Genomic DNA, 50,778 nt, shown 5'->3' on the forward strand with positions numbered 1-50,778 from the left:
GCCGTCGAGGGCGCGACATTGTCAACGTGGAGCGCCTGAAGCCCTACCACGACCGCCCTCATAGTGACTAGTTGCTAGGTCGCCAGGTGGCTTCCCTTTTCCTACCCGGGGTAATTGTAGCGAAGCGTTCGAACTTCGGAATGGGTCGTCCTCTCGAGCACCCTTCTAGTGGGTCGCCCTCCTCCGGCTCGAAGAGAACGCAGCTCGCGCTGAGAGTCGGCCCCGCCTTGACTGTCGCTGTATCGTCGAGTATCGTCGGCCGCTAATAAACCTCTTTATAATATATATATATATATATATATATATAGACATATACATATACGGTGCATACGGCGACGGCGAAAATCAGCCGAGACTGTCCATATAAATTGCTATCGCAATAAAATGAAAATTTCGTTGTACATAGCCCAGCAATGCGATAAGCATTATTCGTCTTATGATCTACATACATCTCACGAAAGAACAAAGAGATAAATACGCGTAGATATTTGTAAAAGGACACAGGTTCGAGGTTACTAATATAAAATATGGATGGCAGCTGTCTCATTGCGACGACAAATGCGCATGTGCTTTGCGTTTCTTAGTGCGTTATTCCGTATTCCAGATGTTCGGCCAGTCACGAACCTTGGTTATATTCAGACTGAAGAGATCTAACAGGAGTCACTGTTATATAACACGGTATATAACGCAGTTATCAGCGAACAGGTTAATTGATGAACATAAATTATTGGGTAATTCATATATATAGATTAGAAAGAGCAATGGACCCAGCGCAGAGCTTGAAGCACTTTAAGAACTCAGGTTGGTCCAAGTCCATTTATTAAAAGCGTGTCTCATAATCATATGTCCGCCTCGGTCGTAGAGTGGTTACGGGCTCGGCTGCTGACCGAAGGTCGCGGGTTTGATCCCAGCCGCGGCGGTTGCATTTCGGTGGAGGCGCAATGCTAGAGGCCCGTGTGCTGTGTGATGTCAGTGCACGTTCAAGAACACCAGGTGGTCGAAATTTTTGGAGCCCTAGACTACGGCGTGCGTCATAATCATATCGTGGTTTTGGGACGTAGAACCCCAGATATTGTCATTATAATCACATGGTGACTTTGGCACACAGCGCACAAGACTCGATAATTTACCTGTGTTACTTAGATGTTTACAAATATCTGTCGAGGATGCTCTGTAGCACCGCGTCCCAAATACGGATCCTCAAGACCAATCCTAATGAATCATAAATGATCAAACTGCAGTTCCCTCTCTACTATATCAACAACAATGGGGAAACAGAAACGGCATGACCGGCAACCTAGCCATCTTTAAGTGGTTTTCTAAACCATATCGCATAGCACGGAGTGTCTATTTGTTCTTCCATTCAAAAAAGGAAATCCACAGGAATACTTCTGAACTCAATCAGTCGACTTACCGTACTGGGTTACCGGGTAGAAAAAGAAGCTGGAAATTCGGTAGCCAGAAAAAAAAAACGAAACAAAATAAAAGGCACCTTGGAAAAATTCGGCAGAACCCACGCATTGTGGGAATCGATTTCATGCAACCGATTTCAGCCGAACAGATGGGGTGAGCGAGCAGCAGCTAATGTGGCACGTTTTGCTTTGAGCGAAGCGTTACGATGTGAATCGAAGCCATTGTGTAAACTGAGCAGTTTTCCAGATACCGTGAGCTTGTCAGGCGCATCGACTACACTGGCGTGTGAAGGGTATAGCTCATGGTCTGAGGTAGCGTTCTGACACACGTTACAACACAGACGTCACTTGCTTCGCAACGAAGTGCACGCTGCGGGGCGACGGCCGGCACATTATAAGTAGCAGTCCTCAGTATATTCGAGCAAAGTTTGACTATAACTTGCTTAGTAACAGGAATGCTCATGACGTTGTTCTAAAAGCGCAGCCCCGCCATGGTGGTCTAGTGGTTATGGCGCTCGACCGAAGGTCGCGGGATCGCTCGAATCCCGGTCGCGGCGGCTTTATTTTCGATGGTGGCGAAAATGTTTGAGGCCCGTGTACTAAGATTTAGGTGCACGTTACAGAACCTCAGGTGGTCGAAATTTCCGGGGCCCTCCACTAAGGCGTCTCTTATAATCATATCGTGGTTTTGGGACGTTAAACTCCAGATATTATTATTTTTATTGTTGTTATGACGCTTAGGGTCTTTTCTTGAAGCAGTTTGAGGCACTGGCGTGGCTCTGTGGCAGAACGCTTGGCTGCCATGCAGAATGCCTGGCTTCGATATTGCCTGGAACCGCTAATTTGCTTCCATGGAAATTTTTCGCTCATCGACAACACCGGTGACATCGGCACAGGGTTTTCGGCGACACGGGCTCTGTAAAGCCGTCGCGTTAAGGTTTACAAAGTATATCCCGCTTTCCATGGTATAGACTGAATCAACTGTGGTCAGGGTGTCGAAACGGAACAAAAACCGAAAACGAAAAACGAAAAAAAAAACGATATTTTTGACCGGAACAAAAACGTAACCGAAACTTTATCTATTATTTCGTTCCGGAGTGAAACCGAAATTTTTTCAATCGTTTTTCGGTTCACGAGAAAACTTCGCAATCCGAAACAACTGAGCTCATGCAACCTGAGCAGTCATGCATATCTCAGGGAGTAGTATTAGCGCGTACCTCAGACAGGAATTCCAGGGCAAATATATGCTGAAATTGTGCGAAAAACGAAAACAGTGGCAACCAGAGATGTTTATAATAACGCAAGCTGACTTTCGCGCGCCTGTCACGCAGGCCAAAGTGGAGAGCACATTGTCGGCACTGAAGTTTGTTACAGCGAAAGCTGTTATGAGATACAACAGCTGACTTTGGCACCATAGTTGTCCGCCGCCGCCACTGTCCCTCACCGCTATCGAGTGATATATGAAAAAATAAATGAGAAGGACATTTCAAGGATCGGATGTGATTTTAACCCATGCCCTGTGTGTGGCAGTCGGGTCTTCCACCAGAGTGCCACGCTGGTGCTTGTAACTCCTTCACAAAAACACTCTACACAGGCGTCATGTCGGGCAAGGAATCGCGTTAGCATATGTAATATAGCGTGGCAGGAAAGGAAAATAACATCCAGTCATCAGACAATGTCAATAGCGCAAAGAGTGTGTGTTTTATGCTTCCCATCAGTGCTGCGGAGTTGCCCCACCAGAATTGGAATGAATCCGGAATCATTTCTCATTTTCGCGACCCTGGAATGGAATGGGGACAACGCTAAGAGGAATGTAATGAGAATGGAAATAAGCGCCTTTTGCACTGAATGGAATGGGATTAGAATTACGTCTTTTTCCAAAATAGAGCACGTTTTTGTCTACGTCCTGTTTTTCAAACTTCAAACATTAGTAAGTCAGAGCCTCGAAATTAACAATAAAGCAGTATTTTTAAAATGCCTTGGCTAACTACAAGCATGGTACATTTATAAGCAGCGCGCCTACTACAAAGCGAGGCATCAGTTAGTATACAAACGAATGCATTATCTCAGCAGATACAGAAGGGAGAAAACAAATTATTTCTACGCGTTGGTTCCGATTGATACCCCCACACGAACGTGGCGAATACTCTATGCACAGCCTGATCTTTATCTCACGAGCGGTTTAGTACCAGACACACGTAAATAACCTTTTCTACAAGGCAGACATTGCATACGTGCGCACAGGTGAACACAGAAAGTTCTCCTCATCCCATTTATGCTTGCGAGGCGCGCTTGACAAGCGTGAGCGCTGACGAGCAGTGCGGCCCAGCATTCCGTATTCGATGCAAAGGCACAAGGTGCCCGAGCAGTGCACTGTTCCAACTAATACCAGCAGATCTAGAGGGTTTTCTTCCCCATTAACCAAATCTTAGTTTTCTCCATATTCCCGACCGCTCCAGACGCATGGCAAAATTGCTTCGTCTTCTTCAATACTACTTTTATCAGCAAAACATAAGCTACGTCGTCATTTTAGCATTAACACATTTCAGCTTAAACAATATTAAAACACCACGATTCGTTCAAACACGCTGACCACGAAAATGCTATAGGTAGCGGGAGAACTACCCCTATGCGAATTAGTAGGGTGGTTGTACTGCACGAGATATGCCACCAAGCTTCTATCCCTCGACCTTGGTAACGTGTTTTGCGTACTCTTGCACTTCCTAATGCATCTGCTGACATCAGCTTTATGGGGCGTTCATTCTTAACTAGATAAAACTATGAAAATGCCTTTCCTACGTTGAAGAATTGCAGGAATGGAATTGAGCTGCGCGGCCATTTCCAGAGTCCGAATGGGCTAAGTTTTTTGATTCGGAGGAATTGAAAAAATGGAATTGCGGCAAGTTCTAATTCCCCGGAATGGAACTGCAATGGAATGGAGGCGCCCATTCCGCAACACTGCTTCCCACCCACTTAAAAGTGCCCAGCCACAACATTTCATCATCATCAGCCACAGCACAAAGTGCACATAATACCTTACAGATGTGTAGCGGGTGCCACGATTCTCCGAAGAATGACGAAAAATGGCATAGTGGGAACTTCGCTACTTCAGAAAAATTGCGATGATTTATGTCGTAGTGGGTACCTCTCATGTGTACTTATACTAGTTGCCCCAAGAGACTCTACAATGGGCTCTACGCAGTCCGCTCTTCCAGCTTTCGCTGTGACTGTGCTGCGTGTTCCGCGCAGGCCTGGCGATCTTTTTATCACAACAGCGCTCTCGCACATCAGAAAGTACACTCAATGACGTGCTGCTTCTGAGATCGTGCTCACTCCCTTGACACAAAGCAATGAGCCCACTAAAAAAATTCGTATTTGTCTTTTGAGAAAATAACTACTATTACTTTAAAATTAATACTGGTTCGTGCTAGTTGCTAGGAATTCGTGGTACAGTTAGTACCCTCCCTGGTACAGACCCCTCCTCTGAAGAACGTGTTTTATCCTTGTCCCACTTTCTTAAGAGAAGGGCAAGTAACTACATCAAAAATCCAATGTTTTAGATGCGAAGCAGCTCTTTGACTAGCCTGTGTAGCGCTGTCCCTCGGCGCAGGTGTTGGAGCGGTGCCAAGTAGGTCACGCCGCAGCTGGGCGTTGACGTCACGCTCCCCTCGCACGCTTCCCTCGTAGGTGCGCGCGTACGTCACTCTCTCCCTCACCCGCCGGAGCGCCCGCAGCTGCCGGCTCCAACGCCCGCTCGCCTCCCGTGTCTACGTTTCAAACAAACGTTTACACCAGTAAACGCTACACCGAGTTTCGCTTCAAACGAATCTTCCAGCGCTCACCGCAGCACCCGCGTTAGCGCCGTTCAACCCGTGACGCCACCCGTGCGCAATGCTGCTGCTTCGCATCCCATCAGGGTTCCTTTCGGGGAGATGGTCCAATTTTTTATGATTACGTTTACTTCCAATTTTTGCACAAGAAAACCGCTACGAACCGTTACGGAACATTTCTTTTCCGATCCGGAACAGAAACAGAACTGAACTTTTTGCGGTGGAACGAAACTTAAACGGAAACGAAAAAAATTTCGTTCCGACACCCTGCCTGTGGTGCATACGCGCACATCACGGCACGTGGTATGCGGGTATGGGCAACATGTCACTGGTGGAAAGGGTTTCTTAACATACGCGACAGGATGTTCACGTTATTTTCGCCATAACCTGTGAATCGTGTTCGTCATATGCTGGTGCCCCGCTACGCCAGTTTTGGTATATACCAAGTTAAAGAGGCGGCCACGAGAGCACCCAGACGTAGGCGAAGCGATAGATAGATGGATGGATGGACGGACGGACGGGGCCAAAGTGCGTTTGGTTCGCTAAGATATGCCGCACATTTAACAATATAGTTGCGGCACATGGGAGGGGGCACGAGTAAGTCATATGGTATGTGCTACAATATTACATGTAACAATGTGGTGTATGAGCGACAATATTGTTCCAAATATCACACCAACACTGCTGACCACATGACACCACTAAGAAAAGGGAGAAATGTTAGTAAGAAACGCAGATGCTTGGGTGCCCTGTAATGTGGAAATCGGAAAGGGGAATAGAACAAACTTGCAGTACTTTCAGCCAGCGATAATAAGAGCACTAGCGAAAGCTTATGCCCTCACGAGGCGCTGGATTACTTGGGCTCTCTCAGTCGATTGCTTTGCTACTTGCTGCTTTCGTTCGATCTGTCTAGACATCACAAGCGGTTCCAATGCTGAGGCTTGGCTGCCGAGATGTTAATTTGCATTTGGTTTCCGTTGATTGACTATAATTCACTTACAATTTCATTTGTTTATTAGAATTTCATTTACTCGCGTACCCTTAACACTTTATTGCTGTGGAATCGTTTTATTTGATCTTAATCAATGTTTGATTGAAGGTATGGGCTAATTATCGCTTATTATTCATTCATTCATTCATTCATCATTCATTCATTCATTCATTTTTTATTTCAACATCAGATTTTGACAATACAGATGTGAGGGCCGTGAGCTAAAAGCCACAAAACGGCTTGACGAGGCCCACGGTCCCTTGAACTTGGCACCGACAGAAAAGCAACATGGTACACAGAAGCATAAATATACTGTCTTCCTTTTACCCCCACAGATACAAAGAAAAACAACACAAAAAGAAACAAATTAATGAATTGTTACCTAAAAAATACGCATGTTTTCACATAACGTATTACTTGGTATATCCCTGCCATGCTAATCCCCCCCCCCTCTCCCGCCCGCCCCGTTGAAGGTTTTCTTACATCTCCTGTGTTGTGCTACATCTGAATTGGCTCAACTGATTTTGGTACGTTCGCGCTCACGCGGCAGGACACCGGATTTGTTTGCTTATAAGCCATATAGCGTTTTCGCTTTAACAAAAAAGGGGAAACGGGGATCGCACGTTCCTGAACCGCCAGTACCATGCAGTCAAGGGTGCTCGCACAAACAGGTTGTTTTTCAGAAGTACCATAGCGCTCTCAATTCCATCTCAGCTGAATATCGATTAGTACGACCTTCCAATACTTAACTAAACCTGTGTTGACTGGGTATAGAATGCTTACCTTGGCCAGAACGCCCATGGATACGCATCGCGGTGCCATTGTGACATTGTTTTACAAATATTTTGCCGCGCATTGCAGACTGGCGCTACCACACTCGTGATACTTCGGATTTAAGCCAATGTACGCTTGAGTCAAATCATGTTTTCGAATGGTAAGTGAATCGGCTACATAGGCCATATTTGCCCTGGACGTAATGCACTTCACATTCGCGATTTATTTCAATGTTTCCGGGACTACGCCTATGCAGCAAATTCGACCTGCAAATGATAATTGTTTCAGAAAAAAAACGCTAATTCGTTCGCTTTTGTGTCTTTGCCCGTTTATTATTCAGCCAGGAAAACGACGAAGACATACCTAGAATGTCCGTGTGTGGTTTTCAGCGCGGATTCAAAAGTGTGCAACCAGTCTACCTTGTGTTCTCGTGTGTCTTTATATCAGTACATTTTGCATACTATGGTCACCTGGTGCTTTGGCCCGATCTTCCATGGCTGTTTGCGTGAAGACTGCAGATCGGCATGCCGTGAGTGAAGATGCCGTTGGTCTTGGCCACGCAGTTGGTGCCAACAATACGGGCTTCGAGCGCTCCTGCACATGGGTTCCAGACAAGGAGCGCTGTTGGATCATGTCTGACCTGGAGCTGTGGAACAGTATACTTGTCCCGGGACAACATCGAACTCCTCGAGCACGTCTGGGGTGAGCTCAAGCTGCAGGGCTATGAGGGCTCAGTGAACAGTTCGGAACATCAGGACGTGCTTCGTGCCTCATTCCTCATTCACCTGCTACTGCGGCAACACAGGTGAAAAAGCACACCTTCACAGAGGAACCGATTGTAATGGTTCAAGTTTTGAGTCCTTGAGGTAGGCTTGGTGTACTTTGCATATTCATGGCGTTTAGGTCGAATAAGGATAGCCTTAGTGGACAGACGTGAAGGAATTTACGTGATAGGTGACGGACACAGAATGCATCGCAAATTGCAGCCTGAGCTCTCGCCTCACACACCCATTCTCCTTCCCTTTTGCACTACCTCACAGGCAATCAATACCCTTGGCCGTCCCACTCTTTTACATCGTCACAACGTGATTTTATCAGCAAACTGTGTGATGACGGATGCAGGATGATGAGGTGGTGCACTGAGGGCTTAGACTTTTGTAAAACAAGTCGACTCTTTAAATAAAAGTAAAAGTTGACATGGTGTACAGTTGGACTCGTGCGTTTCACAGCGAGCGGGTTATTGAGCTCTTATTTCTAGTTGATCCTGTAGTGAAACTAATAAGAGGCAACAGAACGCAAAAAACTGTTAGCATTGATATTTACTTCTTAAGTTCTTGAAGGTGGTCCACATGGTTCCAGCTCGAAAATATCGTGCCAAGCTAACGATTATTTGAAGCGTAAATGCATTGTGGGCCCTTTACAAAGTAGCCCGCTCTGGCGTCTGGTCGCTGGTACAGTTCCGGTTCTGAAATGATGCTTTTCAAAAGACCCAATCTCCCACCCCGTCTACACTTGCCCAACATGCGCAAGTGTGGATGCATGGACGCATAAACAAGTTCCCGTAGCACTTCCTTGAATGCTGAGTGAAAGCTACGATGTTCTTCATATTGGCTTTCACGATGCAGGTGCGTAACTTACATCATTTTGGACATGACTACAACCGTGCTCGAAACGAGCGTCCTCCTACACGGCATAAGGACCGGCGCAGCAGGTGTCAAGTTACTCGAGATCAAGAGCCCCTCGTTTGATAAGGTCAGTGACCAGTGAAGGCACAAGGCGTCGCTGCGGTTCCTTTTATGTGTTCACAGTGTGCTGCATGGTACAGTTACCTGCGTTGCCATTGATAACGTGGGAGAGAGTTAAAACAGACACAGAAGAGAAGCAGAAACAAAAAACAGAGGAGCGCAAACAACCGTGCCATAAATTCATACCAGCAAGTATCCGACCAGTACATTTCTACTGTGCTGCAGTTTAGACTGATAAATGTTGCTAGCCTTCATTCTTTCCACTTTCACATATTGCTCCACTTCTACCTCAGTTGACTGCAGCGGAGAACACTTGGTCTCGGGCAGTAGCCAGTCTGAAGAACCTCGTCCATCTGTGCATCTGCAGCGCCTACTTTTCCGCGGAAATCGCGCACACCCTCGGTGTCTACGTGGAGCAAGCCAACGTTCTCACTACTCTCCTTTTAGTCGATATCAAGGTGAGTGTTGCAAAATCAGTGCAGCGTTTGCGTTAACGCGTTAGAAAGGTACCTCTTTGAGCCTTTTGTGCAGCGTGGCTTGAGAGCAGTGCAATGAAATGACTTCACTTGTTTCGCGAATACAGTGCTCAGCTATCTACAGCGAATGTCTGGTTCATATATCAGGTTTAGTCTTCGTCACATTTTGTTAATGCGCCCCGTCGATGGAAGTGAATGCACATATTAGTGTTTAGTTTTACTAATAGGCGCATAAAATTTCATACTAAAATGAACGTAGGAACCCCTCCTACTTCGTTGATTCAAGTACAGTTGAAGCGATTGCAAACTTTCGCAAACTTTAACAATAAATATGCAGTAGAGCTAAATTTTATTTAATTTTGTGCAAATGATATGTGTGCACAAAAATGTATGTTGCTTGTAGCAGCACACCAGGTGACAAGCGAGGCTAGCGCTGGTTAGTCAATACAAAATCCGTATAGATTTTTTTCTGCCTTTCGTACAGAAATCCATAAGGATTTTCTAATGGCTTTCGTGTGGAAATCTATACAGAATTTCTAGTGGCGTTCGTGCGGAAATCAATATCAATTTTCTGATGTCATTCGTACCATATAAATCCATATGAATTTTCTATTGCCTTTCGTACGGAAATTCATAAGCACTTTGTTGATTAGTGCAACGAACGGGTGGTTGTGAATTTTCTCTTGATGGATTCAGCTGAAATGGTTTGCGATGTCAACGTCAAAGTCTAACTCAGAGCGCCCGTTCTTAGTATTGATATATTAAACATAATTGAGCAATGCGGGACACCAAATTAAAAGAATAAATTGCATGTGCATACGACATGAGTTGCGGGCAGCGTTTACGAGGCTAGCCTAGTCTCCAAATACACGTTCTTGTTAACAAACATAAAATAACACAAAGGAGCATGTATTCTAATATTAGCATATTGCGTTCCAATGTCACAACTTAGTTTGTTACCGCTACGCCCCTTCCAAAAAGTAGCACTAAGGGAAGTATGCAAAATTATGACAGTGTTATGATACATAAGGGAGTTGGTACAACTACAACCCCACATACTACAGTACTCCATGGCGATAAACCCCTTTTTTATCGAAGTCTGGAACTTCCAGAGAGAATATTCGGAGTGTTATTAGTTGAAATGTGAAGCACCTATGTAGTAAAATGATCTGTACTGAACATTCCTTTAGGTATCGTTGTAATTGGGAGGCACTTTTCCTAGCTCCCCAAACAATGGTTGTTTTTTTTTTCAGTATTTTCAGTGAAACATTTCTCACACTGCGCTTCTGTAATCGTCGAATTGAATGGGGAAACTTTGTGCACGCAATATTTCAGAAGTCTACGCAGTTTGAGAAATGGCCGCACGCGGACGCACAGTACAATATTGCAAATCGGGCAAGTCGCTTGCTCGGAAAGGTTTAACACAGAGGCTAGTACAAAACAAATATCGCGAATGTGTCATAGCGAGTGCAGGTGTTAATGGCAGCGCAAATTGCAGCAATACACAGAAGCAGCAACTTGTGATATCCATGACATTTTGGCGAAAGTTATCTTGGATACTGGCAAAGCTAATTGATAAACAAGAACGAAATCCATGTAAGCATGCGCATTGCGGATCATTGGCGTGCTCACAGACCGGTCGTTTGCAGTCGTTGCAGACGAGATGGTTGCTGCGTTTTTTTTTTGGCTGCCCAGGATGATCTTTGCCAGTTGAAGCGTTGGCTCCCGCAATGCTAAACGACTCCTCATCAGGCTGGTAATGCCGAGAAGCGCTAGGCGAAGGGACAAGAACACACAAACGTAGGAGCGGGGTATCAAGAAGACTTTACTTGGAGAACATATATACGCAAGGACTGATGCGCAAAACCATAAAATTCATGCGTTGCAATGCTTGGGGATTCATTAGCATTATGGGTCATGAGGGCACGCACATATTAGACTTTATTACAAATTCATACTGTTTTGAGAACAAAGTTCTCTCCCAAGTAAACTGAGAGATGACATGCTTACAGAGCACTTACACGGGACACAGCACTTAGCGCTGTGTCCCATCTTGCTCTGTCGTCGTCTGTGTGATTTTTTGCGCTACTGTTCCGAGTTTTACAGATCACACGCTTGTACAGTGAATCGCAAACCCCTCAAATATTTCTCGTGTTCTCTCGTCCTTGTGTCGCCTTAGAATTTGGCATTTTTCAAATGCCGGTGCACGGCCGCATGCTGAAATGTGAATTGCCAGGTTTCTGCTTTTTTCCGTGTCCATCAGAGTTCTCACTAGAGTCCTTTTCTGTGCATGTTATAAAAGCTAAACTCTACGTATGCAAGACTCCAAGACACCTCTGGGCTGGACCTTTCTGAACACTCATGCAGGCACCTGGCAGTAGCGCTGCCACGTTTTTGCGCTTCGTTGCCCGAAACAGGAGCCTGAAGAACTTGTCCGTAGAAGGCACCTTCCTGACTGCGCAGCGGGGCCACGCTCTCGCAAACGTCGTTCGAAAGCACGTGACCCTTGAAAGGCTTCAAGTAAGACTGATGATAGAATTCTATTGTAATTATTGACCTATTTCGCGGGCGCTCACTGCCCCGTTCCTGTACGTACACGTGAGCTGATTAACTGTAGGGAGCAGCGAAGTGCACCTTGTCAATAGTTGGAGTATCTCGCGTACAGGTGTCAATCATTGTTTACAAAGATTCTTCACCAGGACCGAGCGTCGCATATAAGCACGCGTAGTACCATGACGACTCGATCTCACTGTCAACGTTTGATTATGCAGGGCGACATTTTGACAGATCTTCCAACTACCGAGAGTGCCTGTCCAAGTTCTGGCGCACTGGTCTCAATCTAACTGCCGCGATCGAGCCGCAACTAGCAAATTTGTTACCGACAGGGCCTCGACAGTGAAGAGGGTTGGAGGAAGGGGGGGGGGGGAGTAGTAGTTTGAAGAAAATGTCGTCTACCATTGCCATTTGAAACGATATTTCCCATATTAAATTTATGGGTAATTTCGGAATGGGATTTAGCCCCAGGATTCGCGAGACATATAGATATCAATCCGTAGAATGAATCCAGAGATCTGGACGCCGATTATGAAATATAGTTTGTTCCACGGTTATGTTTAAATACGTGATGACCGCATGAGCTACCTCACGACAAAGAAAATGCTTCATGCCAGTCCCCTCTCTGCAGCTTACCCGAACAAGGCCTTATTATTTGCTATAGGCGAGACAACAATGCGAGTACCGTTTAGTAAAGTCGCAAAGATTTATTACTTGAGAAGCCGCAGGCCGCGTGTTTGAGACACCTGTCCTAGAATTTAAAGCATTGTCGAGTGGACAAGTGGTCAAGCTCAGCATTTGTGGATTTTGTGCGGGCCCTGCGTTCTGCCTTTAGTGAGTAGGGTTTGCTGTTAATTGAAGTCAAGAGGGCTGGCCACCGCAAGGACCGAGACGATTGTTCGGTCCTGCGAGACGGCACAATTGAAACGAATGATTGTTTTTCTTTTTTCTTCTCATGGAGACGAACGACAAAATCAGCGGCACAATTAAAACGGATGATTGTTTTACTTTTTTCTTCTTATGGAGACGTACGACAAAGTGGCCTCAATGGCGGCCTCAGTAAGTTTGCTTGCTGCCGTTGTTTCCCTCTTAACAAATATAGTCTTCTTATCTCGCAATAGCCACACATCTTCGGTGAGTTTCTCAACTCTGGAAACCAAAATCGAGTGGGATGTTCCGGCTGTTCCTCGTGTAATGACAAGGTCAACGCACGCAGCTAGGCGTATTTTGATGAAAAGCGGTCCAAAACAAATTATGAGTGCCTTTAAGAAAATATTATGTGAGGTGCGGTTAAACTCTACCAAATGACTCATTCAAAGGTAATGCGCAAATAGAACAACACACAAGAGAGGGTGACAACATATGCGCAATGTGTCGTCACTCGGAATGAATTAACGAACTCTCCAGGATACTAGATGTGCCACCAAAGGTGTAGGGGTCCAATACTGCTGACGTATATAACGTGACAAGCTTTGTTCGATTGGAATTGAATATTAATTGTAATCATTTTCAAATGGTTGTAATCTGCGTGGAAAATACTGCAGTCCTTCACATTGGTTGCCTTAGGTGGTTTAACGTCCCCAAGGCGACACAGATACTCTGTTTCGAAGGACGCCACAGTGGAGAGCTCGGGATGATTTGGGTCAAATGGTGTGCATTCACGTAACGTTACCTACCTTCGCACAGTACACGGGCCTCTAGCGTTTTGGCTCCAGCTAGATGCGACCGCCTTTCGGGCCAGCAGCCAAGCAACGGAAACACCTATACAAAATGACGACCATGTTTTCATTTTGTAATAATAAAATAGGGGGCGTTAAGGCTGCCATGTAAAAGCGGACTAGGAATGTCTTCGTGTATAGCTTCTGGGGCTGGTGCGTGAATCACGAGGGCATAAATTTTATACACTTGCGGAGAGCCGTGTTTCCGACGTGTGGCTACGCCGCCAGTGAACGCTTTGACTGACAAGTGGAGTCAGCTAAAAGCGATGTAAATGCTTCGGTTAGGCGGTCTTTGAGCGACTCCTGTGACCAACTAGATTGACGTCCTTCGGGTGGCTGCGTCCAGGCATTCACAGCGAGCGCTTCCTTCTGTAGAGCAGAAGCTGTCTTGTGTACAGTGATATGCGAGGGTGACTGTAATGAAGACAGTGAGACGCAAGTGCGAAGCACTGAATGCGACAGCAACAAACTGGAATGTTATACGAAGTAATGCTAGCGGCCTTCAGCGTTCGATTAGGCGTAGCTTAACAAAACGCTGGCGTAAAGTAGCGTGGCCGTTTGAACGAAACGACCATCGTCGCTTCGATCTGTCGCTTCAACTCAGCTGCGAAAACGCAGCACGTAAAAATGTGTGAGCAGTCTGCTTATCCATGTCAAGATAGGGTGAGAGCGCGACCGCGCGCGTACACAGTTCTGCCCGAACCACGCAGCCCCACCTCCGGGGCCCCTCTCCCCACCCTCTAACGGTGGGACTTTCGCGCGACAAAAACGGCCTGCGATTTCCTAGCCCCTTGAGCCGCGATCGTCGGCTGCCGTCGCGTGCTTTCACTTGAACACCACAGAAACGACGCGCGCCGCGATGTTCTCGCCCTTGGACTATACGGAACCTCATGGCGACGGTGACTACTAAAATGCTCCAGGAGTGTTCATATAACTGCTGTCGCAAGAAAAACAAAATGACTGATGAACCGCAGTATCTTTAGCGTAGGGGCTTACGTAAAAGTTTCACTACCCTGTATACATATCAGTAACTTGTTAACGGTTAAATACTATCTTGCTAAACGTTTTATTGTGATTGACGATGTGTGATAAAAAGAGAATTTCAGGTTCAATGTTAGTCCCAGAGTTTCAATCTGTAGACATGGACCTCTCTGTTTGACTGCAGTGTCGCCAAAGTAACGATGCAGCTGTGAAATATATTGTGTGGCGTACACGATCAACCTTAAGTTAAAATAATCGTAATCAAGACTGGCGTAACTGTATATATGACATGGCTGAGAGATTAGCAGAGATGCTCGCATGGAATATCTGGTCGACGGAAGCGTGGGTAACATCGTTTTTGTAATAAGGCAGTGGATGATACAACCAGGTGTGTATTCTTTTTTTTTTCGCGCTGGTTCCATGACTTTCATCTGCGCTTCTAACGCCGTGAGCTGCTCACTGTCAGCACGTTTTCGTCCTGGTGCAGCTCAACGGGTCCCTGGCCTATTGTCCATCGGTCCTACTGGAATCTGTGGTCCAGAGCCGAACGCTGACGTCATTATCCGTGCACAAATGCCTGATACGCGCCAACGATATCTATGATATGGCCGCTGCTCTGACGCCGTGTTCAGCGCCTCCCATGCCTGACGCTGGGGACACGACAGGCATGACACCTGGTCTGAACTCCCTCAAGAAACTCGAATTTCGAGAATGCACAGGCGATGACCCGCATCTGCAGACAGCTTACGCGGACCTCATCAGAGGCAAGTAGTGTGCTTCAGAAGTTTTGCTTCTTTCAATGCGAACAATCGATCACCCCTTTGAGCCCATTTACAAGGTTTCGCCAAATTTTCATTTCGGACTATCTCTCGACGACTCCTTCAGTGTCAATGTACTAAAGTCGTATGCACGAATATGAGGAACAGTCGTCGTAACAGTAGTGTGCAGTATTTTTGTCGTGATAGGAATGCCTGATGTCAAGGGTGTAGGGAGAGAGCGCCACAGCTGGTACCATGCACGTTTGCTTATTAAATGAACATTTACCGCACTTGGTACCACAGTGTCACCAGGAGTCTTATTCTTTGTTATAGTTCAATACGTAACGCAATGCGGCACTTCTCAGGTGATGTTATCCGTTTTTTTTCAAAAGCGCGAGCTGTGTTCGAGTGAAAGGTAATGTTTCGACATTTCATTTTGCTTGAGTTGAGCCTGCACTTCCGTGGTGGTTCTCTAGTTATTAGGAAAGCGTTCCTAATACCAAGTAAAACTTTCGCCTTATTCATGTGATAACATAGTTATCGTTTACCGATTAGGCTAGGTACCGCACACTTGAGTTGCATTCAAGAAGCCTGTAAACCTTGTGTCTGAACAACAGGACAGCGGTATTCGTAAATAAACAGAAAAAAATACAGGAATTCTGAATATATAGCTATGACACCGCAGGTTTGCACAAGTCTGCTCTCTCACTTGTGCTTGCAGGAGAGAGAGAGAAAGAGAAAGAGCGCGCGCGCGCGCGCGCGTGTGTGTGTGTGTGTGTGTGTGTGTGTGTGTGTGCGTGTGTGCGTGCGTGCGTGTGTGTGTGTGCGCGTGCGTTTCTCTCCCGAAATCAGCCTAGATCTGCAAACCTTTCGACCCTCCCTTAAAACTCTGCTTAGGGGTCTGACGGCTTTAGCTGCGCGCGTGGGCCATACTCTCAGTGCTATTTGACTCAGAATAGGCTTGCCTAATAATAGATGGAAGTATGCATAAAGAGTTCACCCACCACAGTAGTCCAGTGATTATGGTGCTTGACTGCTGGCTAGAAGGTCTCGGGACCGAATCCAGCTCACGGCGGCCGCATTTCGACGGGGCCGTAATGTTGGAGGCCCTTGTGCCTAGATTTAGGAGCATGTTTAAGAACCCCAGCTGGTGGATCTTTCCGGAGTCCTCTATGGCGCCTCTCATAATCATATTGTGTTTTTGGGGCATAAAACCACCGACACTTATATATTACAATACGCTCAATTATTGCTTTTCAATTTCCCTCTCCCCTACTCGGCGTAGGTGCTTTGGTTGACCTTACAGTGACCCAGTGCTTCCTCGGAGAGGAATTTGCGACGGCTGCCGCGAGCAAACTGCTCGCTGGCTACCGGCTACGTAAGCTCAACATCGAAGACAACCATTTCCCCATCGACGCACTGTACGACATGGTAGAGGCCCTAAAGGTACGTTATAAGAATTCAGACCCGCCATGGTGGTCATTTGGTTATGGTGCTCGACTGCTCACCCGAAGGCCACAGGATGGAATACAGGCCGCTGCGGCCTCACTTTCGATGGAGGCGAAAATGCTTGCAGCCGGTGTACTTAGATTTAGATGCACGTTATAGAACCGCAGGCGTTCGAAATTTCTGGAGCCCTCAGCTACGGCGTCCGTCAAAATCATATCGTGGATTTGGGACCTTAATCCCAGCTATTACAGGAATTCGTGGCACGGCAGCTTGGACAGAGTACACAATCCACCAACGAAGTGTCCCCCGATGAGTAGGATGGGTATTAGTGGGTGAGAGTCACTGAACTGAACGTCAATCAACTAAGCGTCTGTAATTCAAAAGCAATCTCATTTAGGGGCACAGAATAAGCACTCTACGTTCCATGCGTTTTTGACCACGTTGAGGAACCGTTTTCTCAGCAACTGAAAGGGGCATCTGCATATTAAATCTATCATTGTCTTCCAAATTTTGCGCCTTTTTAAGTATACCAGATTCATTAAGATTAGATTATATATCTATTTCGATGAAAGTTTAACTACTAGGACCTCAATTTTGAGTTAATTTGCATTTTTCAAGATCTCTAATATCTCAAAAGCTTTGAAGTACATAATTTAAATTGCGGTAGAATAGTTGTATGCACTTATGAAGAATGCAAAGGAAAATAATCAAGTGGTTATCTTGACATGTTTAGGAAGTAGTGGTACCTAAGTAACAATAAACATGGTTTTGAGATAATCGAGTTTAAAGTAAGAAAACAGCTGAAGATTGAACATCTTTTGACACGAACACAAGTCAACAATTTTATTTCGTAGATGCGAGCTTGGTAATCACCGGAAAAATCATTTCTTCACTTTTGAGCCTGTCGTCTTGCTTGCCTTGCTTCTTTCGTGAGCTCTCGTGCAGCTCTATCCGCAATGTACTGTCGATTGCGGTCAACCACTTTCAGCAAACTGACTATGTTTTGTCCAGGCTTCAATCCGAATGATTTCAAAATTTTGGGACGTGCGATATTGCCATCTATAAACGAAAGAACAGCGTACCATGTCGCAATCCTTGAGACTCTCAAGCCTAAACAAAGACAGCAAGGACTCTGCGACATAATTCCGATTAGCCCAAAACTTCTACGGCGCAGTTTGCACGAATAATTCTTTCCAATTGCATCACAAATAATATTCGTGATCATTAGAGCATAACCGTTGTCAACCTGCACGCGATTCCCCTCTAAGGGCGTTGAAAAGGCTCAGAGGTTCGTCGACGAAGAACTTACTAGTTCAGTGCTCGGCACCTCAGTACGTGGCTGGAATTTGTTCGCATTTACAAGAAACCTGTATTGGTTGCCGCGAGATTTACGCTTGCTAAAGACCTTATTTACTCACAGAATCTCAGCTTACAGACACAAGGTGTAATGAAGCTAGGAGCTCAAAGTGGTCGAACAGACGCGCTCCGAAGAACAAATGGGAATAAAAACGCGTGCTCTGTCTTTTGATTCCCTTAGAAGTTACTCCACAATTTCTTATATGCAGCTGACTCCAAGCAAGCATTTTGGCTTTTGCACAGGAAGTCTTTTTTTTTTCCTTTTTAGAAACGTGGATCGTAAGCACACAGGGCATACGAGTGGCCTGTCCTGGGGTTCGTGTTCACTCACTACTCGCTTTCCGAAAAGCTGTTTTTCATCCAAAACTAACACTTCCTGTGAAAAGCATGAACATTGCAAATGTGCAGAAAGGAATACACTTGCCAAAATGCAAAGAAAAAAGGTCACGTTTTTTTTTAAATTTTGCCTTACCCTGTGCCCTTAAAGAGGCCCTTCAACGCTCTTCCAAGTATTCGTCGATGGGCTTCATTAAAAGAGCCTACTGCCACAGGAATCGACTGCCGCAAACTTTTTTTTTTTAGAATCCGTCAAGTACGAGCACAGTTACAATTTGTCGCACGCTTCAAGCGTTTTCTCTCGCCTTTCGTACTAGCGAGCGCGCTGAAATCTACTTAAAATAACAGAGAGCTACGCTAGTTGGTAAGTATTGATGGCAAAGAGACAGGGCGTGCAAACACGGACACAAGAGAGAAGTCAAGGCACCACAAATGCCGTGGTGTTTGTGGTGTCTTGACTCGTCTCTTGTGTCCGTGTTTGCACGACCTGTCTCTGAAATCTACGCAGGGAGGGGGATGGTAAGAGGGCAAGAAGGTGCGTCCCTTCGTCAGCGCGCTTCATGACCTAGAGCACTTTATTTTCTGTTTCTTCGAACGCGCAGCTTGATATCAGTGTGATCTCGAGTGTGCGCACGGGTACGTGGCGGTATCCCGCGGCTTCTTAGGCGACTATGCAGCTAACGATGCTCAAAGCAGCCAATGGCCGTAGACATTTGTCGACGGAAGTGGGAACTACATCTAGCTGACTAAGAAGTAACTGTAAATTCTAGGCAGTATGCTGCGCTATATTGTTGGGCTCGCGTGTTCTCTGGAGCCTGCACTACCGATCGGTAGCGCTTTCTGACCATGCTGAAAAAGTGTTGCTCGGCCCCTTTATTGGCCGCTTCGTAATATCACCGCCATGCCATGATCAATATAGCACACGAATCGACCTTTTACGATTTAAAAATTGAAGGCGACCCTGATCCTTTATTTTTGTGTCTGGTAGTGATACGGCCTACATGACCACTTATCAAGCATAAACGAAATAACTTAAAGAGAACGCTGCCCTAACATGCACTGAACTAGTGGACAGCATGCGGCGCTGTATTCGCAATAGCAAGCACGTGCCCAGGCGTAATGTTGCAATTATATAGAATAGCAAAGCATCCACCATCACTGCGTGATTAGCGTGTCCGATTCCCGATGTCAAGGCAATCTCAGCGATATTTACAAATGGGTGGTGCACTATCATACTGACACTCGGCGGTGAATGAATAGTGATCTCGAATTGAGGTCTCATGAGGATTGATGAATATACCAAGGTCCCTGGGATAAAATAAAGCGACACAGGTTTATTTAAACGGTCGAGCCTACGTCGTCGCTTTAGACGGCCGCCAGAAACCTACCGGCAAAGGAGGTACAAGCGCTCTTCTGATCAAGTGTTGGTAGAACGCAGTTTCAATTCACTGGGGAGGACAGCCACCCAGTGGGAAAATGGCATGGTGGACCGCTAGGCCTCAAAACAAAGGTCACATCCTTTACGTCCGTTCTTCCTTCCATCCATTCATATTATTAATCCCATCACAGTTCATTGCAGGTAATGTATCTACTTCAATCTGTGTTTTGGGAGAATTCTACGTTCACAATCTTCAGTGATGATACCGAGTACAAGACTGCATGTGCTTGCAGGTAAACAAGACGTTGGAGACACTAGCCTTTGATATGACTAGCACACCGTCCGAGGACGAGCTCTCCAACCTGTTCGCGCTGATCCAGAGGATCGGCGTCTTCTCTCGCCTGAGATTCAACTGGATCAAATCCTCGCGGATCGGACTTCGCTAAGGGCGCCATGTCTTCTCAAGTGAGCTCCACAACACGGAACATTGACAACCACGGAGTGGCGGACGCAATGGAGTTTCTTGAAACCCTTGCTTCCACTCGCAAAATCTCTGTCGCGTGGCTCGAATGTGTCAAGGGCGCGCAGCCTGTGGTTCCAAAGCTGATCGACACAGTCGCCAGGACCAAGTACCTGAGGCAAGTAGTAGATGTTTTAGTACCACTCATAGTTGGGCATGCTGGTATGGGTTCATGATTAAACTCGGCGCAACTAACACGAGATACAAACGAAAAAACGAAGATGTTTAGTAGATGTCTTTTTCTTTTTGTCATTTATTTGGAGATTTTCAGAAAATGCCCACGAAGGGGGCAAAAGGAGAGTGTGTATCTCCTGACTTGGCCCACAAAGTACCTTTTGTATTTTCATTTCAGAGGTCATTTGAGCATTACAAAACGTGAAGTCGAGGGTCCTTGCGTGAATCCACTCATTAGATTTCAGGGGCGTGCATTTAACTAATAAATTGAACGATTAGCCTTCTCCGGAAGAAGATTCATAGTGGAACAAAGGGCTTGAGTATTAGGTTAGCTGCACGAACTTTAAAGCAAACGGCAATAATGTTGCCAGACCAGCTTAGTTTACAAGCTTAGTTCTTTACATGATGCAAGATCTTTACAGTGTGGAAATGCAAATTACCACATGTGGGAGCGAACCCTTAAAACTCATGTTCAAGAAGCGCGAAGGAAGCGGGGATGAAGCAGAGAATACACACAGGACAGGACAAGTGGCTGTCCTGTGTGTATTCTCAGCTTCGTCCCTGTTTTCTTTGCGCTTCTTAAACATGAACCGATTCCAACTAGGCCAAATAGCCCTGTCCCTTAAAACTTTGCAGAATGCCAGCGCGATCCTACCACTTGGTGTCAACGCGTAGAGCACAGGGATGGTTTCCTGTTTTAGATGCGAAGTATCTTATGGCGGAGTTCAATCCGGTGGTGGTGGTGGTGTGCGGCGTGACCACCCTTACTGCGCATAGCCTCTCCACTCCCCCTCTCCCTTCCCCCTCTCCACTTTCCCTCTCCCCTCCCCCTCTCCACTTCCCCTCTCCCATCCCCCTTTCCACTCTTCCTCTGAAACGCGTGATAGACATGCCGAAATTCTCTCCTGCGCAACGCCGCGCATGCGCGTCCCCTCCCCCTCTCTCTCCTCTCCTACGCTGCCCCCCTCTCGCACGCCTGTCGACCGCGTTCCCTCCTCGCCCTGTGAGAACTAACGGCCAGGCTAGAGGGAAGACAAGACGCGCGTAGCGTTCCTCTTCGCGTTCCACGACGCGACGTCGGTTGCATGCCCAACGAACGCCAACGGAACGCGATCGTGCAAGTGCTCCGGCTTCGCATCGCCTCATGGTCCCCTTTAGCGGGAAATGGTGTAATTTTCTTCTTGGCCTCATTGTCTGTTGACTGCGTTTTGCAGTTGCTAGCCTGTAGTTATCAAATAGGGGTGCGTGCACCCCAGGGAGTCCGCGAAGCAAACCCATAGTCGAAAAAAAGACACACACACACAAAAGGGGTTTTTGGAGTCGCGCTATGTCCCGTGACCGCTGCCCCCTTCTGGGTTTCGGTATGCTTCACTGCATAACACTTTTTCAATTGCGGTGGTTTTCCCTTCTCCATGAGATAATTTTAAAGCGTTTGATGCAGCCTTCTACCACATATGCGTTCGAGCATACTTTTTTTAGGCTTGAATGTTTGAACAGCAAACATTGGTAGAAACAGGTTGAATGTGGCTGCAGAGCGCACAACTTGTTGACAAACTGTTGAAATCAAATTGGAGTGGCACTTCGACCATTCTTTGCCAGGGAGAAATAAAAGACTTATTTCACCCCGCATGTTGTGTTATTTATGATACCCCCTCCTTTTCTCTCACTGCAAGACGACCTACACCACTTCCACGTGTTCACAAGGGGTCCCCAAAACATTCATGGCTGAGAACCACTGTTCTACAAGGTGCTGCAAGAAATATACCCGAAAATCATGAAAAATAAGGAAAATGAAACAGTTGATCGTGGCCTTCATCTTTACTTTTTCTATAGCGACAGACACCTTAACATGGCTCTGGACATCACTGGCGACGATAGTTTAATAAAATCAATGTTTATCTTTTAATTAGTAGACAGTGGCGGTTGTCCAAATAGGAGAATAGAAATCCATGGCCGCTTTGCAACTTCGAAAAACTGGCCTATGTCAATTATTGTGGAGTAGTGAAATTCATCCCAGCTGACCAACTAAACTGAAACCGAAGCGCGATTGAGCGCAACTGCCTTCCAAAAGAAAACCGTTTTTTGTGCGCAAAACTTGTTAGGAAAAAAGCCAATCTGTCATATCTGACTTACTTTGTTCCTCAGCCGTTTTGCGCAGAACAAAGAGGGTTTGCTTTTAGAATGCAGTACCAACCAGCCTAAGCAGCCACCCTGTTGAGCGCAAATGGCATGCGGCAAGAATGACGTCACTGTTCACGACAACAATTGCAGGGGTGTTGGTTCTGCACTCATTAACGTAAGTGCACCATGCGTACTATGATCGGGAAGCGCAGCCCTTAGTCGCACTAAGTGAAGTCGATGGACGGTTGACGTCACCACGCTCGCTCATTCCGGGCGTCTCGGAAGAATATGGCTGTCACCCTCTTCCGCGTTTTGTTTTCGCCGGCAAAATTTGTCAGGTATCATCACTGCAGTAGAGCACCAAGTCGGGCTGGTTGGTGCACATTGATTTGTGAGGCCTATTGACTGCACTAGTAAACACGGACAGAAGACAAGAAAAAACTGCGCGCGTTCTGTCTTCCCCCTGTTTAGTCCGGTTTACTAGCGCAGGTAATAGGCCTTAAAAATGAAGATTTCATCACGCTGCTAAGATTACTAGCAGGCACTGAGCCGCTGTTAGTTATCGAGATTGGGCCGCACTAACGTTTCGCTGAAGCTCTTTCGTCAGCTCCGCTGATCTTGAAGGTCAGATTCACGCAGCGAGACGTTTTCTAGGTTTCTACCCGGAATTATAGAGCTATCGCTCGGAAATGAGCAGGCTCCATTGCGTTTATTCTCATGCAGTTGATGGTTAGAGATGTCTACTACCTTACTCAGTCACCTGCAATCGCACGCTGAAATTAGGCTCTTTGACACGCAGGGAGTTGCTCCTACGCCTAAATTTGTCCGACGCCTTTGCTGTCAGCCTTTTTCGAGCCCTCGAAAGAAACCGCAGCGTTTCAGTCTTGGAGATCCGTTGTCTCAAGTTTGGGAGGGAGTCCGCCGCGGCCCTGGCACGAATGGTAAAGCGCAATCGATCGATGACCATGCTCAAGATTGACCTGCGAGAGAGTGACCGTTATCAAGAGATCCAGCTGCTATCCATCTGCCGAGAGCTTGAGGAAGCCATTCCCCGAAACCGGTTTCTCCTGGACGTTCAGCTGCGTACGAAGGAAGTCAAACGCTACAATGACTCCATCATCAGGAGCGCCATCAGGCGCAACCACGTGAGTGCCCGATGTTCCGCTGTGAGGTCGATTGCAATTCCGGAATTTATGTTAACGTTTATGTGTCCTTCATACTATGTGTGAATATTGAAAGACCTGAACTCGAATACATACTTAGATGTTTGAACGTGGAAATATCTTGAGTCTAATGTACTGCCAGGTCCGTTCTACAGCGTTTGTTTTAACCACATTTTTTGTACTTTTAGATTAAACAAGCGAATTTTTTGTTTAAGTGGCATTTCACTTGTAAAAACACTCTGTACGCGAGATTTGAGTTTATTGATCATTAAGTAGCCAAAATGTAGTGTAGTAAAGCCATCAAGCCCCGCAAGAAATGTTTCTGGAGCCTGACTGCTGCAGAAACTCCAGAAAGTGCTGGAGCCGGACAGGAATTTTCGGCAACTAATCGAAATTTGCTAAAGACTTGTTAAACGTGGATGGTGGCGTCGCAGGTCGAATCGATGAAGTATTTTCAGGAACCCGTGTCCCCTGATTTTCTGTGGTGCCGTCTGCTGGCAGAAACCACCACATTCACCTCGTTGTGAAGCGTCGACGTATAAAAAGCCGCAGATTTCTCTCCGCCTAACATGGCGAGCATGATGTTTTCATTGTTGATAGTTGAGGACATAACGCAATGTAAACCCGCTGTGCTTACGGCGCTACGTGAAAATAACGCTTTGTATAGAGATGCAAAGTGAAAAGTTACATGGTCTCTTATACCTAAGACAACTCGAAGGCAAAAGCCTTCTTCTTTTTCTTCTGCTTCTTCTTCTTCTGGGGCTTCGTCTTCTCAATCAATTGCGTTTACTCATCCCCCACCTCCCTTGATAGCTTTCTGCCCCTAACGTGGTTTCGCTGCAGTGACTCCCGGATCGGCGCATGTTTGACCAAGTAACTATGTCGTGTGATGAAGTCATCATGCTACATCATAAAATTGAGGGACCTGTGATGTCATGATGACGTCATCTCATTATGACGACTTGTCATCACTTCTGTCAGATAAGGCCGCCGCCGCCTACGGTCAGTTTCGGTATTTGGGGACAATGTGATGATTTAGCTTTAAAATGTTAAGGTGTCGGCAACAATATAGTACTGCTTAGCCAGCAGTGCCGAAGGCGGCGTCATGGGCTTCAAAACTGTGGCTTCAATACACTATAGGAGAACCTCATTGTAAAACTCTTTGCGTAGTTTCGAGGCTTACGTGTATCACTGTTGACTGTACAACCTAATCTATCACAGGGGCTCGTCAACCAAGCTCTGAAGTTCATCAAGGGCTCCATGAAGAAAGAAGACGCCCTGGCTTTCGAGATCCTGCAGAACTGCGCGTCGCTGCGCCTGTCCCTGCGCGTTAACCTAAACACCTCCGACGAATCCGACATGGAGCGTTACATCGACGAGGCGCGTAAGAGGCTTTCCTTCGACTACTTCGTCCTCGTGGGCGTCGTCAAGGCCAAAATAGCATGCCACCCACAACTCAAAGGAAGCACTAGGTTTGACAAGCTCTCCAAGCTGATGCAGGCGCATATCTGCTCGTTCCTGAGCTTGACCGACGTCGTGGACTGCTGAGAAGCCACAGTGTTTCTCGGTGCGAAGCTTCAGCTTCTGACAACGGCGCTAGCACGCGTCGGCAGAAAGGACGTTGATAGATGTGGCCATCTCATGGCCGAAACAACTGAACTGTCTACAGTTGTACCACACACAGCCGACCATTGCTTTTACCGTTGCATGATCGCCCCTTTACGTTTAGATTCTTAGAAAGAAAAAAAAAAACATTTTAAGCCAGTGCCAGGCCTGCGAAATATGAGTAAACAGTGGAGCAGGCGAGGAAGCGCCATCACCTGACAAACGTAGATTTTTTTTTTGCTTTCTTTATCTGTTTTTCTAGTGGCCTCTCTCGCCCTTCTCCTAACCCTCACTTCACGCCTCCGCACCCTCACTTCTTTTCTACCCCTAGGTAAGCTATAGTGTACATGGCTATGCTATGGCTTACCCTCTCGCTTCCTCTTTTCCCTCCTCCTCACCCTTACATCAGTACACCCCACCCTCACTTCCATTTCCAATATACTCGCTAACCTGTACTATACAAGGCTATGCCATGATTTACCCTCTCTCGTCCTCTTTTTTCTTCCTCCTCACCTTCACATCATTGCACCTGAGCCTCACTTCTCATTTGCACACCCTCTCTTTACTATAATATGCACGGCTTTGTTATGCTAGCTGCTGCTTGGCACATACCCACTTTCTGTGACGCATACCCACCGCTTCTGCGACGCCAGCTGAACCTCAAGCTTAAAGCTCCGCGGGGCCCGGAGCCATTGACCACATGGGAGGAATGGGAGACGCTGCTGCGCTCGACGGGCCCTGCCAAGCAGGCGATCGCCACTGACCGGGCCCGGCGTAACTCAACAAATCGCTGAAAGGAAATGCGGCCGCTGCAGTGAGCGAAGCGGCTTCGTCCTGTGTACGGCTTCAACGCAAACTCTGCGATGAAAGCGCGACGCGTGCTGAGGTGTGGGCCGTCGGCTGATCTCTAGAGGTATACGGTGCGCACGATCTCGGGTGAAAACGGCGCTTTTAATGCGATAGCGTTAAAGAGTGCATTTCGCAGGAATTCCGGTGTGGGCGTCAGTGTCGGCGTCGACATCGTTGGTTGTGAGCGAAAAATCAACGTCGTTCGTTAGCGAAAAATTCAAAATGATGCAAATAAAAATTTTTCGTTTAACTGAGAATCGAGCCCAGGCCTTCTGGGTGGCAAGCGCGTGTTCTACTATACGTGTGTCATGTAGTGGGACGAGTGTCCTTAACGCATATAGTATAGCGTGTCAGAAGCGTAGAATGGCGCCAGGCATGTGAATTGTGCAAGCAGTGGGTGTTTAAAGGCCAACCCATTACAATGTGCTCAGACATATTTAATCATCATCATTACGTGCTTGGCGATCGGCAAATTAGGAGCTTCGCTGATTCGCAAAAGCAAGATTAATGGACGCAGCGGGTACTTCGCAACGGTACTTACAGAAGGCATTCAAAGATAGTTTGAAACGGCCAATGTTACGCGACAGACGTTCGTTTCCTTGCGGCACTGTTGAGGCATCCACCGTGAATCGAAGCTAGTCTAGCGCTTGAGGAGGCGATGCGAACGGGACCCGATTATGCTATCGCGTTCTACTCTTGAGGGCGAAGCTCAAGCGGCAAGTTTTAAAGTAGAAGTACTCATTTCCTCCCTAAAGGCACGCAGCCTCCCTCCGACTCGTATCTTTGGCGCGGGGCGGGCTTGAAGAGCGATCGACGGCAGCCATCGCACGTGGGGTGATGTTATCGCATGTACGCTTTGCGCGACGGAGATGGCCGGCTCTCTGCATCTCTGTTCTAGCCGCGTTCGCCAGCAGCACTCGCGTACTTTCACTCGCATGTAGAACATACGATGCGCGGGGCGATGGTATCGATTTCTACTTAATGCGGACATGACGGTGACACCGACGACAAACACGCCTAGATTCTCCATAGAAGTGACATGGGAGTATGGAAATATGTAAGAAATTTATGCCTTGCCTTTTTAGATTGGAATGGGATAGCGTTATCCGGACCCCGTCGCAACGCCTTTTTGTACGCTTGCCACTCTCTGCATGTCGGTGGACACCTCAGCCATGGTGCGAGAAGAGAAATGTCTGTGCCCGTGAGAGAAGCCCTTGTAAGCTCTCCTAGGGAGCCTACTGCATCCACTCCAGCATTATTAACCTTTTTGCGAAGCCCCGAAACACCTACTACGCATCTGTAAGGTGATGCACCCTCCCACGTAGCCGCGCTCTTCGTACACTTCGTGGCTGCTGCTGCTGTTGACCTTAGTTATAATGATGTTTATGATGATACCCTTTGTGGTGGGTGGGAATCCCAAACCACCTACATTTAAAAGACCCAAATTGATGGACGCCTTAGGGATTCTGCGCCTCTGCCACACAATACTGCACCTATCACCTTGACTCCGCGTCCGACATGACGCCTCACATGGTCTTTTTCCGAAGCAGTTTCACGTTCCGTGGTATAATAAATGAGCGCCACACAAAATGTCCGGGCTTACTGAATGGCTGGGTTGATCTTTTGATCACGGAGAATGCCGACGACCTCGGATTTTTTGCGACGAGGCCTCTTTAGCGCTGTCACTTTGAAATATTGCACCACAACTGGTTGCAAGCTACACAAAGCGATGTTGTTTTGCGTCTGCTCCTTTCAGCCAGCGCTCATACGCATGTGTGCTGTGTTACGTGTCTTCCCGAATTTCTTTGATCCACTTTCTGGAACGGGGTGCGATGTCCTCGATGTTTGAAGTTTCGAAGTTTATTGCCACATAGTTACAAAACATGTATAAACATCAACAATGGTGGGATAAAAGCTGCGTATAGGCAGCGTGACTGGTCCCACCTCTCCGTACAATACCAGCAGCAACATGACAAGAATTCCCACTTATTGCAATATTAAAATTGAAATACAGAAAGCAAAGTGATAAGAATCAGCAAGAAACACATATTTTCAAGAAACACAAAAGCAAGGTTGACATTCACAATATTGTTTGAAGCAATACGTTTGTAGGAACATAATATATGTTCTTCATCGCATAGTTTATGCGATGATCATTTCGGACCAAACATTTTTGTGAAGCTTTCCATAGCTAAGCTATAACCCAAAGTTAAATCTAAACTAGAGCGAAGCTAGGTAAAGACTGGAAGTGGAATAGAACAGCACGTAAACAGAAGTCGCTTGGCCCTCTGCAGGCGTTACAGTTGAGTTTGCGTGGGATCGTGCAGTATCTGCTGCAGATTTGCTTATTTTTAAACATGACCTCTCTGAATATATAGCACTGACCCAGACGAAGCAACAGCGCCCACGGTGAACAAAAGTCCGTGTGGTCCACGAAGAGGACTTGTTTTAATATTTTCATCCCGTAGACATCGTTTCCGTCGCCTGCGAAAATTCCTATCCTTTTTCACTTTTTCGCTAATCAATGTTACTTGCCCCAGTGCTGCTTATCACTCCCACGCTCAACGTTTGTTACAACCACCAGTCTATATTTACGGCGCTTCTACACGGTTGTTTTGTCATGCTGCAAGCTCCGCACGGTGACATGTTTAAATCCGTGCCAACTCATCTATATTTACAAACAATGCTTATCATATTATGCCTCATAAACTACAGATTTTATGTGATTAGCGTTCCTCTCCTACTGGTCGCATGAGTAGCAGGCCAGAGCGTTGATTCAGGTTAACGTTTCTGGTTTTCTACCATACTAGATGGTGTTTTTTTTTAGAAATCATTTTTTTATGAAAAGCCTATTACAGTCAGGCTCCTGTGGTCTTCGAACTCAACTCTACGTCGAGGCAGAAATTGTTTGCCGCAACTAAGATGATGTTGAAGCGACTAATCAACAAAGGCTCTAATTAACTTTTGTATTCGCTTTAGGACGATTGCATGTATAGGAAAGCTCTAAGACGTCACAATTAGTGCGATATCGAGTTTTTGGAAATCGCTAAAGTTTAACGTAAATCGAGATATTTATCGTCGAAGTATAATGGCGATATCCAAAGTGTCCACGTTTCGCTATTGCCGCTATATCCTGGCCGTGGCGGCCGCCTTTTTACGGAGGCCCAATGCTTGAGGCACGTGTACTTAGATATACGTGCACGTTAAAGAACACCAGATGGTCAAATTTTCCGGAGCCCTCCGCTAGGGCGTACCTCGTAATCGTATCGTGGTTTTGGGGCGTAAAACCCAACAACCTATTATATCGCCGCTCTGTTCCCATTTCAAACACACACTATGTATTATGTGAGTGCGTGCGTGCGCGTATTATCGCATGGCGCTGCAGGAAAGAGAGGGTTAGACAGTGAGTGAAAGAAAAAAAAAATCAAAACATATGTACGAATGTCTCCACGCAAGAACAACGCGAACTGCGTGGAGCTCACAATCTGTCCGGTGCAGTGGAAACGGACAGCCTTGACAACGGTTGTGACGGAACATTAAAGACGGTTATGTCGGCTGGTATACCATCCAGGTAAGCGAGAACTGCGTCAACAGCGCCAGTTTATCCCCTGGAACTTGGTAGACCGAACTACCAAGCAAAAACAAAAAGTAAAAAATGCTTCGCATTTAATAGTGATGCTCCCGTAGAAATGCTTTTGTTGATTTGCGAAAACGCCATCCCGTTTGCCTGCTATATGAGCTCAACGATCGCACCCCCGTCTTGGCAGGGGCGAATGGAAACCAACATCGCTTGCATTTATTTTTCAGATTGCATTGCTCTTGCACACGTTGTTTTCAACAGCTTCGGAGTGGTGATTCTCTCGAACTCACAACACATGGAGAGTACATTTGTTTGGATACAATTTGTGTGCTCAATACGCAGGATCATGCACTCCATGGAGTGCGGCCATTTTCTTTCGGAATAAACATTAGTAGACAGAAAAGTGTGGTTTATTTGCTGCTTTTATTCGCAAAGAATGGCAAAAGCAACATTTATTGCACAACACAATAACGTAAAGCTAATTATCTCGTGCATTGAGTACAAATGGATACATTCTGTATAGCAACTGCACAAACATATATATTAAATATATTTACAGTTTCTGATACAGGGTGTTTTTTTATTTTGAAAAATACAGATTTTTCATAAAAATTCTATGACAGTCAGGCTCCTGTCCTTTTCGCAAATGAACTCTCTGTCGAGGTGGAAATACTTTTCCGCAGCTAAAGTGTCGTTGACACGACTAATTGACCTAAGCTCGTTAATTAACTTTTTAATTGACTTTAGTGCAGCTGTTTATATTAGAACGTGGTGTTGCAGGATAATTTTTGGCATACCCGGTTTTTAGAAATCACGTAAATTGCACGTCGTTCGGGATATTCATCATCGAATTTCAAGGAAGAAATCGAAACTGATCGCGCCCGGCCCGCAGAAAACGCGACCTCTCTTCTACGTAATAGCGGACCACCACGTGACAAGGAAGTAACTATGGTGACTATGAAGTGACTATGACGGAGAATATTGTCGGCAAAATTGGCAAGCATTCTAAGATACAGATGTAGACAGCTTATTGTTTGCGTGCGATGTGTAGTGTTTGTCTATTTCTTAAACTACAAGGGGGAGTGAAAAACTATGTTGCCTGTCTCCAAGAAGAAGCGCCGCAGTGGCGGCCCCCGAGTTTTATGCTTCCTAGATAAAGAAACCAAAGGTCGCGGCATCGAATCCCGGCCGCGGCGGCTGCATTTTCGATGGAGGCGAAAATGTTTGAGGCCCGTGTACTTTGATTTAGGTGCACGTTAAAGAACCCCAGGTGGCCGAAATTTCCGGAGCCCTCCGCTCAAAATCATATCGTGGTTTTGGGACGTTAAACACCAAATATTATTATTATACAAAGAAAAGGTTCATATTGTGATTTTCATGTGCACAGCTCAAAAGGAACAGATAAGCATCGAACATTACACGCAAAAGAAAGGCGATGCGCTGGCACAAGTGAAGTGACTTGCACCTTTTCACGAAAAGACACGGCCGCGGCGAGCCTTTATTGAAATTTCCGGGTAGTCCCGGGTAGTCCTGGGTAGTTCCGGTCTGACGTAACAGAACGGCCGCGCTTCGTGCGCGCCGGCCGCTATCACTTTCAATATTGCCCTTAGAACTCGATGACGAATATGTCAAACTACGTGCAGCTTTTGTGATTTCTAAAAAATGCGTAAGCCATAAATTGGCACACACTACAACTTTCAAATACTATACACATCTGCCATTAAAAAGGCAACGAGTTTTGGTTAATTAGTCACAACAATGTCATTTCAGCTACGGCAAAGTATTTCCCCACTGACGTGGAGTTCGTGTGGGAAAACGACATGGCCTTATTGTCATAAGATTTTTAAAAAAAACCTGTGCTGTCCGAAAAAAGCACCCTGTATGTAAGGAAATCAGTAGAGAAGCTATGTTCATGTGCATACAATAGAAATCCGCATAATCAGTTTTTTATTGCATCGAATATTTTGTGATTAATAAAAAGATTCTCATGAGCAGAAGAACAATATATTTGACGTCAATATAACTGCTCTTTTATTCCATGCAAATCGTAAGCTTTATAATTCAAACAGCATGCTATAGCTAGCGAATTATCTGCACAGCTCACCTTACGCTAATGTGCCGGTACACAGATAGCAAGTTATATCAAAAATGACTTTTTGACATTTGATTTGTTTTTTCGCGATAAACGTTAAGACCAGTACAGCTTCATTCAGGGCTTTAACATCGCTGACATTGCATCATTAAGAAATTTTTGTTCGAGGTGTTATTTTAGAACTTGCGATGTAGATATTTTGGTCTGTCACCACCGAGGCACTAATTACACATTTCTAAAAAAATGTCACACGGTAAGTTTTCTTCTTTTTTTTAGGTGCAATAAATGTTGGAGGAGGAAGTGTCAGTTGACGCTTGATCGTCATTTGAGGTTGACCTAACAGTGAGTGGCGTAGAAAGCCAATAAGGAACTTAGAGTTTCAAGACATAGAGCAGTATTTTAAAAACAAACTGAAGTCGAGTCCATTCGATGCGACGGAGTACACTCGAAGGGATGCTCTTTTGAGCGGTTTTCAATACTCATTTAATACGCTAACCATATATAATACATTTTCTATTTGCTATCCTCAGATTCGTGTACTCTGCATGAAGCATAGAACACAAATGGGGCAGTTTTTTTTTTTTTTTTTGGTGAGGTAGTCGTGAGCTGCAGTAGCGGTGGCTTCTACCCGAGAGAATAATTGAAATAGGAATGAGTTAAATAGCAATTCCGAACGTAGGAAAGAACCATTTGCATGTAAAGACGGTGGCCCAATACCTAGCGTCACTGACATTCTTCGAATTAAGGTTTAAATATTGCACTTGAATTACGCATGAACTACGGCACCGAAGAGTGTCCGAACCACAAATTGTTTCTCTAAACTTCATCGATCAGGGACACTCTTTCAATCCAACGGTCGGCACAACCGGCGACAACACTCGTGTTTTGGTCAGGAAGGCGCAAGTTTTTGCGTGAAGGGATACAGATGCGGTAGCCACGGTGCATTTGCTCCCATGTCAGCTTCGCCACGCATCCTCTTTTAGAGTTCCACCACGCGATACTCCTGGAAAGCGGGTGAAATACCACAGTGAATTCGAAGAAATAACGCGAAAAAAGCAAAACTAAAGGTGTGGGCATGAAGAAGGGACGAAAATACCCTGTCGTTTTAGACACACACTGAAAAGCGAAGCGCACGTCGTACGTTACCTAGGTCTCTCGATTTTCTTGTAATTCAGTAAGCAAACGGTGACTGCAACGTAATTTTTTATTTTTTCTGCCATGTTCATGAATGCTTAAAGATGCTTTTTGACAAAGCACACTAGTCAGTGGAATGTTGTCCAGTCAAACCAGTTTGTGGAACAAGTATTCAAGTGCACTCGGGAAACATAAATTGCAAGTTTTGTTTTCGTGTAAAAAGCAAAAAGCGATCGCTAACAAATATTCATCTGCGTGTCACCAGAGAAAGAAGGCACTACACCAAACTGAAAAAAAAATATGTTCACTAGAAGGCAAACGCGGAACAACTTTCGTTCCGTACTACAACTTTCTGATAAGGATTGCGCTTGCTTCTTCGTAACGACTGAAGAAAAAGTGTGCTTACCTGTCCTCCGCTGGGAAGCGGAACATTTTGTCTTGCTGTTATTCTCCTAGGTCTCACACCACACAACGGTGCAGCAAGCCTTGTGTCCTTTCCTCAGTTTTTCAGACATTGCCGGCACGTTCGCTGGTATAGAAACACAAACTCTGGAACTTCAGAACATTCTAAAAAAAATCGTCCGCGTGAAGACGGCGAAAGCGGCAGGAGCAGACGAAGAGAATGGGCAGCCGAAGCGATAAGAAAGAAAGCGCCACCCGTTGTCGCAGCGAATGAAGCCAGTAAATAAAGATATAGGATGTTACAAAAGAACACGCATTTTATTTCTACACATAACTGCATCACTTTACCTTATTGTTATGTAGATTGAAAAGATAAAACCGCATATACAAAGGTTACTGAATTTTCGCTTGTCTACCAGCGTCATGGCAGCGCTTTATTTCAGATAACTAAACTAGCCGAAGTTTCCCCGCATTGGTTTCCCGCCCTTCTTCTGCATTGCCACCAGTCGCAAGTTCTTGCCAGTGTCAACAATATGCTGCGCACAACAGTCGATCTCACGTGGCCCCAAAGCCGTGCCGCATGAGCGAAACGCCACACGTTCAAGGGAATCACGCTGAAGTACGGCCATTCATCGCTCAGCAGCGAAGGTAAGCCGAACGATAAACTTTCTTTGGGCAAAACCACAATACGTGCTGGACAGTCCGAGTAAATTCACAGAGAACATATACCGCGCACTAGCGAGCGCGCTAATGACGAACCGCTAAATACGGAAAGGGTATCGACAGACAGGAAGTTACACTTTTCGTTTGGGATTACTTCGTGCTTCTATTTAACATAAAGACGCTGTGCAGCGATAAAGGAGGCTAACCGCCTTATATACTAAGTTATTTACAAGGTACTCGACAGTAAGGAATCAGGAATTCCCGGAGAGCCGACGCACTGTGGGAATCGACTTTGTGCGAAGCAGTCAGTGAGTAGCTGGCTGTAGCGAGCCAGCCACTGACGGCTGAGTAGCTGGAGTAGCAAGCCTAGCGTTAGGAGGCGAATTGACGTCCTTGTATACAAGTAGTGGTGTGTGTGACATGGGTTTGCCGGGCACGTTGACTACGCGCTCGCGTTTTGTGTGACGTAACGTCGGCTGTCTCGCTCGCTCGAGTGCAGACGCAAGCTACATCTGGGGCGAGCTGCCGTACGTGTCGTAATCAGCGTTTGTTAACCCCCCGCGGGGGTGTAGTTCTTATGGCCCTCTTTTGCTGACGCTAAGGGTGCGGGATTGAATAGCGGCAGCATTTCGATGGAGTCGATATGCTAGAGGCTCGAGTACTCGAGAGGCTAAGTTCAGGTTAAAAAACCCTATGTGATCGAAATTTCCGGAGCGCTCCGCTACGGCGTGCCTCATGATCATATCGTGCTTTTGGGAAGTAAAATCCAAAAAATTATCGTATTAGAATCAGCGTTTGTTTGGCCGTTCCTGCGGAATGTAGCCACGCTACAATGGAACTGGGAAAGTCGTGGTAGTGTGCGTGTAATACTTAATTGCTCTAACGGTGGTTAGCCACCGCCGCGCTACTTGTAGCGAACATGATGCGGCACTAGCGGAGAGTTAACCAAAATTAGCCAATGCTGGTAAACAGTTGGCTAACACCAAGGGCACCATATGACCCAGCTCTAGCCGTTGGCGGCAACTAGTGTCGGCGTTATGCGCATAAATATGACACGTCGTCACGTGTATGTCATGTCATTTACCTTATGCTTAACTGCTGACTACTTAACTGCTGACCCGAAGGATTGCTTAACTAAGGATTGCTGACCCGAAGGATCGAATCCGGGCAGCGACGGCCACACTTCAACGAAAATAAATTCTGGAGACCTTTGTGTTTATAAGCGAAAAACGTGCACCTAAATCTACAGATTTGTTTTTAGTTGGTGCACGTTTTCAAATTTCCGCAGCCTTTCAATACAGCGTCCTTCATAATCATATCCTGGTTTTGGCACGTAGAACTCCAACAAATACTATGTAACGCATATTCTGATTTTTGAGCTAAAGGAACGATTGCACTGCTATCCATTCACTCATGTCATTTATGCAATGATAGTCATTACTGTACGCTTGTCACACCGCGTGCGCATTCTGGTAAACGTTATACATATATCTAATGAAGCGACCTCGACGGCTTCACGACGTATGGAATAATGTCATTCCTTTTTCATGTCATGATCTGTAATCCTTTTGCCATGTGCTCACGCTATGCAATGTACAGTCAACTGCGAAAGCTTACGCAGCACGAGAGTGCGTGACAAACTGGCTGTCTGTGCCACGTAGTGATGCGCCACCAACTGTCGACCGCAGCGCTTGGCCGGAAATGGGTCTTCTTGTTATTCACGGGCATATCAATTTCCGGCTGCAGCGCATTGTTAGTTCTTTGTTCTGACGAAAAGCGCTCATCTGCAGCACGGCTTTCACGCTTCTACTTTGATGGCTGTATAACAGCGATCACGGTGGGTCTGGACTGGCGTACCACTGGACAGATATCAGTTTGTACGGAAGGTCAATTGTGGCTGGTAACAGTCTATATATATAGGATGCTCTCGAGACAGAAGCAAGTCGCCAAAGGACGCGTCGCGTTGAAATGGCAGTAAAGAAGTCCTGACATTTTTCTTACAGCTCCCAACAAGGTCGCTCATGCGTAAAGAAGGCCGCGGCGATAACATTTTCCGAGTGCGAAGCCCTGCACGCAGCGCAGACCCTCCACTTCGAAAAACAATTCCCATGGCCTCTTCAGTCTTCGCCCGCCTAGTGATGTAACGTTGCCCACCGGCAACGTTACATCAATTCTTCGTCACATACAATTATTGCCCACCGGCAACGTTACGTAGCATTGAGATCCATTTGCCTAGTCAGCGTGGGGGTTGAAGGGGTTCGAACCCCCCCCCCCCGGTATTTTCAATTTTGCACTTTTATGTTATATACTCGCACACATACAAACGCACATAACACATAAAGTATGGTTGAAGCCTCACCCCCACCCTCGAAAAAATTTGTCGCTGCGCCCCTGCTGAGCTCGTCGACTGGTCCTCGGCATTTGGAAACTGCGCCTGGCCATGCGGTTTCTGCCGCGCAGTTGTCGCGACTACTGCGAATTTGTTTACCTCGTCACTCACTGTGCATCTGGGAGTAGTTGATGCGAACGATACACGGAGGAAGCCTTCCTTGGTCGTTGGCTAAGTCAATGGAACGAGAAGAGTATCGCGACCGTCCGGCCTTCCGCTATAATTGGTCCAGAGCGCTCGAACTGGTGGAACCTACGTGTAATAACGCCTGTTTTATGAATTGCGCGCGCTTTTTGAGCCCCGAACGACGCATACCGTTGTTCTTTAACTGATTCCGAAAGAAATAGCGACAAGTTTTACTAAACTAAGCGCGCACGCACACTAACTCGATGAAATAAACGCGAACTGCGCCGCATTTACGCCCTCCGCTAGCGGCGTTTATGTTAAAGCGCTTGTAAACTATCGGTTAATAAAACACACTACAGACGGCCATGATAGAAACAAGGATGATTCTGCTGTTTGGCGAGAGCGCGATGCAAACACATTTCTTTTGATATCTTCGGTACGCGCTACAATACATGATGCGTACGGAAAGATATAGGCTTCCAAAGCAACGTCGAGCGGATCCACTGCTCTTATCGTAATATCCACGGCGCGTCTCCCTTCGCCACAGCACTGCCGCCCCCCCCCCCCCCCCGCGCGCACAGAGCTCTTTCATTGCATCTGTGGTGCGTCACAATGTAATTATTGCGGACTAGCAGTGCTCCGGGACGAATGAGCAGCGCATGCGCGCACGTGTCCTTGCCGTCTCCACTGCCGAATTCGGCGGCAAACCGCCTTCCCCGGCAGCGTCTAGCCCCAGTAACGCATGGCCGTACGAGAGTCGCGCCCAAACATGAGCTTGGGTTGCCTATATTAAGTGATGCCAAGTTATACGATCTTATGCTAATTGATGCGAAGTTCCGCTCGAGCCCAGCAGAGTGGCCTCTTGCCGTTTCGGCCGTACTACGTCGTTGGCTACTTTGGACGAGTCGAGTTCAGTAGTCTCGATTGGCAGTGCGCCGCGATTCCCGGTAAGCGGCTTTCTCATCGGCAGTGCGAGCCTTCTGGAGCCACGCGCTGCCGCAGACATGGGCAAATAGGACCATTTATGGCGTGAAATGACTGCGTGGCCGCAAAAAAGAAAAAAATCACAGCATATCCACGTGGTGAATGATGATGAGTGGGGCGAAGCGAACTCGCGCTGCAGCACGGCGATGGCATTGGCGCGAGCGTGGTTCTTCTTGGTGGAAGATATTGTGACAAGATTGTCTGAGAACCACAATCTGTTGCACACACCGCAACTATGGCCGAAACTGTTATCAAGGAAGTCCCGCTGGAAGCGCGCGTCGGCGCCTTCGGGCAGAGCCCGCCTGATGCGTTTTGCAGCCACTTCACGTGCTCGCACAGCCTCGGGCTCTGTCTGCCGGTACGCGCGCTTTCGCCGCTTCACGGTCCTTCACATTTTGAAGATCCAATTCACGCAGCAGCCGTGCAGCTTCGGCCTCGCGGGCTCGAACGGCGGGGTCTTCGCGCCGCAGCCGTGCAGCTTGTCGAGCAGCTTCGGCCTCGCGGGCTCGAACGGCGGGGTCTTCTCGCCGCAGCCGTGCAGCTTGTCGAGCGGATTCGGCTTCGCGGGCTCGAACGGCGGAATCTGCTTCGCGGCGCCGACGTGCAGCTTCGGCCTCGCGGGCTCTCACCTAAGGATTCTGTCTGCGAGCGCGCGCTGCCGCCGCCTTTTGTGCCCTCCGTTCCGCGGCCTTGCCTTCCATCTGGCGACTCCGAGCTAAAGAGAAAGCGTGCCAAGACGGAGCCTCATGGCGCGTTACTTCTGAAATGTTGTCTTCGGGTGTCGTTGAAAACACGAGACGTAGTAAAGAAGAAAGAACGCTACACAGGCGAACACGCACGAGAGTGTCACTCGTCAACGTCGTCTTCTTCTTCTACTGCATACCAGAACGCGCCCTTCTCACGAGCTAGAGGTGGCTACAACAACGTTACAAACGGAGGATGGACAGACGCACGGCATATGGAGCTTCGCCCCTAGAAAAAGATCGCGAGATTGCGCGCACGTGCAAGGGCGGCGCGGCAGCGAAGAGAAAGGGAACGCCGTACTTTTTCCCGTTCCAGTGACTTCAGTCGTTGTCTGCGTGCTGACGATCTAATCGCTCATGTCGCTTTACATTCCTGGTGCGGGCGTTGCCACGACGATGGGGGTACGCTTACTGCACCGTGTGGCTGAGAAGGGTGGAGAAGCCGAGCGAGAACCCGAAAGCAGCCAAAGCGGCCAAGACAGCGCCGTTGTATCCTCCGTAACTTCCTTATTGGAGGACGTATTCGCAAAATTGCTGCAGCAGCAAGTTAACATAGTACAAATACGCAGTTAACTTGTACATAACAAATTCTGGACTTCGGAGTTGTTTACTGGCCCTTAACGAGCGTAACATAAAACTTATTGTGCTCAGTGAGAAAACTAAGATGACATTGATTAAGGGAAGGATGTGTCTTCGGCGTTGCCGTATTGTCGATTGCCGCTGGCGCAGCGCAAATATTGGCCACGCGCTCGCGTGACCGGTAAACTTTAACAATTAAGTACACATCCTGATATACTGGGCATATTTTATTGAAAAGCACAAATGGCTTATTGAGCGACAAAGCAAGCGTCTGTAACGGCAAGTACATTATTATTTGCTGCGACGTCAGGCCGTGGCGTAAGCAGAAATTTGTTTCGGGGGTTGCGCGCCCTTGATCTGAACTGGGGGCCGCGCATGCTGGTGTGGTCGAGTGTCATTTTGTTCTGCATATCCAATGGCAGAAAAAAATATCGGGAGTAGGGGCACGTGCCCGGTGTCGCACCCCCTGGCTACGCCATTGACGTCAGGTGCGCGCCTCCATTGACGCCATCTAGTTGCGACAGAGTACAGGGCTTCGTCGCAACGCCACGTCACCCACGCCCTCGCAAGCCTGTGTTAACCGACGAGGGTTGCAATGTGGGCTTCTTGGTTAGTCATTTGAGCAGCTTTGATGTAGCGCGAAAGGACACACGGACATGAGAAGGTGGTGTCCTTATGTGCCTTCTCGTGTCCGTGTGCCCTATCGCCACATCAGAGCTGTGTTATCCGCGTTTTCGTTGTCCGCAAAATCTATCGCTTGCCTTTCAAGTTTGCCTGCGTAATCGCTATAAAAAAATCCAGCTTCGCCACAAGGACAAAGCAATGAATGCGACAACAAGAAATTGGAATGTGATAAGAAGTAAGGCTTGCAGTCTACTCCTTTAGGAAACGTGGCCGCCGCACCGAACGAAGTGAGATTATAGCTGTATACATGTATGACTTTAACCCCAGCCTTGCGATGATAGTAAAGCACGTAGAAAGCTGCAACTCATCTGCTGATCACCTTTAGAGATAAAGGATACGGCGCGCTCGACCGCGGGCGACCACGCCCGGTTTTGTCAAAGGATGCATTTCTTGCTAGGCCTTCGCAGACCCGCCTCCTGCTCCTATTTCAGTGCGCCTTTCGCCCGACGAATACGGCGGGCTCGTTTCATCGTCGCTTGAGCGGCGTTCGTCGACAGCGATCGCGTTTTCACTCACACAGAGAACATACGAGGAGCTTTGATAAGTTATCGATTTCGACTTTATACGGAATATGATATGACAGAAAAAAATGCCCATGCAGTATCCACATAATTGCTATCGCAGTAAGATTGATTTATAACAAAGAGAATTCAAGAGAAAAAAAATTCCTGTGTACTTTCACACTACCGCTAAGACGACTCGAAGGCATAAGCCTGAGCCTGAGGCATAAGTCTGAACACAGATGCGATAAGGATTGAAACGACAGCCGGAATTCGTGTCTCATTTCGTGTTTGTCAAGCCTCCTCAGTAGTTGCATACTTCGGCCTACGACACAATATACTAGACTCTGGCTCGGTGTCTTCCATAGCGCGCCCTTTCCACATTACTACATAGATATCAGTGGCCCGTACGCCGCTTTATTACACCGAAGCTGTATAAAACTGGGCCATCCGTAACTCCGCAAACCTATAATCGAAATTTACCTGCTCAACAGAGAGCGCCTATAGCAGATATGTGCCGCGGAAATTGGGCAAATTCACTACTCACCAGTGATGCACTGAAAATAAGAATTAAAGAGTAAATAAATAAATAATTTAATAAATGAAACAAAGAAACGAACAAACATGAATTACCTGCGCGGGGCACTTCTGGCCCACGCAAATCGAAGCGAACTCGCTTTAATGGAGCGTATGCTTAATTCTAAATTACAAATATATTCATGAATAAATGAAATAAATAGATCTGTGTACTACACAGCTTCGTTTGTCATCAACCTTCACAGAGTGGACTGGATCATATTTTTTATGCCCTCCAGCAGCCAACCGCAAGCCCGGAAGCTAGAGTAGAACAGAGTATATTATTCAGCTTGTGGCGCAAACCCGCACCGAGGGAGTGGCCAAGATCCGGGTAGTCTTGAAGGGTATCCTCAAAATACCTTTTTTTCCTCAATTAAAAACGAAGATGAAAATACAAATAAACCAAGTATAAGAAGTACTAAGAGTAGGTAATGCGGAGAAAAACGGTTATGGATTACAAAATAAGGAATTTGCAACAGAAATGAAGCAATTCGGATGAAAGGTGCATGACGCCCACTTCGTCCACTTTAATGTATTTCAGTTTAGGTGAGAATCTCTACAACACAGTAAAGAAACCACAAATAATCTTCTCTAGGCTTTCTTTGGCTTAATTGTGTGTCGGTTTTATTAGTTGTGCTTAATACAGAAAAACGAGCCCCTTGGACAATTCCTCTGTTTTCGTTTTATTGCGATAGCAATTATATGGACAGTCTCGGCTGATTTTCGCCGTCGCCGTCGCCGCCGTCATGCACCGTATATGTATATGTCTATATATATATATATATATATATATACATATATATATATATATATATATATATATATATATATATATATATATATATATATATATATATTGCCGCGAGTCTTATATTTCATGAGTGTAAGCTTCATCCACAAAGACTGTGGGCAACGCGCTGCGCAGGGCTCGCCGTGATGTGTAGGAAGCTTCGCGATTGTTTTGGAACAATCTGTTAAGATTGCGCGCCGCACGAGAATGTTCCAGCTTTGTCGAGAGATAACGCCGCCACCAGCGATATCGCTGGAAAGTTCGATAGCGCCTGTATAAAAGCCGACGCGCTTGACTGCTTGTCAGCTGATCGACGGCCGACGCCCTGTTCGCCGCTATCATTGTACAGCGTGTATTGCTGTAGTTCTAGTTCTCATTTTCGCGGCCACAAGTTCGGCCAAATAAACAGTTTCATTCTGCAAACGCCGACTGCTGTCTTCGTCGACGTCACGACCACTTGACATCTGGTGGAGGTGCTGCTTCATGATCCGGACACCACCGCGGAGCGCTGACCCAAGCCCAAGCCGCGAAGAAGACGACTCTAAGGACAACCGGAATCCCCGAACCAGCCGCCGGCAGAAGGGACTACAACCAGAGTACGGGCTCCTTCCCGAAAACGCCAGGCAACCGAAGACCGTCACATCGACCACCGAGACGATGACTGACGCAGTGCCCCCTACGGCGATCGTGATGCAGCCACCCAGGGAGCCGCCGACGTTCCGTGGTTCGCCATGTGAAGACCCCGAGACTTGGCTCGAGACCTTTGAAAGGGTCTCAACATTTAATAACTGGAACTGCGAGGACAAGCTGCGCCACGTATACTTCTACCTAGAAGACGCCGCGAGGACGTGGTTCGAGAACCGAGAATCCGCCATACAAACATGGGATCTCTTTCGGACGACGTTCCTAAGCACGTTCACGAGCGTGGTCCGCAAGGAACGGGCCGCGGCTATGCTGGAGACCCATGTGCAGCTGCCCAATGAAAATGTTGCCATCTACACGGAAGAGATGAATCGCCTGTTTCGACACGCCGACCCAAGTATGCCCGAAGAGAAGAAAGTGAGGTTCCTCATGCGGGGTGTCAAACAGGAACTCTTCGCTGGATTGATAAGGAACCCGCCGAAGACGGTCGCTGAATTTGCATCGGAGGCTTCCACGATCGAGAAAACGCTTGAGATGCGAACGCGGCAATACAACCGCAGCTTCTCGGCTAGAAGCTACGCCGACGTTCAAGCCCTAGGACCCGTCGACCTGCGTGAGACGTTTCGAGCAATCGTGCAAGAGGAGTTGCGAAAAATTCTACCTCCGTCGCAACCTCAAGTAGAGTCCATCGCCGACGTCGTGCGCCAGGAGATCCAGCATTCACTCGGCGCGCCTCAGCTAGCAGAGCCGACGCCGCAAGCTGTTAGCTATGCTGCTGCAGCCCGCCGTCATGCTCATCCTCCACGCCCCCGCCAAGACGCCACACCGCCGCAGTACCGTCGCCAGACGCCGCCGCCGCCACCGACGCCCTACCGACCACCTGTCGGCCAGCGCAACACCCCGAGGAAGACCGATGTCTGGCGTGCCCCCGACAACCGCCCGCTCTGCTACCACTGCGGAGAGGCCGGCCACACGTACCGCCGCTGCCAGTACCGACAGATGGGACTACGCGGATTCGCTATCAACGCGCCGCGCCCGCAGCCAGGCGAACGGCCGCGCGACATCAACGACTACCTCACCGGAACACAGTGGCAAGAAAGACGACCTTCCCGCTCGCCGTCGCCCGGCCGCTACATGTCACCGCACCGCCGGCCGTACACTGGCCCAAACCGGGGCCGGTCGCCTAGCCCGTATCCGGAAAACTAAGGGCAGCAACCGATGGAGGTGCGGTTGCTGAACGACGAAATGCTGAAGATCCTCCGCCGTCGACGACGACGCCGCGACGAAGTTCCGAGCCCCCGCCGCACGCCGAACGACGTCCTGAAGATGAAACTTTGCGACCGGAAGCAAACCTGACGACGCAACGCGGAAGCAGCGGTGCAAACCGACGCAGCCGTGACCCGACGCCGCGACGTAAGCGCAACGCAAGACGGCGGACTAGCGACCTCGACGTTCTGATCGACGGCCACAACGTCACCGCTCTCGTCGATACTGGAGCTGACTATTCCGTCATCAGTGGGCCGTTCGCAGCACAGTTGAAGAAAGTTACGACTGCTTGGGAAGGCCCCGAGATCCAGACCGCTGGAGGCCATCTGATAACGCCGATTGGTGTCTGCACGGCACGAGTCACCATCAATAACCGGACTTATCCTGCGAGCTTTGTAATTCTACAAAACTGCTCCAGGGATGTGATACTGGGAATGGACTTCCTAAGTGACCACGGCGCCGTCATCGACCTGAGGTCTGAGTCGATAACACTGAACTCAGACAAAGCGCTCCCGCCCCACGCGATGCCAGGCAACCATGCATTGAATGTGATAGAAGAGCAGGTGACCATTCCGCCGCGCTCCAGCGTCATTATTTCCGTCGGCACCGAAAAACCTGCGAACCTTGAAGGCGTCATCGAGGGCGATCACACCTACTCCTGAACCGTCAAATTTGCGTCGCACGAGGTATAGGCGAGCTGCGTGACGGTAAAGCAAAAGTAGTGCTGACAAACTTCAGCCACGAATATAGGCACCTCAACTTCGGTACGACGGTTGCCTACATCGACGAATGTGTAGCCGCCAGCGATGCTTTCGCCCTCTTCGATGCTGCCGAACCTGCTTCGACGAATAGAGGTCCCGAACCGGATTTTGACGTCAACCCAAGCCTTCCGAAGGCCAAACAAGACCAGCTCAAAACCCTGCTCTTGCAATACAAGGACTGTTTCTCGTCGTCATCGCGGGTCCGACAAACGCCCCTTGCGAAGCACCGCATTATAACAGAAGAAAATTCTCGACCACTCGTCAGAGCCCATACAGAGTTTCTACTCGAGAGCGCGACGCGATAAAGAAGCAAGTCGACGAGATGCTATGCGACAACATCATCCAGCCGTCCAAGAGTCCGTGGCGTCACCCGTGGTGTTAGTGAAGAAGAAGGACGGGACACTGCGCTTCTGCGTTGATTACCGGCGCCTGAACAAAATCACGAAGAAGGACGTGTACCCCCTCCCACGAATAGACGACACCCTGGATCAACTTCACAACGCGACGAACTTTTCGTCGATGGACCTCAAGACCGGCTACTGGCAAATCGAAGTCGACGAGAGAGACCGAGAAAAGACTGCCTTTATAACACCCGACGGCCTCTTTGAGTTCAAGGTCATGCCTTTCGGTCTTTGCTCGGCACCTGCGACGTTCCAGCGTGTCATGGACACCGTACTGGCCGGATTGAAGTGGCAGACGTGCCTTGTGTATTTGGACGACGTCGTCGTGTTTTCCTCGACCTTCGACGAGCATCTCCGGCGGCTTGAGGCAGTACTTCAAGCAATCAAGGCCTCTGGACTGACCCTGAAGCCAGAAAAGCGCAGATTCGCGTATGACGAGCTCTTGTTTCTGGGTCATGTGATCAGCAAGTCTGGAGTGCGCCCAGACCCGCGGAAAACAGCTGCCATCGCCGACTTTGCGCCACCCACCGACAAGAAGGCCGTGCGCCGATTTCTCGGCTTATGTGCCTATTACCGACGCTTCGTCAAAAACTTTTCACGGATCGCCGAACCACTGACGCTTCTCACGAAGAATTACGTGGAATTCAGGTGGGAAACGGCGCAAGTGCAAGCCTTTCAAGAACTTAAACGACGCCTCCAGACGCCACCCATACTTGCGCATTTCGACGATTGCGCCGATACGGAAATACACACCGACGCAAGCAGCGTAGGACTCGGTGCCGTCCTTGTGCAAAAGACTGACGGGCTTGAAAGGGTTATCAGTTATGCTAGCCGGTCACTATCCAAGGAAGAAGCAAACTATTCCACAACAGAAAGAGGATGCCTTGCCATCATCTGGGCTACGTCAAAGTTTCGCCCCTACCTCTATGGCAGGCCCTTCAAAGTTGTCAGTGACCATCACGCCTTATGTTGGCTAGCTAACTTGAAGGACCCTTCAGGTCGTCTCGCACGATGGAGTCTGAGGCTTCAAGAATTCGATATTACCGTCGTGTACAAGTCTGGACGAAAACACTCCGACGCCGACTGCCTCTCTCGTGCCCCCGTCGACGCGCCGCCGCAAGACGACGACGATGACTGCTTCCTCGGAACTATAAGTGCCGACGACTTCGCCGAAAGGCAACGGGCTGACGCGGAACTGGGGGGCCTTATTGAGTACCTCGAGTGCAAGACCGCCGTGGTTCCGAAGGTATTCAAGCGAGGACTGCCGTCGTTTTTCTTACGGAACGGCGTTCTCCTGAAGAAGAACTTCTCGTCACTTCGAACCGACTACCTTCTCGTCGTGCCCTCATCATTGCGACCAGAAGTCCTCCAGGCCCTACACGACGACCCAACGGCTGGACACCTCGGTGTTTCACGAACGCTCGCCAGAGTACAGGAAAAATACTACTGGCCACGCCTTGCTGCCGACGTCGCCCACTACGTTAAGACTTGCCGAGATTGCCAGCGACGGAAGACACCGCCGACTAGGCCAGCGGGACTTCTGGAGCCAATCGATCCACCTCACCGGCCGTTCCAGCAAATCGGGATGGACCTACTGGGGCCTTTCCCGACGTCGACTTCCGGCAACAAGTGGATCGTCGTAGCGACTGACAACCTCACCCGCTACGCCGAGACAAAGGCCTTGCCCAAAGGGAGTGCCGCCGAGGTAGCCAAGTTCTTCGTGGAGAACATCGTCTTGCGTCATGGCGCCCCAGAGGTCCTCATCACAGACAGAGGTACCGCCTTTACTGCGGACCTAACTCAGGCGATCTTGAAGTACAGCGAGACGAGCCACCGCCGCACCACCGCCTACCACCCGCAGACCAATGGCCTCACCGAGCGTCTAAATAAGACCATCGCTGACATGCTCGCCATGTACGTCGACGTTGAGCACAAGACGTGGGACGCCGTCCTTCCCTATGTGACCTTCGCTTACAACACGGCCGTGCAAGAAACGACGCAGATGACGCCGTACAAGTTGGTCTACGGAAGGAGCCCGGCGACGACGGTCGACGCCATGTTACCCAACGTCACCGACGAAGAAAACGTCGACGTCGCCGCTTACTTACAACGTGCCGAAGAAGCTCGACAGCTGGCCCGCCTGCGCATCAAGACTCAGCAGCACACCGACAGCCGTCGCTACAATCTTCGACGACGCTTCGTCGAGTACCAGCCCTGCGACCGTGTCTGGGTCTGGACGCCAATACGACGACGCGGACTGAGCGAGAAGCTTCTTCGACGATACTTCGGACCGTACAGGGTACTTTGACGTCTCGGCGTACTCGACTACGAGGTTGTCCCCGACGGCACCACGAACTCCCAGAGGCGCCGAGCTCGACCCGAGGTCGCGCATGTGGTGCGCCTTAAACCGTACTATGCTAGTTAGCGCACCTGAGGACTCTAATGTTTGCTTTATTTATTATATTTCTTTAGTATTGCATGTATTCATGTTCTGTTTTTAAGCATCGGGACGATGCTTTTTCAGATGGGGGCATTGCCGCGAGTCTTATATTTCATGAGTGTAAGCTTCACCCACAAAGACTGTGGGCAACGTGCTGCGCAGGCCTCGCCGTGATGTGTAGGAAGCTTCGCGATTGTTTTGGAACAATCTGTTAAGATTGCTTCACAGGATCCCTGGACCGCCCGGAGTTGATTCAGGGATCCTGTGAAGCAATCTTAACAGATTGTTCCAAAACAATCGCGAAGCTTCCTACACATCACGGCGAGGCCTGCGCAGCGCGTTGCCCACAGTCTTTGTGGGTGAAGCTTACACTCATGAAATATAAGACTCGCGGCAATGCCCCCATCTGAAAAAGCATCGTCCCGATGCTTAAAAACAGAACATGAATACATGCAATACTAAAGAAATATAATAAATAAAGCAAACATTAGAGTCCTCAGGTGCGCTAACTAGCATAGTACGGTTTAAGGCGCACCACATGCGCGACCTCGGGTCGAGCTCGGCGCCTCTGGGAGTTCGTGGTGCCGTCGGGGACAACCTCGTAGTCGAGTACGCCGAGACGTCGAAGTACCCTGTACGGTCCGAAGTATCGTCGAAGAAGCTTCTCGCTCAGTCCGCGTCGTCGTATTGATGCCCTCCGCGGGTTTTTAGGAACCCTCGTCCCAGGACACAATAAAGTTCCTCTGTCTGTCTGTCTGTCTGAATCTGTTAAGATTGCGCGCCGCACGAGAATGTTCCAGCTTTGTCGAGAGATAACGCCGCCACCAGCGATATCGCTGGAAAGTTCGATAGCGCCTGTATAAAAGCCGACGCGCTTGACTGCTTGTCAGCTGATCGACGGCCGACGCCCTGTTCGCCGCTATCATTGTACAGCGTGTATTGCTGTAGTTCTAGTTCTCATTTTCCCGGCCAAATAAACAGTTTCATTCTGCAAACGCCGACTGCTGTCTTCGTCGACGTCACGACCACGTGACAATATATATATATATATCAAAGCCACAAAGCAAAATAATTCAGAAAAACTTTCCGACGCGCGGAATCGAACGGGCGACCTCCCGCTTTGCAGCGCGCGGCGTTAGACGGTTAGACCACGAAGAGCCCAGTCTTTCAGCCTGCTAACGGCGAGCTATTTATATACACCACTTACATCAGTATGCTTTCTGAGTTGCCACGTAGATGTCGCGATGTCTGCGCGTGGCGCGCTTTAAAGATCGTGGCCCCGTTCCTGCGAACGTGGTCGCCTTCGTGCGCTTATCTCGAGGAAAGAAGGGGGCGGCTGGCGGGAGAGCGGGGTGTTGTATGTCTTGTGCTTTCCCCGCGATGTCTGCGCTGAAGTGACAGAGCGTACGAAGGTCGCTTCGACGCTGCAGCGGCCGTGTTTGCGCAAAGGGCGCGCTGTTCAAGCGGAAATAAGTAACGACTGGGACAGTTAGTTCGCGCTCGTCCTGTGTGTACCTGTTCGTTCGTTTCGTGCGTCCTTTTTATGTTTCAGCAGTGCGCTTCCAGTGTCGAGCTGTGACGCATGATAGTTCGCGCTCGTACTGTGTGCGTTCTTTTCGTGCGTCCTTTGGGCTCGAGCGACGCGCTGGCAATTTTGAGCTGCTTTCCGTTCTTCGCGTTACATTCCAATTTATTGCTATCGCATTCATTGCTTCGCCATTGCGGCGAAACTGACTTTTTTTTTATCTCCTAGGCATTTGTATCGCCGTAACCACACTCATTTTGATATCACCTGAAAAAGACACCATCACTCCATAGGAGTAGTCGTTGCGCTGAGTGTGCCCCCTTGTGGGGTTCTCCACTTTACCTTCGTAAAGAAAGAAACTGATATCAGTACCATAGGTCGGTAAAAATATTGGAGCTCACTCAGACTCACCCAAGAAATAATTTTTGCACTGAGGGCTTATTCACACACCAAACTCTTCCTCAGTCGGACTCGCTCGTACTCAGACTGGCAACGTATCATTCAGCCGGACTCACTCAGAATCATGGCTTGACCTGAATCTGAGTGAGCCTGAGTGAGTGGACTCATGAGTCCGTTAGCGTAAAATTAACTTTTTTGATCATGGTATCATTGCTCTATAACGCAGTTATCTCAGATAATCAATGCTCTACCATAAGCCTTTTCATCTTGGGCCTTAAACTGCGAGTTATCACTGTTGTCAATCCAGTAAGGACATTTTTGTGAAATAAGCAACTCACACGAGATATTTTTATGAAGAGAGTCCCGTGAAAGACTTTGCGGGGATGAACGCTAGTTCTTTGAGATATGTGTGAATAGACATGATTATATAAATGTTAGCAAATATAAGGCTTATAGTAATGCTGAAGAGAGGTAGATAAGACCATAAGTCGGCAACAAAAGGCGGAGTTCACTCAGACTCACTCAAGAAAAATATTTGGCACTTAAGGCTCATTCGGACTCAGACTCGCCAATATTTTCCATAACCGGAATCACTCAGGCTCACGAAACGTTTTCTCAACCGGACTCATTCGAACTCAAGCTCACCAAAATATTAGTCACCCGGACTTACTCAGACTCACGGCCAGATCTGAGTCTAAGTGTGTCTGGGTGAGTCGACTCATGAGTGAGTTTGCCGACCTGTGATCAGTACCACGTGACACTATCTTTCATTAAGCAGAGCTAAATGGTTTAGCTAAATGAGTTTGTTGCGATGACAGGTGCGATGCTATAGTAAGAGTCGTGAAAGCAGACGAGTGCCATGACATAGTGATATACCCTTCCTGCTGACTCACTCTTCCCAATGCTCTTTTCGTTCACACTGCAGGCATGGAATCGTCCACAAAGGACGCATGCATCAGCGTCAGGACTACGGAATACATGAGCTTGCTTCGGAACCTGTGCGAAATGAAAACAACGCCGAGCTTTACCGACGTGGCCGCCATATTCCGGGAATTCCGCCGTTGCCTTAATCACGAAACGGCCAAGCGTTCTTCGTTGTCACCGCCGTATTCGCCCCGTGCTTCAAGGATGCGTGTAGGCAACACTGGTAAGGCACATTTTTAATTTCACTCCATGCTCCCTAGACATATAGTAATGTGAGTAGTATAATTAGGCACAGATAAGGTAAGGGAATCACTAAAGTAATTAACAGAGTACAAAATAGTGCACAAAATCAAAATGCAAGAAACCCATGTACATGTACATAGATGCACGTTCAAGAACGTCAAGTTCTCTAAGTCAATTCAGGGTACGCCACTAAGGCGTCGTTCATAATACCATCTTCATTCGGCCGCGCTAGACTTGATAATTTATGAATTTAATAGGTGCCTACAAACATGAGTCGAGGAGGCCTCCTTAGCACCGCTTTCCAAGTACTGATGGGTAAGATAAATCTTAAATGATCTAATTGCAGTTCCTTCTCTACAACGTCAACAACAACGGGTAAAGAGAAATTATATCCTAAAAAAGAAAATGTGCGAAAATACTTTAGAGGTCGTTCATTCGACGCCCCCGCTTCGGTTACCGCGTACGAAAAACTGCTGGTTGAGGGGAAGCTGAGAGAGATTTTATAATTCGCTGGGGGGACGACGACGAAGTGTGCCTCTGGCACAGCGCTTTGTTTACCGGGTGACAGTTTTTGGTGATTTTTCATGTTCCTCGCGTAGCCATCGGTATTTTATTTGGCTACACTGGAAGTAGACTGGCCTGCACACCCTCCAGGCATGCCTCCGCCGTCGGCGGGCCCCTCGAGGAAACGGAACAGTGAACTCAGCGACGCCGACAGCGAGTCCACCGAACTGTATTCGTTTGAA

The 50,778-nt window shown here is 47.8% G+C and overlaps 3 protein-coding genes across 3 annotated transcripts in view; all 3 read left to right on the plus strand.

The window, feature by feature from the left end:
- Positions 1–7,546: 7,546 nt before the first annotated feature.
- LOC119406567 (uncharacterized) lies at positions 7,547–20,203 on the plus strand. The gene is made up of 7 exons (XM_037673307.2): positions 7,547–7,812; positions 8,633–8,759; positions 9,046–9,210; positions 11,596–11,748; positions 14,968–15,244; positions 16,524–16,684; positions 20,051–20,203. Exons 1-7 carry the CDS (start codon positions 7,547–7,549, stop codon positions 20,201–20,203), a joined length of 1,302 nt encoding a protein of 433 aa, XP_037529235.2.
- Positions 16,520–25,283, plus strand: LOC125760275 (uncharacterized). Its single transcript, XM_049420140.1, has 4 exons — positions 16,520–16,684; positions 20,051–20,399; positions 23,376–23,717; positions 24,957–25,283. Exons 2-4 carry the CDS (start codon positions 20,211–20,213, stop codon positions 25,281–25,283), a joined length of 858 nt encoding a protein of 285 aa, XP_049276097.1. The 5' UTR covers positions 16,520–16,684; positions 20,051–20,210.
- A 24,504-nt stretch (positions 25,284–49,787) lies between these two features.
- LOC119372201 (uncharacterized) overlaps positions 49,788–50,778 on the plus strand; it is a 35,555-nt gene continuing 34,564 nt past the window's right edge. The window contains exon 1 of the mRNA XM_049420141.1: positions 49,788–50,012. Coding sequence (XP_049276098.1) covers positions 49,793–50,012 — 220 coding nt within the window. The 5' untranslated portion in view covers positions 49,788–49,792. The remainder of the gene's footprint in view (positions 50,013–50,778) is intronic.

This window comes from Rhipicephalus sanguineus, chromosome 10 (genome assembly GCF_013339695.2).
Source record: "Rhipicephalus sanguineus isolate Rsan-2018 chromosome 10, BIME_Rsan_1.4, whole genome shotgun sequence".
NCBI classification, from domain to species: domain Eukaryota; kingdom Metazoa; phylum Arthropoda; class Arachnida; order Ixodida; family Ixodidae; genus Rhipicephalus; species Rhipicephalus sanguineus.

Bases quoted from the DNA above. Each gene is read 5' to 3' on its own strand.
- LOC119406567 (XM_037673307.2), top strand. From the start codon at position 7,547: ATGCCGTTGGTCTTGGCCACGCAGTTGGTGCCAACAATACGGGCTTCG. The intron at 11,749-14,967 runs GTAAGACTGATG...GTCCTGGTGCAG, and splicing joins TGACCCTTGAAAGGCTTCAA to CTCAACGGGTCCCTGGCCTA. The intron at 15,245-16,523 runs GCAAGTAGTGTG...TACTCGGCGTAG, and splicing joins TTACGCGGACCTCATCAGAG to GTGCTTTGGTTGACCTTACA.
- LOC125760275 (XM_049420140.1), top strand. From the start codon at position 20,211: ATGTCTTCTCAAGTGAGCTCCACAACACGGAACATTGACAACCACGGA. The intron at 20,400-23,375 runs GTAGTAGATGTT...ACACGCAGGGAG, and splicing joins GGACCAAGTACCTGAGGCAA to TTGCTCCTACGCCTAAATTT. The intron at 23,718-24,956 runs GTGAGTGCCCGA...AATCTATCACAG, and splicing joins GCGCCATCAGGCGCAACCAC to GGGCTCGTCAACCAAGCTCT.